The sequence below is a fragment of the Engystomops pustulosus genome, chromosome 3 (genome assembly GCF_040894005.1).
Source record: "Engystomops pustulosus chromosome 3, aEngPut4.maternal, whole genome shotgun sequence".
Lineage (NCBI taxonomy): Eukaryota > Metazoa > Chordata > Amphibia > Anura > Leptodactylidae > Engystomops > Engystomops pustulosus.
The window spans coordinates 4,657,957-4,730,045 of NC_092413.1; positions in this window are offsets into that span (position 1 = coordinate 4,657,957).

Genomic DNA, 72,089 nt, shown 5'->3' on the forward strand with positions numbered 1-72,089 from the left:
TCTGTGTGAAGCTTGGTTCTAGTGCTGTACTTATGAATTGGACGACATACTGGTGCTGTGGTTCTGTGTGAAGCTTGGTTCTAGTGCTGTACTTATGAATTGGACGACATACTGGTGCTATGGTTCTGTGTGAAGCTTGGTTCTAGTGCTGTACTTATGAATTGGACGACATACTGGTGTTATGGTTCTGTGTGAAGCTTGGTTCTAGTGCTGTACTTATGTATTGGACGACATACTGGTGCTGTGGTTCTGTGTGAAGCTTATTCTAGTGCTGTACTTATAAATTGGACGACATACTGGTGCTGTGGTTCTGTGTGAAGCTTGGTTCTAGTGCTGTACTTATGAATTGGACGACATACTGGTGCTATGGTTCTGTGTGAAGCTTGGTTCTAGTGCTTTGGTTCTGTATTGGACTACATACTGGTGCTGTGGTTCTGTGTGAAGCTTGGTTCTAGTGCTGTACTTATGAATTGGACGACATACTGGTGCTATGGTTCTGTGTGAAGCTTGGTTCTAGTGCTGTACTTATGAATTGGACGACATACTGGTGCTGTGGTTCTGTGTGAAGCTTGGTTCTAGTGCTGTACTCATGAATTGGACGACATACTGGTGCTGTGGTTCTGTGTGAAGCTTGGTTCTAGTGCTGTACTTATGAATTGGACGACATACTGGTGCTGTGGTTCTGTGTGAAGCTTGGTTCTAGTGCTGTACTTATGAATTGGACGACATACTGGTGCTGTGGTTCTGTGTGAAGCTTGGTTCTAGTGCTGTACTTATGAATTGGACGACATACTGGTGCTGTGGTTCTGTGTGAAGCTTGGTTCTAGTGATGTACTTATGAATTGGACGACATACTGGTGCTGTGGTTCTGTGTGAAGCTTGGTTCTAGTGCTGTACTTATGAATTGGACGACATACTGGTGCTGTGGTTCTGTGTAAAGCTTGGTTCAAGTGCTGTACTTATGAATTGGACGGCATACTGGTGCTATGGTTCTGTGTGAAGCTTGGTTCTAGTGCTGTACTTATGAATTGGACTACATACTGGTGCTGTGGTTCTGTGTGAAGCTTGGTTCTAGTGCTGTACTTATGAATTGGACGACATACTGGTGCTGTGGTTCTGTGTGAAGCTTGGTTCTAGTGCTGTACTTATGAATTGGACGACATACTGGTGCTATGGTTCTGTGTGAAGCTTGGTTCTAGTGCTGTACTTATGAATTGGACGACATACTGGTGTTATGGTTCTGTGTGAAGCTTGGTTCTAGTGCTGTACTTATGTATTGGACGACATACTGGTGCTGTGGTTCTGTGTGAAGCTTGGTTCTAGTGCTGTACTTATAAATTGGACGACATACTGGTGCTGTGGTTCTGTGTGAAGCTTGGTTCTAGTGCTGTACTTATGAATTGGACGACATACTGGTGCTATGGTTCTGTGTGAAGCTTGGTTCTAGTGCTTTGGTTCTGTATTGGACTACATACTGGTGCTGTGGTTCTGTGTGAAGCTTGGTTCTAGTGCTGTACTTATGAATTGGACGACATACTGGTGCTATGGTTCTGTGTGAAGCTTGGTTCTAGTGCTGTACTTATGTATTAAACTATATACTGGTGCTGTGGTTCTGTGTGAAGCTTGGTTCTAGTGCTGTACTTATGAATTGGACGACATACTGGTGCTGTGGTTCTGTGTGAAGCTTGGTTCTAGTGCTGTACTTGTGTATTGGACTATATACTGGTGCTGTGGTTCTGTGTGAAGCTTGGTTCTAGTGCTGTACTTATGAATTGGACGTCATACTGGTGCTATGGTTCTGTGTGAAGCTTGGTTCTAGTGATGTACTTATGTATTGGACTACATACTGGTGCTGTGGTTCTGTGTGAAGCTTGGTTCTAGTGCTGTACTTATGAATTGGACGACATACTGGTGCTGTGGTTCTGTGTGAAGCTTGGTTCTAGTGCTGTACTTATGAATTGGACGACATACTGGTGTTATGGCTCTGTGTGAAGCATGGTTCTAGTGCTGTACTTATGAAATGGATGACATGCTGGTGCTATGGTTCTGTGTGAAGCTTGGTTCTAGTGCTGTACTTATGTGTTGGACTATATACTGGTGTTGTGGTACTGTGTGAAGCTTGGTTCTAGTGCTGTACCTATGTAATGGACTACATACTGGTGCTGTGGTTCTGTATGAAGCTTGGTTCTAGTGCTGTACTTATGAATTGGACGACATACTGGTGCTGTGGTTCTGTGTGAAGCTTGGTTCTAGTGCTGTACTTATGTATTGGACTATATACTGGTGCTCTGGTTCTGTGTGAAGCTTGGTTCTAGTGCTGTACTTATGAATTGGACGACATACTGGTGCTATGGTTCTGTGTGAAGCTTGGTTCTAGTGCTGTACCTATGTAATGGACTACATACTGGTGCTGTGGTTCTGTGTGAAGCTTGGTTCTAGTGCTGTACTTTTGAATTGGACGACATACTGGTGCTATGGTTCTGTGTGAAGCTTGGTTCTAGTGCTGTACCTATGTAATGGACTACATACTGGTGCTGTGGTTCTGTGTGAAGCTTAGTTCTAGTGCTGTACTTTTGAATTGGACGACATACTGGTGCTATGGTTCTGTGTGAAGCTTGGTTCTAGTGATGTACTTATGTATTGGACTACATACTGGTGCTATGGTTCTGTGTGAAGCTTGGTTCTAGTGCTGTACTTATGTATTAAACTATATACTGGTGCTGTGGTTCTGTGTGAAGCTTGGTTCTAGTGCTGTACCTATGTAATGGACTACATACGGGTGCTGTGGTTCTGTGTGAAGCTTAGTTCTAGTGCTGTACTTATGAATTGGACTATATACTGGTGTTGTGGTACTGTGTGAAGCTTGGTTCTAGTGCTGTACCTATGTAATGGACTACATACTGGTGCTGTGGTTCTGTGTGAAGCTTGGTTCTAGTGCTGTACTTATGAATTGGACGACATACTGGTGCTGTGGTTCTGTGTGAAGCTTGGTTCTAGTGCTGTACTTATGAATTGGACGACATACTGGTGCTATGGTTCTGTGTGAAGCTTGGTTCTAGTGCTGTACCTATGTAATGGACGACATACTGGTGCTGTGGTTCTGTGTGAAGCTTGGTTCTAGTGCTGTACTTTTGAATTGGACGACATACTGGTGCTATGGTTCTGTGTGAAGCTTGGTTCTAGTGCTGTACCTATGTAATGGACTACATACTGGTGCTGTGGTTCTGTGTGAAGCTTGGTTCTAGTGCTGTACTTTTGAATTGGACGACATACTGGTGCTATGGTTCTGTGAAGCTTGGTTCTAGTGATGTACTTATGTATTGGACTACATACTGGTGCTATGGTTCTGTGTGAAGCTTGGTTCTAGTGCTGTACTTATGAATTGGACGACATACTGGTGCTGTGGTTCTGTGTGAAGCTTGGTTCTAGTGCTGTACTTATGAATTGGACGACATACTGGTGCTGTGGTTCTGTGTGAAGCTTGGTTCTAGTGCTGTACTTATGAATTGGACGACATACGGGTGCTGTGGTTCTGTGTGAAGCTTGGTTCTAGTGCTGTACTTATGAATTGGACGACATACTGGTGCTGTGGTTCTGTGTGAAGCTTGGTTCTAGTGCTGTACTTATGAATTGGACGACATACTGGTGCTGTGGTTCTGTGTGAAGCTTGGTTCTAGTGCTGTACTTATGAATTGGACGACACACTGGTGCTGTGGTTCTGTGTGAAGCTTGGTTCTAGTGCTGTACTTATGAATTGGACGACATACTGGTGCTGTGGTTCTGTGTGAAGCTTGGTTCTAGTGATGTACTTATGAATTGGACGACATACTGGTGCTGTGGTTCTGTGTGAAGCTTGGTTCTAGTGCTGTACTTATGAATTAGACGACATACTGGTGCTGTGGTTCTGTGTAAAGCTTGGTTCTAGTGCTGTACTTATGAATTGGACGGCATACTGGTGCTATGGTTCTGTGTGAAGCTTGGTTCTAGTGCTGTACTTATGAATTGGACTACATACTGGTGCTGTGGTTCTGTGTGAAGCTTGGTTCTAGTGCTGTACTTATGAATTGGACGACATACTGGTGCTGTGGTTCTGTGTGAAGCTTGGTTCTAGTGCTGTACTTATGAATTGGACGACATACTGGTGCTATGGTTCTGTGTGAAGCTTGGTTCTAGTGCTGTACTTATGAATTGGACGACATACTGGTGTTATGGTTCTGTGTGAAGCTTGGTTCTAGTGCTGTACTTATGTATTGGACGACATACTGGTGCTGTGGTTCTGTGTGAAGCTTGGTTCTAGTGCTGTACTTATAAATTGGACGACATACTGGTGCTGTGGTTCTGTGTGAAGCTTGGTTCTAGTGCTGTACTTATGAATTGGACGACATACTGGTGCTATGGTTCTGTGTGAAGCTTGGTTCTAGTGATGTACTTATGAATTGGACGACATACTGGTGCTGTGGTTCTGTGTGAAGCTTGGTTCTAGTGCTGTACTTATGAATTGGACGACATACTGGTGCTGTGGTTCTGTGTAAAGCTTGGTTCTCGTGCTGTACTTATGAATTGGACGACATACTGGTGCTGTGGTTCTGTGTGAAGCTTGGTTCTAGTGCTGTACTTATGAATTGGACGACATACTGGTGCTATGGTTCTGTGTGAAGCTTGGTTCTAGTGCTGTACCTATGTAATGGACTACATACTGTTGCTGTGGTTCTGTGTGAAGCTTGGTTCTAGTGCTGTACTTATGAATTGGACGTCATACTGGTGCTATGGTTCTGTGTGAAGCTTGGTTCTAGTGATGTACTTATGTATTGGACTACATACTGGTGCTGTGGTTCTGTGTGAAGCTTGGTTCTAGTGCTGTACTTATGAATTGGACGACATACTGGTGCTGTGGTTCTGTGTGAAGCTTGGTTCTAGTGCTGTACTTATGAATTGGACGACATACTGGTGTTATGGCTCTGTGTGAAGCATGGTTCTAGTGCTGTACTTATGAATTGGATGACATGCTGGTGCTATGGTTCTGTGTGAAGCTTGGTTCTAGTGCTGTACTTATGTGTTGGACTATATACTGGTGTTGTGGTACTGTGTGAAGCTTGGTTCTAGTGCTGTACCTATGTAATGGACTACATACTGGTGCTGTGATTCTGTATGAAGCTTGGTTCTAGTGCTGTACTTATGAATTGGACGACATACTGGTGCTGTGGTTCTGTGTGAAGCTTGGTTCTAGTGCTGTACTTATGTATTGGACTATATACTGGTGCTGTGGTTCTGTGTGAAGCTTGGTTCTAGTGCTGTACTTATGAATTGGACGACATACTGGTGCTATGGTTCTGTGTGAAGCTTGGTTCTAGTGCTGTACCTATGTAATGGACTACATACTGGTGCTGTGGTTCTGTGTGAAGCTTGGTTCTAGTGCTGTACTTTTGAATTGGACGACATACTGGTGCTATGGTTCTGTGTGAAGCTTGGTTCTAGTGCTGTACCTATGTAATGGACTACATACTGGTGCTGTGGTTCTGTGTGAAGCTTAGTTCTAGTGCTGTACTTTTGAATTGGACGACATACTGGTGCTATGGTTCTGTGTGAAGCTTGGTTCTAGTGATGTACTTATGTATTGGACTACATACTGGTGCTATGGTTCTGTGTGAAGCTTGGTTCTAGTGCTGTACTTATGAATTGGACGACATACTGGTGCTATGGTTCTGTGTGAAGCTTGGTTCTAGTGCTGTACTTATGAATTGGACGACATACTGGTGCTGTGGTTCTGTGTGAAGCTTGGTTCTAGTGCTGTACTTATGAATTGGACGACATACTGGTGCTGTGGTTCTGTGTGAAGCTTGGTTCTAGTGCTGTACTTATGAATTGGACGACATACTGGTGCTGTGGTTCTGTGTGAAGCTTGGTTCTAGTGCTGTACTTATGAATTGGACGACATACTGGTGCTGTGGTTCTGTGTGAAGCTTGGTTCTAGTGCTGTACTTATGAATTGGACGACATACTGGTGCTGTGGTTCTGTGTGAAGCTTGGTTCTAGTGCTGTACTTATGAATTGGACGACATACTGGTGCTATGGTTCTGTGTGAAGCTTGGTTCTAGTGCTGTACTTATGTATTGGATGACATACTGGTGCTGTGGTTCTGTGTGAAGCTTGGTTCTAGTGCTGTACTTATGTATTGGACTACATACTGGTGCTGTGGTTCTGTGTGAAGCTTGGTTCTAGTGCTGTACTTATGAATTGGACGACATACTGGTGCTGTGGTTCTGTGTGAAGCTTGGTTCTAGTGCTGTACTTATGAATTGGACGACATACTGGTGCTGTGGTTCTGTGTGAAGCTTGGTTCTAGTGCTGTACTTATGAATTGGACGACATACTGGTGCTGTGGTTCTGTGTAAAGCTTGGTTCTAGTGCTGTACTTATGAATTGGACGACATACTGGTGCTATGGTTCTGTGTGAAGCTTGGTTCTAGTGCTGTACTTATGAATTGGACGACATACTGGTGCTGTGGTTCTGTGTGAAGCTTGGTTCTAGTGCGGTACTTATGAATTGGACGACATACTGGTGCTGTGGTTCTGTGTGAAGCTTGGTTCTAGTGCTGTACTTATGAATTGGACGACATACTGGTGCTGTGGTTCTGTGTGAAGCTTGGTTCTAGTGCTGTACTTATGTATTGGATGACATACTGGTGCTGTGGTTCTGTGTGAAGCTTGGTTCTAGTGCTGTACTTATGTATTGGACTACATACTGGTGCTGTGGTTCTGTGTGAAGCTTGGTTCTAGTGCTGTACTTATGTATTGGACTACATACTGGTGCTATGGTTCTGTGTGAAGCTTGGTTCTAGTGCTGTACTTATAAATTGGACGACATACTGGTGCTGTGGTTCTGTGTGAAGCTTGGTTCTAGTGCTGTACTTATGAATTGGACGACATACTGGTGCTGTGGTTCTGTGTGAAGCTTGGTTCTAGTGATGTACTTATGAATTGGACGACATACTGGTGCTGTGGTTCTGTGTTAAGCCTGGTTCTAGTGCTGTACTTATGAATTGGACGACATACTGGTGCTGTGGTTCTGTGTGAAGCTTGGTTCTAGTGCTGTACTTATGAATTGGACGACATACTGGTGCTGTGGTTCTGTGTAAAGCTTGGTTCTAGTGCTGTACTTATGAATTGGACGACATACTGGTGCTATGGTTCTGTGTGAAGCTTGGTTCTAGTGCTGTACTTATGAATTGGACGACATACTGGTGCTGTGGTTCTGTGTGAAGCTTGGTTCTAGTGCTGTACTTATGAATTGGACGACATACTGGTGCTGTGGTTCTGTGTGAAGCTTGGTTCTAGTGCTGTACTTATGAATTGGACGACATACTGGTGCTGTGGTTCTGTGTGAAGCTTGGTTCTAGTGCTGTACTTATGAATTGGACGACATACTGGTGCTGTGGTTCTGTGTGAAGCTTGGTTCTAGTGCTGTACTTATGAATTGGACGACATACTGGTGCTATGGTTCTGTGTGAAGCTTGGTTCTAGTGCTGTACTTATGAATTGGACGACATACTGGTGCTATGGTTCTGTGTGAAGCTTGGTTCTAGTGCTGTACTTATGAATTGGACGACATACTGGTGCTGTGGTTCTGTGTGAAGATTGGTTCTAGTGCTGTACTTATGAATTGGACGACATACTGGTGCTATGGTTCTGTGTGAAGCTTGGTTCTAGTGCTGTACTTATGAATTGGACGACATACTGGTGCTGTGGTTCTGTGTGAAGCTTGGTTCTAGTGCTGTACTTATGAATTGGACGACATACTGGTGCTGTGGTTCTGTGTGAAGCTTGGTTCTAGTGCTGTACTTATGAATTGGACGACATACTGGTGCTATGGTTCTGTGTGAAGCTTGGTTCTAGTGCTGTACTTATGTATTGGACGGCATACTGGTGCTGTGGTTCTGTGTGAAGCTTGGTTCTAGTGATGTACTTATGTATTGGACTACATACTGGTGCTGTGGTTCTGTGTGAAGCTTGGTTCTAGTGCTGTACTTATGATTTGGACGACATACTGGTGCTGTGGTTCTGCACACTATAGTCCATACATTGGTTCTCTGTTTTTGTGGGGCTAGAAACTACCCTGTTGTCATAACAGCCGGAGGCCCCGCCCTGCCCCCCCAGCCCCCACCCCCAGCCCCACCCCTCAGCTTTCTAAGGAAAAGATAAACTGTAACTATGAACCAAGATTGTATCAATTTTATCGAGATTGGCAGAACTCTAGGAGCTGGGAGGGAGGGCGGGGCTATGAGGAGGGGGCGGGGTTGTGCCTGCAGGGTGTGGGAGGAGCCTGGCAGCGCAGCTTCTGCCAGAGATAATTATTATTTATGTGACCTTAATGAGAACTAATGATCCTGGCACCAAGTCCCAACCTCACCCCAGAGCGAGAACCAGGTAATATCACTGCTACCTGTCACCAAGTCCCAACCTCACCCCAGAGCGAGAACCAGGTAATATCACTGCTACCTGTCACCAAGTCCCAACCTCACCCCAGAGCGAGAACCAGGTAATATCACTGCTACCTGTCACCAAGTCCCAACCTCACCCCAGAGCGAGAACCAGGTAATATCACTGCTACCTGTCACCAAGTCCCAACCTCACCCCAGAGCGAGAACCAGGTAATATCACTGCTACCTGTCACCAAGTCCCAACCTCACCCCAGAGCGAGAACCAGGTAATATCACTGCTACCTGTCACCAAGTCCCAACCTCACCCCAGAGCGAGAACCAGGTAATATCACTGCTACCTGTCACCAAGTCCCAACCTCACCCCAGAGCGAGAACCAGGTAATATCACTGCTACCTGTCACCAAGTCCCAACCTCACCCCAGAGCGAGAACCAGGTAATATCACTGCTACCTGTCACCAAGTCCCAACCTCACCCCAGAGCGAGAACCAGGTAATATCACTGCTACCTGGCACCAAGTCCCAACCTCACCCCAGAGCGAGAACCAGGTAATATCACTGCTACCTGTCACCAAGTCCCAACCTCACCCCAGAGCGAGAACCAGGTAATATCACTGCTACCTGTCACCAAGTCCCAACCTCACCCCAGAGCGAGAACCAGGTAATATCACTGCTACCTGGCACCAAGTCCCAACCTCACCCCAGAGCGAGAACCAGGTAATATCACTGCTACCTGTCACCAAGTCCCAACCTCACCCCAGAGCGAGAACCAGGTAATATCACTGCTACCTGTCACCAAGTCCCAACCTCACCCCAGAGCGAGAACCAGGTAATATCACTGCTACCTGTCACCAAGTCCCAACCTCACCCCAGAGCGAGAACCAGGTAATATCACTGCTACCTGTCACCAAGTCCCAACCTCACCCCAGAGCGAGAACCAGGTAATATCACTGCTACCTGTCACCAAGTCCCAACCTCACCCCAGAGCGAGAACCAGGTAATATCACTGCTACCTGTCACCAAGTCCCAACCTCACCCCAGAGCGAGAACCAGGTAATATCACTGCTACCTGTCACCAAGTCCCAACCTCACCCCAGAGCGAGAACCAGGTAATATCACTGCTACCTGTCACCAAGTCCCAACCTCACCCCAGAGCGAGAACCAGGTAATATCACTGCTACCTGTCACCAAGTCCCAACCTCACCCCAGAGCGAGAACCAGGTAATATCACTGCTACCTGGCACCAAGTCCCAACCTCACCCCAGAGCGAGAACCAGGTAATATCACTGCTACCTGTCACCAAGTCCCAACCTCACCCCAGAGCGAGAACCAGGTAATATCACTGCTACCTGTCACCAAGTCCCAACCTCACCCCAGAGCGAGAACCAGGTAATATCACTGCTACCTGGCACCAAGTCCCAACCTCACCCCAGAGCGAGAACCAGGTAATATCACTGCTACCTGGCACCAAGTCCCAACCTCACCCCAGAGCGAGAACCAGGTAATATCACTGGTACCTGTCACCAAGTCCCAACCTCACCCCAGAGCGAGAACCAGGTAATATCACTGCTACCTGTCACCAAGTCCCAACCTCACCCCAGACCGAGAACCAGGTAATATCACTGCTACCTGTCACCAAGTCCCAACCTCACCCCAGAGCGAGAACCAGGTAATATCACTGCTACCTGGCACCAAGTCCCAACCTCACCCCAGAGCGAGAACCAGGTAATATCACTGCTACCTGTCACCAAGTCCCAACCTCACCCCAGAGCGAGAACCAGGTAATATCACTGCTACCTGTCACCAAGTCCCAACCTCACCCCAGAGCGAGAACCAGGTAATATCACTGCTGCCTGGCACCAAGTCCCAACCTCACCCCAGAGCGAGAACCAGGTAATATAACTGCTACCTGGCACCAAGTCCCAACCTCACCCCAGAGCGAGAACCAGGTAATATCACTGCTGCCTGGCACCAAGTCCCAACCTCACCCCAGAGCGAGAACCAGGTAATATCACTGCTACCTGGCACCAAGTCCCAACCTCACCCCAGACCGAGAACCAGGTAATATCACTGCTACCTGTCACCAAGTCCCAACCTCACCCCAGAGCGAGAACCAGGTAATATCACTGCTACCTGGCACCAAGTCCCAACCTCACCCCAGAGCGAGAACCAGGTAATATCACTGCTACCTGTCACCAAGTCCCAACCTCACCCCAGAGCGAGAACCAGGTAATATCACTGCTACCTGTCACCAAGTCCCAACCTCACCCCAGAGCGAGAACCAGGTACTATCACTGCTACCTGTCACCAAGTCCCAACCTCACCCCAGAGCGAGAACCAGGTAATATCACTGCTACCTGTCACCAAGTCCCAACCTCACCCCAGAGCGAGAACCAGGTAATATCACTGCTACCTGTCACCAAGTCCCAACCTCACCCCAGAGCGAGAACCAGGTAATATCACTGCTACCTGGCACCAAGTCCCAACCTCACCCCAGAGCGAGAACCAGGTAATATCACTGCTACCTGGCACCAAGTCCCAACCTCACCCCAGAGCGAGAACCAGGTAATATCACTGCTACCTGGCACCAAGTCCCAACCTCACCCCAGAGCGAGAACCAGGTAATATCACTGCTACCTGTCACCAAGTCCCAACCTCACCCCAGAGCGAGAACCAGGTAATATCACTGCTACCTGTCACCAAGTCCCAACCTCACCCCAGAGCGAGAACCAGGTAATATCACTGCTACCTGGCACCAAGTCCCAACCTCACCCCAGAGCGAGAACCAGGTAATATCACTGCTGCCTGGCACCAAGTCCTAACCTCACCCCAGAGCGAGAACCAGGTAATATCACTGCTGCCTGTCACCAAGTCACAACCTCACCCCAGAGCGAGAACCAGGTAATATCACTGCTGCCTGTCACCAAGTCCCAACCTCACCCCAGACCGAGAACCAGGTAATATCACTGCTACCTGTCACCAAGTCCCAACCTCACCCCAGACCGAGAACCAGGTAATATCACTGCTACCTGTCACCAAGTCCCAACCTCACCCCAGAGCGAGAACCAGGTAATATCACTGCTGCCTGGCACCAAGTCCCAACCTCACCCCAGAGCGAGAACCAGGTAATATCACTGCTACCTGGCACCAAGTCCCAACCTCACCCCAGAGCGAGAACCAGGTAATATCACTGCTACCTGGCACCAAGTCCCAACCTCACCCCAGAGCGAGAACCAGGTAATATCACTGCTACCTGTCACCAAGTCCCAACCTCACCCCAGAGCGAGAACCAGGTAATATCACTGCTACCTGTCACCAAGTCCCAACCTCACCCCAGAGCGAGAACCAGGTAATATCACTGCTACCTGGCACCAAGTCCCAACCTCACCCCAGAGCGAGAACCAGGTAATATCACTGCTGCCTGGCACCAAGTCCTAACCTCACCCCAGAGCGAGAACCAGGTAATATCACTGCTGCCTGTCACCAAGTCACAACCTCACCCCAGAGCGAGAACCAGGTAATATCACTGCTGCCTGTCACCAAGTCCCAACCTCACCCCAGACCGAGAACCAGGTAATATCACTGCTACCTGTCACCAAGTCCCAACCTCACCCCAGACCGAGAACCAGGTAATATCACTGCTACCTGTCACCAAGTCCCAACCTCACCCCAGAGCGAGAACCAGGTAATATCACTGCTGCCTGGCACCAAGTCCCAACCTCACCCCAGAGCGAGAACCAGGTAATATCACTGCTGCCTGTCACCAAGTCACAACCTCACCCCAGAGCGAGAACCAGGTAATATCACTGCTGCCTGGCACCAAGTCCCAACCTCACCCCAGAGCGAGAACCAGGTAATATCACTGCTACCTGTCACCAAGTCCCAACCTCACCCCAGACCGAGAACCAGGTAATATCACTGCTACCTGTCACCAAGTCCCAACCTCACCCCAGAGCGAGAACCAGGTAATATCACTGCTACCTGGCACCAAGTCCCAACCTCACCCCAGAGCGAGAACCAGGTAATATCACTGCTACCTGGCACCAAGTCCCAACCTCACCCCAGAGCGAGAACCAGGTAATATCACTGCTACCTGGCACCAAGTCCCAACCTCACCCCAGATCGAGAACCAGGTAATATCAGTGCTACCTGTCACCAAGTCACAACCTCACCCCAGAGCGAGAACCAGGTAATATCACTGCTACCTGTCACCAAGTCCCAACCTCACCCCAGAGCGAGAACCAGGTAATATCACTGCTACCTGGCACCAAGTCCCAACCTCACCCCAGAGCGAGAACCAGGTAATATCACTGCTGCCTGGCACCAAGTCCCAACCTCACCCCAGAGCGAGAACTAGGTAATATCACTGCTACCTGGCACCAAGTCCCAACCTCACCCCAGAGCGAGAACCAGGTAATATCACTGCTGCCTGGCACCAAGTCCCAACCTCACCCCAGAGCGAGAACCAGGTAATATCACTGCTACCTGGCACCAAGTCCCAACCTCACCCCAGAGCGAGAACCAGGTAATATCACTGCTACCTGGCACCAAGTCCCAACCTCACCCCAGAGCGAGAACCAGGTAATATCACTGGTACCTGTCACCAAGTCCCAACCTCACCCCAGAGCGAGAACCAGGTAATATCACTGCTACCTGTCACCAAGTCCCAACCTCACCCCAGACCGAGAACCAGGTAATATCACTGCTACCTGTCACCAAGTCCCAACCTCACCCCAGAGCGAGAACCAGGTAATATCACTGCTACCTGGCACCAAGTCCCAACCTCACCCCAGAGCGAGAACCAGGTAATATCACTGCTACCTGTCACCAAGTCCCAACCTCACCCCAGAGCGAGAACCAGGTAATATCACTGCTACCTGTCACCAAGTCCCAACCTCACCCCAGAGCGAGAACCAGGTAATATCACTGCTGCCTGGCACCAAGTCCCAACCTCACCCCAGAGCGAGAACCAGGTAATATAACTGCTACCTGGCACCAAGTCCCAACCTCACCCCAGAGCGAGAACCAGGTAATATCACTGCTGCCTGGCACCAAGTCCCAACCTCACCCCAGAGCGAGAACCAGGTAATATCACTGCTACCTGGCACCAAGTCCCAACCTCACCCCAGACCGAGAACCAGGTAATATCACTGCTACCTGTCACCAAGTCCCAACCTCACCCCAGAGCGAGAACCAGGTAATATCACTGCTACCTGGCACCAAGTCCCAACCTCACCCCAGAGCGAGAACCAGGTAATATCACTGCTACCTGTCACCAAGTCCCAACCTCACCCCAGAGCGAGAACCAGGTAATATCACTGCTACCTGTCACCAAGTCCCAACCTCACCCCAGAGCGAGAACCAGGTACTATCACTGCTACCTGTCACCAAGTCCCAACCTCACCCCAGAGCGAGAACCAGGTAATATCACTGCTACCTGTCACCAAGTCCCAACCTCACCCCAGAGCGAGAACCAGGTAATATCACTGCTACCTGTCACCAAGTCCCAACCTCACCCCAGAGCGAGAACCAGGTAATATCACTGCTACCTGGCACCAAGTCCCAACCTCACCCCAGAGCGAGAACCAGGTAATATCACTGCTACCTGGCACCAAGTCCCAACCTCACCCCAGAGCGAGAACCAGGTAATATCACTGCTACCTGGCACCAAGTCCCAACCTCACCCCAGAGCGAGAACCAGGTAATATCACTGCTACCTGTCACCAAGTCCCAACCTCACCCCAGAGCGAGAACCAGGTAATATCACTGCTACCTGTCACCAAGTCCCAACCTCACCCCAGAGCGAGAACCAGGTAATATCACTGCTACCTGGCACCAAGTCCCAACCTCACCCCAGAGCGAGAACCAGGTAATATCACTGCTGCCTGGCACCAAGTCCTAACCTCACCCCAGAGCGAGAACCAGGTAATATCACTGCTGCCTGTCACCAAGTCACAACCTCACCCCAGAGCGAGAACCAGGTAATATCACTGCTGCCTGTCACCAAGTCCCAACCTCACCCCAGACCGAGAACCAGGTAATATCACTGCTACCTGTCACCAAGTCCCAACCTCACCCCAGACCGAGAACCAGGTAATATCACTGCTACCTGTCACCAAGTCCCAACCTCACCCCAGAGCGAGAACCAGGTAATATCACTGCTGCCTGGCACCAAGTCCCAACCTCACCCCAGAGCGAGAACCAGGTAATATCACTGCTGCCTGTCACCAAGTCACAACCTCACCCCAGAGCGAGAACCAGGTAATATCACTGCTGCCTGGCACCAAGTCCCAACCTCACCCCAGAGCGAGAACCAGGTAATATCACTGCTGCCTGTCACCAAGTCCCAACCTCACCCCAGAGCGAGAACCAGGTAATATCACTGCTACCTGTCACCAAGTCCCAACCTCACCCCAGAGCGAGAACCAGGTAATATCACTGCTGCCTGGCACCAAGTCCCAACCTCACCCCAGAGCGAGAACCAGGTAATATCACTGCTGCCTGGCACCAAGTCCCAACCTCACCCCAGAGCGAGAACCAGGTAATATCACTGCTGCCTGGCACCAAGTCCCAACCTTACCCCAGAGCGAGAACCAGGTACTATCACTGCTGCCTGGCACCAAGTCCCAACCTCACCCCAGAGCGAGAACCAGGTACTATCACTGCTACCTGGAACCAAGTCCCAACCTCACCCCAGAGCGAGAACCAGGTACTATCACTGCTACCTGGAACCAAGTCCCAACCTCACCCCAGAGCGAGAACCAGGTAATATCACTGCTACCTGTCACCAAGTCCCAACCTCACCCCAGAGCGAGAACCAGGTAATATCACTGCTGCCTGGCACCAAGTCCCAACCTCACCCCAGAGCGAGAACCAGGTACTATCACTGCTGCCTGTCACCAAGTCCCAACCTCACCCCAGAGCGAGAACCAGGTAATATCACTGCTACCTGGCACCAAGTCCCAACCTCACCCCAGAGCGAGAACCAGGTACTATCACTGCTGCCTGGCACCAAGTCCCAACCTCACCCCAGAGCGAGAACCAGGTACTATCACTGCTGCCTGGCACCAAGTCCCAACCTCACCCCAGAGCGAGAACCAGGTAATATCACTGCTACCTGTCACCAAGTCCCAACCTCACCCCAGAGCGAGAACCAGGTAATATCACTGCTACCTGTCACCAAGTCACAACCTCACCCCAGAGCGAGAACCAGGTAATATCACTGCTACCTGTCACCAAGTCCCAACCTCACCCCAGAGCGAGAACCAGGTGATATCTCTGCTACCTGTCACCAAGTCCCAACCACACCCCAGAGCGAGAACCAGGTAATATCACTGCTACCTGTCACCAAGTCCCAACCTCACCCCAGAGCGAGAACCAGGTAATATCACTGCTGCCTGGCACCAAGTCCCAACCTCACCCCAGAGCGAGAACCAGGTAATATCACTGCTGCCTGGCACCAAGTCCCAACCTCACCCCAGAGCGAGAACCAGGTAATATCACTGCTACCTGGCACCAAGTCCCAACCTCACCCCAGAGCGAGAACCAGGTAATATCACTGCTGCCTGTCACCAAGTCACAACCTCACCCCAGAGCGAGAACCAGGTAATATCACTGCTGCCTGGCACCAAGTCCCAACCTCACCCCAGAGCGAGAACCAGGTACTATCACTGCTGCCTGTCACCAAGTCCCAACCTCACCCCAGAGCGAGAACCAGGTAATATCACTGCTACCTGTCACCAAGTCCCAACCTCACCCCAGAGCGAGAACCAGGTAATATCACTGCTACCTGTCACCAAGTCCCAACCTCACCCCAGAGCGAGAACCAGGTAATATCACTGCTGCCTGGCACCAAGTCCCAACCTCACCCCAGAGCGAGAACCAGGTAATATCACTGCTGCCTGGCACCAAGTCCAAACCTCACCCCAGAGCGAGAACCAGGTAATATCACTGCTGCCTGGCACCAAGTCCCAACCTTACCCCAGAGCGAGAACCAGGTACTATCACTGCTGCCTGGCACCAAGTCCCAACCTCACCCCAGAGCGAGAACCAGGTAATATCACTGCTGCCTGGCACCAAGTCCCAACCTTACCCCAGAGCGAGAACCAGGTAATATCACTGCTGCCTGGCACCAAGTCCCAACCTCACCCCAGAGCGAGAACCAGGTAATATCACTGCTGCCTGGCACCAAGTCCCAACCTTACCCCAGAGCGAGAACCAGGTACTATCACTGCTGCCTGGCACCAAGTCCCAACCTCACCCCAGAGCGAGAACCAGGTACTATCACTGCTGCCTGGCACCAAGTCCCAACCTCACCCCAGAGCGAGAACCAGGTACTATCACTGCTGCCTGGCACCAAGTCCCAACCTCACCCCAGAGCGAGAACCAGGTAATATCACTGCTACCTGTCACCAAGTCCCAACCTCACCCCAGAGCGAGAACCAGGTAATATCACTGCTACCTGTCACCAAGTCACAACCTCACCCCAGAGCGAGAACCAGGTAATATCACTGCTACCTGTCACCAAGTCCCAACCTCAACCCAGAGCGAGAACCAGGTAATATCTCTGCTACCTGTCACCAAGTCCCAACCACACCCCAGAGCGAGAACCAGGTAATATCACTGCTACCTGTCACCAAGTCCCAACCTCACCCCAGAGCGAGAACCAGGTAATATCACTGCTGCCTGGCACCAAGTCCCAACCTCACCCCAGAGCGAGAACCAGGTAATATCACTGCTGCCTGGCACCAAGTCCCAACCTCACCCCAGAGCGAGAACCAGGTACTATCACTGCTGCCTGGCACCAAGTCCCAACCTCACCCCAGAGCGAGAACCAGGTAATATCACTGCTACCTGGCACCAAGTCCCAACCTCACCCCAGAGCGAGAACCAGGTAATATCACTGCTACCTGGCACCAAGTCCCAACCTCACCCCAGAGCGAGAACCAGGTACTATCACTGCTGCCTGGCACCAAGTCCCAACCTCACCCCAGAGCGAGAACCAGGTAATATCACTGCTACCTGTCACCAAGTCCCAACCTCACCCCAGAGCGAGAACCAGGTAATATCACTGCTACCTGGCACCAAGTCCCAACCTCACCCCAGAGCGAGAACCAGGTAATATCACTGCTACCTGTCACCAAGGCACATCCTCACCCCATAGAGCCGGGTAATATCAGTGCTACCTGTCACCAAGTCACAACCTCACCCCATAGAGCCGGGTAATATCATTGCTACCTGTCACCAAGTCACAACCTCACCCCAGAGCGAGAACCAGGTAATATCACTGCTACCTGTCACCAAGTCACAACCTCACACCAGAGCGAGAACTAGGTAATATCACTGCTACCTGTCACCAAGTCCCAACCTCACCCCAGAGCGAGAACCAGGTAATATCACTGCTACCTGTCACCAAGTCCCAACCTCACCCCAGAGCGAGAACCAGGTACTATCACTGCTGCCTGTCACCAAGTCCCAACCTCACCCCAGAGCGAGAACCAGGTAATATCACTGCTACCTGTCACCAAGTCCCAACCTCACCCCAGAGCGAGAACCAGGTAATATCACTGCTACCTGTCACCAAGTCCCAACCTCACCCCAGAGCGAGAACCAGGTACTATCACTGCTGCCTGGCAACAAGTCCCAACCTCACCCCAGAGCGAGAACCAGGTAATATCACTGCTACCTGTCACCAAGTCCCAACCTCACCCCAGAGCGAGAACCAGGTAATATCACTGCTACCTGTCACCAAGTCCCAACCTCACCCCGGAGCGAGAACCAGGTAATATCACTGCTACCTGTCACCAAGTCCCAACCTCACCCCAGAGCGAGAACCAGGTAATATCACTGCTACCTGTCACCAAGTCCCAACCTCACCCCAGAGCGAGAACCAGGTAATATCACTGCTACCTGTCACCAAGTCCCAACCTCACCCCAGAGCGAGTACCAGGTAATATCACTGCTACCTGTCACCAAGTCCCAACCTCACCCCAGAGCGAGAACCAGGTAATATCTCTGCTACCTGTCACCAAGTCCCAACCTCACCCCAGAGCGAGAACCAGGTAATATCTCTGCTACCTGTCACCAAGTCCCAACCTCACCCCAGAGCGAGAACCAGGTAATATCACTGCTACCTGTCACCAAGTCCCAACCTCACCCCAGAGCGAGAACCAGGTAATATCACTGCTACCTGTCACCAAGTCCCAACCTCACCCCAGAGCGAGAACCAGGTTATATCTCTGCTACCTGTCACCAAGTCCCAACCTCACCCCAGAGCGAGAACCAGGTAATATCACTGCTACCTGTCACCAAGTCCCAACCTCACCCCAGAGCGAGAACCAGGTAATATCACTGCTACCTGTCACCAAGTCCCAACCTCACCCCAGAGCGAGAACCAGGTAATATCTCTGCTACCTGTCACCAAGTCCTAACCTCACCCCAGAGCGAGAACCAGGTAATATCACTGCTACCTGTCACCAAGTCCCAACCTCACCCCAGAGCGAGAACCAGGTAATATCACTGCTACCTGTCACCAAGTCCCAACCTCACCCCAGAGCGAGAACCAGGTAATATCACTGCTACCTGTCACCAAGTCCCAACCTCACCCCAGAGCGAGAACCAGGTAATATCACTGCTACCTGGCACCAAGTCCCAACCTCACCCCAGAGCGAGAACCAGGTAATATCACTGCTACCTGTCACCAAGTCCCAACCTCACCCCAGAGCGAGAACCAGGTAATATCACTGCTACCTGGCACCAAGTCCCAACCTCACCCCAGAGCGAGAACCAGGTAATATCACTGCTGCCTGTCACCAAGTCCCAACCTCACCCCAGAGCGAGAACCAGGTAATATCACTGCTACCTGTCACCAAGTCCCAACCTCACCCCAGAGCGAGAACCAGGTAATATCTCTGCTACCTGTCACCAAGTCCCAACCTCACCCCAGAGCGAGAACCAGGTAATATCTCTGCTACCTGTCACCAAGTCCCAACCTCACCCCAGAGCGAGAACCAGGTAATATCACTGCTACCTGTCACCAAGTCCCAACCTCACCCCAGAGCGAGAACCAGGTAATATCTCTGCTACCTGTCACCAAGTCCCAACCTCACCCCAGAGCGAGAACCAGGTAATATCTCTGCTACCTGTCACCAAGTCCCAACCTCACCCCAGAGCGAGAACCAGGTAATATCACTGCTACCTGTCACCAACTCCCAACCTCACCCCAGAGCGAAAACCAGGTAATATCACTGCTACCTGTCACCAAGTCCCAACCTCACCCCAGAGCGAGAACCAGGTAATATCACTGCTACCTGTCACCAAGTCCCAACCTCACCCCAGAGCGAGAACCAGGTAATATCTCTGCTACCTGTCACCAAGTCCCAACCTCACCCCAGAGCGAGAACTAGGTAATATCTCTGCTACCTGTCACCAAGTCCCAACCTCACCCCAGAGCGAGAACCAGGTAATATCACTGCTACCTGTCACCAAGTCCCAACCTCACCCCAGAGCGAGAACCAGGTAATATCACTGCTACCTGTCACCAAGTCCCAACCTCACCCCAGAGCGAGAACCAGGTAATATCACTGCTACCTGTCACCAAGGCACATCTCACCCCATAGATCCGGATAAAATCACTGCTACCTGTCACCAAGTCACATCCTCACCCCATAGTTCATGATAATATCACTGCTACCTGTCACCAAGTCACAACCTCACCCCATAGAGCCGGGTAATATCACTGCTACCTGTCACCAAGTCACAACCTCACCCCAGAGCGAGAACCAGGTAATATCACTGCTACCTGTCACCAAGTCACAACCTCACCCCATACAGCCGGGTAATATCACTGCTACCTGTCACCAAGTCACAACCTCACCCCAGAGCGAGAACCAGGTAATATCACTGCTACCTGTCACCAAGGCACATCCTCACCCCATAGAGCCGGGTAATATCAGTGCTACCTGTCACCAAGTCACAACCTCACCCCATACAGCCGGGTAATATCACTGCTACCTGTCACCAAGTCACAACCTCACCCCAGAGCGAGAACCAGGTAATATCACTGCTACCTGTCACCAAGTCACAACCTCACCCCAGAGCGAGAACCAGGTAATATCACTGCTACCTGTCACCAAGTCACAACCTCACACCAGAGCGAGAACTAGGTAATATCACTGCTACCTGTCACCAAGTCCCAACCTCACCCCAGAGCGAGAACCAGGTAATATCACTGCTACCTGTCACCAAGGCACATCCTCACCCCATAGATCCGGATAATATCACTGCTACCTGTCACCAAGTCACAACCTCACCCCAGAGCGAGAACCAGGTAATATCACTGCTACCTGTCACCAAGTCCCAACCTCACCCCAGAGCGAGAACCAGGTAATATCACTGCTACCTGGCACCAAGTCCCAACCTCACCCCAGAGCGAGAACCAGGTAATATCACTGCTACCTGTCACCAAGTCACAACCTCACCCCAGAGCGAGAACCAGGTAATATCACTGCTACCTTTCACCAAGTCCCAACCTCACCCCAGAGCGAGAACCAGGTAATATCTCTGCCACCTGTCACCAAGTCCCAACCTCACTCCAGAGCGAGAACTAGGTAATATCACTGCTACCTGTCACCAAGGCACATCCTCACCCCATAGATCCGGATAATATCACTGCTACCTGTCACCAAGTCACAACCTCACCCCAGAGCGAGAACCAGGTAATATCACTGCTTTCTGTCACCAAGTCACAACCTCACCCCAGAGCGAGAACCAGGTAATATCACTGCTACCTGTCACCAAGGCACATCCTCACCCCATAGAGCCGGGTAATATCAGTGCTACCTGTCACCAAGTCACAACCTCACCCCAGAGCGAGAACCAGGTAATATCACTGCTACCTGTCACCAAGTCACAACCTCACACCAGAGCGAGAACTAGGTAATATCACTGCTACCTGTCACCAAGTCCCAACCTCACCCCAGAGCGAGAACCAGGTAATATCACTGCTACCTGTCACCAAGGCACATCCTCACCCCATAGATCCGGATAATATCACTGCTACCTGTCACCAAGGCACATCCTCACCCCATAGCTCCGGATAAAATCACTGCTACCTGTCACCAAGTCACAACCTCACCCCATAGAGCCGGGTAATATCACTGCTACCTGTCACAAAGTCGCAACCTCACCCCATAGCGAGAACCAGGTAATATCACTGCTACCTGTCACCAAGTCACAACCTCACCCCAGAGCGAGAACCAGGTAATATCACTGCTACCTGTCACCAAGTCACAACCTTACCCCAGAGCGAGAACCAGGTAATATCACTGCTTCCTGTCACCAAGTCACAACCTCACCCCAGAGCGAGAACTAGGTAATATCACTGCTACCTGTCACCAAGTCACAACCTCACCCCAGAGCGAGAACCAGGTAATATCACTGCTACCTGTCACCAAGTCACAACCTCACCCCATAGATCCGGATAATATCACTGCTACCTGTCACCAAGTCACAACCTCACCCAGGAGCGAGAACCGGGTAATATCACTGCTACCTGTCACCAAGTCACAACCTCACCCCATAGAGCCAGGTAATATCACTGCTACCTGTCACCAAGTCACAACCTCACCCCATAGAGCCGGGTAATATCACTGCTACCTGTCACCAAGTCCCAACCTCACTTCAGAGCGAGAACCAGGTAATAGCACTGCTACCTGTCACCAAGTCACAACCTCAACCCACAGCGAGAACCAGGTAATATCACTGCTACCTGTCATCAAGTCACAACATCAACCCATATGTGTCACTTCCCCGCTCAGGTCCCCGGAGTTCACCTTCTTCTTCCCGGTGCATGTAAGTGCATTGTCCGTGTATAATGCGCTGTGCGGGGAGTCACTAAGATCCTGCACCCGATATCCTGCATGTGTCGCTTCCCCGCTCAGGTCCCTGGAGTACACCTTCTGCTTCCTGGTGCATGTAAGTGCATTGTCCGTGTATAATGCGCTGTGCGGGGAGTCACTAAGATCGTGCACCCGATATCCTGCATGTGTCACTTCCCCGCTCAGGTCCCCGGAGTTCACCTTCTTCTTCCTGGTGCATGTAAGTGCATTGTCCGTGTATAATGCGCTGTGCGGGGAGTCACTAAGATCCTGTGCCCGATATCCTGCATGTGTCGCTTCCCCGCTCAGGTCCCCGGAGTTCCCCTTCTTCTTCCTGGTGCATGTAAGTACATTGTCCGTGTATAATGCGCTGTGCGGGGAGTCACTAAGATCGTGCGCCCGATATCCTGCATGTGTCGCTTCCCCGCTCAGGTCCCTGGAGTTCACCTTCTTCTTCCTGGTGCATGTAAGTGCATTGTCCGTGTATAATGTGCTGTGCGGGGAGTCACTAAGATCCTGCGCCCGATATCCTGCATGTGCCGCTTCCCAGCTCAGGTCCCTGGAGTTCACCTTCTTCTTCCTGGTGCATGTAAGTGCATTGTCCGTGTATAATGCGCTGTGCGGGGAGTCACTAAGATCCTGCACCCGATATCCTGCATGTGTCGCTTCCCCGCTCAGGTCCCCGGAGTTCACCTTCTTCTTCCTGGTGCATGTAAGTGCATTGTCCGTGTATAATGCGCTGTGCGGGGAGTCACTAAGATCCTGCGCCCGATATCCTGCATGTGTCACTTCCCCGCTCAGGTCCCAGGAGTTCACCTTCTTCTTCCTGGTACATGTAAGTGCATTGTCCGTGTATAATGCGCTGTGCGGGGAGTCACTAAGATCGTGCACCCGATATCCTGCATGTGTCGCTTCCCCGCTCAGGTCCCCGGAGTTCACCTTCTTCTTCCTGGTGCATGTAAGTGCATTGTCCGTGTATAATGCGCTGTGCGGGGAGTCACTAAGATCGTGCGCCTGATATCCTGCATGTGTCGCTTCCCCGCTCAGGTCCCTGGAGTTCACCTTCTTCTTCCCGGTGCATGTAAGTGCATTGTCCGTGTATAATGTGCTGTGCGGGGAGTCACTAAGATCCTGCACCCGATATCCTGCATGTGTCGCTTCCCCGCTCAGGTCCCCGGAGTTCACCTTCTTCTTCCTGGTGCATGTAAGTGCATTGTCCGTGTATAATGCGCTGTGCGGGGAGTCACTAAGATCCTGCGCCCGATATCCTGCATGTGTCGCTTCCCCGCTCAGGTCCCCGGAGTTCACCTTCTTCTTCCTGGTGCATGTAAGTGCATTGTCCGTGTATAATGCGCTGTGCGGGGAGTCACTAAGATCGTGCACCCGATATCCTGCATGTGTCGCTTCCCCGCTCAGGTCCCTGGAGTTCACCTTCTTCTTCCTGGTGCATGTAAGTGCATTGTCCGTGTATAATGCGCTGTGCGGGGAGTCACTAAGATCGTGCGCCCGATATCCTGCATGTGTCACTTCCCCGCTCAGGTACCCGGAGTTCACCTTCTTCTTCCTGGTGCATGTAAGTGCATTGTCCGTGTATAATGCGCTGTGCGGGGAGTCACTAAGATCCTGCGCCCGATATCCTGCATGTGTCGCTTCCCCGCTCAGGTCCCCGGAGTTCACCTTCTTCTTCCTGGTGCATGTAAGTGCATTGTCCGTGTATAATGCGCTGTGCGGGGAGTCACTAAGATCCTGTGCCCGATATCCTGCATGTGTCGCTTCCCCGCTCAGGTCCCCGGAGTTCACCTTCTTCTTCCTGGTGCATGTAAGTGCATTGTCCGTGTATAATGCGCTGTGCAGGGAGTCACTAAGATCGTGCACCCGATATCCTGCATGTGTCGCTTCCCCGCTCAGGTCCCCGGAGTTCACCTTCTTCTTCCTGGTGCATGTAAGTGCATTGTCCGTGTATAATGTGCTGTGCGGGGAGTCACTAAGATCCTGGTCCCAGTGCAATATGGGGTGTGTCCTCACACTGCTGTGCTCTGGGCTCTCGGCTGTGGGTTGAACATTACCGCAGTCACTTAGAGAAGGGGGAGGAGTTATGGAGTAATACAGAGCACAGCAGTGTGGGGACATGGAGAAGCTACAATCCTGGAACATAAATCCATATTTCACAGTCCTGCTGCTACTAACAAGGTCTGATGACCCATCTCCAGGGATAATACCCTATAGGTCAAAAGGGGAAACAGGAGACACAATAGAAGCGCCACATGTGTGAATCCGAATAAGTAATTGCGGTGGGTTATTCTGGAAAATAGAAATATGCTCACCTATTTTGGTTGTACAGCCGGTACAACACGAGGGAATCGCTTAAGGTCACGTCCGGAGTGGTATTAGGCAGCTTTCCTGGTTGTCATGTAGACAGGTTGTCTCATGAAAAAATGCAGTAGTTGAGTGAGGAATTCCAGGATGGTGTCAGCGCCAATGACTCGGTTGTGAGGAGGCTTATTCAATTTATGTAATTTTTATTTCATGAAGCTTATAAAGACGCGTTTCGAGCCCGAACCGGGCTCTTCATCAGTTAAAATAAAGCATGACATACATTAAACTTGCGGGTTTAAATAATGTTTTTTTGGCGCGAGCCAGTGCGTCTGCATCGCGTTAGTGTGACGTCACAGTAAACATAGAAACTTATAGTAAAAGTATGTTCATTCATAAATAAAATTGTTACTTCCTAGAGTTGTCATGTGTTAGTAACAAATAATAAATAGTGACTGCTAGCGCGTGGTTAAAAATTGAATAATTACATAATTCATTCGATAAATACATAAAAAATACATAAAAAATCCACATATATTAAGACTTAATAGTTTTGTTTAAAACAATGAATGGTGTTACCCCATTGGTGACATATTCCGTTGTGTTGGTTATGTTGCGAGCTGGAGTGTGTCTGGCGCAGTTTAGCGGAGATCTGTCTATTAGGACGATTGGAACTACGGAAGCCGGTAAGGACCACATTTCCTGAGAAGCGAAGACGAAGGTGTCGCTATGCTGATAGGGGTAAGAGCGGAGTTGGACCTAATAGCGAGGTGCGAATATTACCTGCGCCCCTTACCATATAGCACCCTGCGCCCTTTATAGCACCCTGCGCCCCTTACCCTCTTCAAATTCTAGGGTGGTATTAATAGTTCGCTGTACATAAGTGCCATTTAGCATGGATCGACAATCAGATCGTCGCAGCTTTAGTGTCTTCTTGTTTTTAGCTTCAGCAGTGGGATTGAACCTCCGGTCCGGGTTTTGGAAGGACCTCCATGCCGGGCCTGACGATCTATCATCCTCCCACTTACCTGAATAGTTTTAATTATCACCTGGTTGTCACATATACTTTGTCCCCTTGTGTGTTTATATAAGGATATTCATGTGCATCACTGAACTATTGTTGCGGTCTCATTGTCACAGGTGTTGTAATGCATTGCTTGTTACTAGGTATGGCCACGCCCACTAGGCATGGCCACGCCCACTAGGTTTGGCCACGCCCACCCGCGGTCATGTGTATTTTAGCGATGAGGCGGAGAGGCGTGGCCATCGGCTTGAGAAAGCGCCACAGTGCGTGAAACGGCCCCGTTGCCGGAACCTGTCTGTTTACCCCCCTGCATGCTTCCCCACCAATAAAGGACGCTTTTCCTGCTTTTGGAACCGGTGAGTGCCATCATCTTTCTCTATGTTTATGTGCGAATATTGGCGTTGTTTTAGGTAAGTATTGTTTCTGTTATTTCGTTGAGACCGGCAGGTTTAAGTGTATTCAGTCGATATATCCAGGAGATCTCTTTCTTTTTTAGTTGTTCAAATCTATTATTTACCTCGGTGTTTATGTGATCGATCGGGATGGTAGTAATAATTCCTTCACCTTTATGTTTAAGGGCACAGTGTCTGGATAGGCCGTGTTTGAGAACTTTGGGGGTCATTTACTAAGGGCCCGATTCGCGTTTTCCCGACGTGTTACCCGAATATTTCCGTTTTGCGCCGATTGTACCTGAATTGCCCCGGGTTTTTGGCGCACGCGATCGGAATTTGGCGCATCGGCGCCGGCATGCGCGCGACGGAAATCGGGGGGCGTGGCCGAACGAAAACCCGACGTATTCGGAAAAACCGCCGCATTTAAAAAAAAAATTGTGTCGCGAAAATTTCACTCACCTTCATCCTGGATAGGCCGGTGTATTTCGAGGCAATCCAGCGGACTTCAGCGCAGCAGCGCCACCTGGTGGACGGCGGAGGAACTGCATTGATGAATCCCGGCCGGACCCGAATCCAGCGCAGAGAACGCGCCGCTGGATCGCGAACGGACCAGGTAAGTAAATGTGCCCCTTTATGTTTAATATTGTAGCGATGTTGGTTGGTCCTGCAGTGCAGGGGTTGTGTCGTTCGTCCTACGTATTGCACACCACATTGGCATTCGGTGAGGTATATGACATACCTACTGCAGCAGTTTAATTGATGTTTGATTTTGAATGTTTCTTTTGTGCTATAAGATTGAAATGTATCTCCTGTTTTTATTATTTTGCAACATAAGCACAGTGGTTTATTACATTTGGAAATTCCCTTTAGGTTTGTTAGTGTGATGCCAGATGATTTATATTGTTTAGGGATGCTCGGAGCTAGAAGGTTTTTTATTGTGGGTGCTCTTCTATAGATGCATGAGATATTGCTTGGCACAATTTTCGTAAGTATGGGGTCCGATTTGATAATCTTCCAATGCTTCTGGAGGATTTTTAGAATATTTGGGCCGTCTTTGCTGAAAGTGGTAATGAATGCCAGATCGTAATTAGATTCTGTTTTATTTTTATCTTTCTCCTTGTTTTTAGGTTGGAGGCTTTCTGTTTGGTTATATTGACTGGCTTTTTTTAGGGCATCTTTGACAATTTTTCTCGGGTACTTTTTTTCTTTAAATCTTTTTTCTAATATCCGACATTGTTGATTATATGTGTCTGTATCGGTGCAGTTCCTTCTGAGACGTCTAAACTGGCTGTATGGTATATTTTTGAGCCATTTTTTAAGGTGGTTGCTCCTGTAGTCTAGATAACTGTTGACGTCCACATTCTTAAAGAATGTTTTTGTGGTGAATTGGTTCTCATGGTGGCCCACCTCTAAGTCGAGGAATTCGACTTTGGTATTGCTGAAGTTAAGAGAAAAAGTTAATCCCCAATCGTTATTATTATTCTTCGCACAGAATTCGAGAAGAGAGTTGTGGTCACCCTGCCATACCACGAACAAGTCGTCGATATATCTTTTGTACAATTTCAGGTGGCCTAGATGTACTGAGTGTGGGGTAATAAAGATATCTTCAAATATTTGCATAAATAAATTGGCATACGAGGGGGCCACTTTCGTCCCCATGGCTGTTCCTTTAATTTGGTGGGAAATTCGCTTGCCGTGGGTAAAGAAGTTATTTTTAAGTACAAAAGATAGACCATCTAGTAAGAATTGTCGTTGGATATCCAAAATTTCTTTATCTTCTTGGAGAATAAATTCGATGCATGTGAGGCCAATGTGATGTTCAATATTGGTATATAATGCTGTAACGTCGGGAGTGGCCAAGATATAATCATCCTCCCCAAAAAAAATTGTCAAAGATGCCCTAAAAAAAGCCAGTCAATATAACCAAACAGAAAGCCTACAACCTAAAAACAAGGAGAAAGATCAAAATAAAACAGAATCTAATTACGATCTGGCATTCATTACCACTTTCAGCAAAGACGGCCCAAATATTCTAAAAATCCTCCAGAAGCATTGGAAGATTATCAAATCGGACCCCATACTTACGGAAATTGTGCCAAGCAATATCTCATGCATCTATAGAAGAGCACCCACAATAAAAAACCTTCTAGCTCCGAGCATCCCTAAACAATATAAATCATCTGGCATCACACTAACAAACCTAAAGGGAATTTCCAAATGTAATAAACCACTGTGCTTATGTTGCAAAATGATAAAAACAGGAGATACATTTCAATCTTATAGCACAAAAGAAACATGCAAAATCAAACATCAATTAAACTGCTGCAGTAGGTATGTCATATACCTCACCGAATGCCAATGTGGTGTGCAATACGTAGGACGAACGACACAACCCCTGCACTGCAGGACCAACCAACATCGCTACAATATTAAACATAAAGTTCTCAAACACGGCCTATCCAGACACTGTGCCCTTAAACATAAAGGTGAAGGAATTATTACTATCACCCCGATCGATCACATAAACACCGAGGTAAATAATAGATTTGAACAACTAAAAAAGAAAGAGATCTCCTGGATATATCGACTGAATACACTTAAACCTGCCGGTCTCAACGAAATAACAGAAACAATACTTACCTAAAACAACGCCAATATTCGCACATAAACATAGAGAAAGATGATGGCACTCACCGGTTCCAAAAGCAGGAAAAGCGTCCTTTATTGGTGGGGAAGCATGCAGGGGGGTAAACAGACAGGTTCCGGCAACGGGGCTGTTTCACGCACTGTGGCGCTTTCTCAAGCCGATGGCCACGCCTCTCCGCCTCATCGCTAAAATACACATGACCGCGGGTGGGCGTGGCCAAACCTAGTGGGCGTGGCCATGCCTAGTGGGCGTGGCCATACCTAGTAACAAGCAATGCATTACAACACCTGTGACAATGAGACCGCAACAATAGTTCAGTGATGCACATGAATATCCTTATATAAACACACAAGGAGACAAAGTATATGTGACAACCAGGTGATAATTAAAACTATTCAGGTAAGTGGGAGGATGATAGATCGTCAGGCCCGGCATGGAGGTCCTTCCAAAACCCGGACCGGAGGTTCAATCCCACTGCTGAAGCTAAAAACAAGAAGACACTAAAGCTGCGACGATCTGATTGTCGATCCATGCTAAATGGCACTTATGTACAGCGAACTATTAATACCACCCTACAATTTGAAGAGGGTAAGGGGCGCAGGGTGCTATAAAGGGCGCAGGGTGCTATATGGTAAGGGGCGCAGGTAATATTCGCACCTCGCTATTAGGTCCAACTCCGCTCTTACCCCTATCAGCATAGCGACACCTTCGTCTTCGCTTCTCAGGAAATGTGGTCCTTACCGGCTTCCGTAGTTCCAATCGTCCTAATAGACAGATCTCCGCTAAACTGCGCCAGACACACTCCAGCTCGCAACATAACCAACACAACGGAATATGTCACCAATGGGGTAACACCATTCATTGTTTTAAACAAAACTATTAAGTCTTAATATATGTGGATTTTTTATGTATTTTTTATGTATTTATCGAATGAATTATGTAATTATTCAATTTTTAACCACGCGCTAGCAGTCACTATTTATTATTTGTTACTAACACATGACAACTCTAGGAAGTAACAATTTTATTTATGAATGAACATACTTTTACTATAAGTTTCTATGTTTACTCTGACGTCACACTAACGCGATGCAGACGCACTGGCTCGCGCCAAAAAAACGTTATTTAAACCCGCAAGTTTAATGTATGTCATGCTTTATTTTAACTGATGAAGAGCCGGGTTCGGGCTCGTAACGCGTCTTTATAAGCTTCATGAAATAAAAATGACATAAATTGAATAAGCCTCCTCACAACCGAGTCATTGGCGCTGACACCATCCTGGAATTCCTCACTCAACTACAGGGACAATACCCAGCACTGGCCGCAGTCTGTATGGTCACAGCTGCTGACAGATCCTTATGGACACAGATATTGTGGGTTGGAGATTTTAGGATCTGGAGCGAGTGCCTGGGTGTGACCCCTCACAGCTATTGACCCCCAGTGACATTCCCAGTGTAGCAGCAGGTTGTAGCTCTGGAGCGCCCCCTGCAGTGCAGATCCGGGCATTGCTGGGGGATATATATAGCAGCAGGAATATAAATAGGCGCCGGAGACGTCAACAATAAGAAGCGATTGTGTCTATTCCCAGAGACTAATGAGAGGTCAGATGAGACGCGTCACACGCAGAGAGACAGGTGATCCGTGAGCCGAGACCGCGCCGCGTCTAATATAAGCGCAGCCAAGGAGATGGTCACCTTGTACCGGCCTCATCAGGTATTCACCGGCCTCATCAGGTATGTACCGGCCTCATCACGTATGTACCGGCCTCATCAGGTATGTACCGGCCTCATAAGGTATGTACCGGCCTCATCACGTATTCACCGGCCTCATCATATATATACCAGCCTCATCAGGTATTCACCGGCCTCATCATATATATACCAGCCTCATCACGTATTCACCGGCCTCATCACGTATTCACTGGCCTCATCACGTATTCACCGGCCTTATCACGTATTCACCGGCCTCATCACGTATTCACCGGCCTTATCACGTATGTACCAGCCTCATCACGTATTCACTGGCCTCATCAGGTATGTACCGGCCTCATCACGTATTCACCGGCCTCATCAGGTATGTACCGGCCTCATCAGGTATGTAATGGCCTCATCATGTATTCACCGGCCTCATCAGGTATGTACCGGCCTCATCAGGTATGTACCGGCCTCATCAGGTATGTACCGGCCTCATCACGTATGTACCGGCCTCATCACGTATTCACCGGCCTCAAAATGTATGTACCGGCCTTATCAGGTATGTACTGGCCTCATCATGTATGTACTGGCCTCATCATGTATGTACTGGCCTCATCAGGTATTCACCGGCCTCAAAATGTATGTACCTGCCTCTTCATATATATACCAGCCTCATCAGGTATGTATTGGCCTCATCACATATTCACCGGCCACATAAGGTATGTACCGGCCTCATCACGTATTCACCGGCCTCAAAATGTATGAGGGTCACCCAGCAACATGCACATGAACTTGTGTCTCTTCCTCGCTGCAGGCTATGGTGTAACTTGTGCCTCTTCCTCGCTGCAGGTTGTGGTGTAACTTGTGTCTCTTCCTCGCTGCAGGCTATGGTGTAACTTGTGTCTCTTCCTCGCTGCAGGCTATGGTGTAACTTGTGTCTCTTCCTCGCTGCAGGTTGTGGTGTAACTTGTGTCTCTTTCTCGCTGCAGGTTGTGGTGTAACTTGTGCCTCTTCCTCGCTGCAGGTTGTGGTGTAACTTGTGCCTCTTCCTCGCTGCAGGTTGTGGTGTAACTTGTGTCTCTTCCTCGCTGCAGGCTATGGTGTAACTTGTGTCTCTTCCTCGCTGCAGGCTATGGTGTAACTTGTGTCTCTTCCTCGCTGCAGGTTGTGGTGTAACTTGTGCCTCTTCCTCGCTGCAGGTTGTGGTGTAACTTGTGTCTCTTCCTCGCTGCAGGCTATGGTGTAACTTGTGTCTCTTCCTCGCTGCAGGCTATGGTGTAACTTGTGTCTCTTCCTCGCTGCAGGTTGTGGTGTAACTTGTGTCTCTTCCTCGCTGCAGGCTGTGGTGTAACTTGTGTCTCTTCCTCGCTGCAGGTTGTGGTGTAACTTGTGTCTCTTCCTCGCTGCAGGCTGTGGTGTAACTTGTGTCTCTTCCTCGCTGCAGGTTGTGGTGTAACTTGTGTCTCTTCCTCGCTGCAGGCTGTGGTGTAACTTGTGTCTCTTCCTTGCTGCAGGTTGTGGTGTAACTTGTGTCTCTTCCTCGCTGCAGGTTGTGGTGTAACTTGTGTCTCTTCCTCGCTGCAGGCTGTGGTGTAACTTGTGTCTCTTCCTCGCTGCAGGCTGTGGTGTAACTTGTGTCTCTTCCTCGCTGCAGACTGTGGTGTAACTTGTGTCGGAGGTTTCCTTGGAACGTCTCGGATCCAGACTGATAAAATGTAACTGTTTATTCTCATGTAATCCACAGGATGAGGCGGAATATACAGAGCGTCTGCTCCGCGCTTATCTGCAGGACGCTCACTACGGGGAAGGTCAGGACTGCAAAATGTCAGGAGGAGCTGCCAGGGGCGCAGGGAGCTCCTCATCCTTAAAGGAGAGGTCCACAGAGTCTATTATAAACCTGCAGAGCTTTCCCCTGCGCCCTCCATGTTACATTAGTGAATGACCCCCCTCTGTGCATGTCTTAGCAGGAGAGCTGCGTACTGTAAGATGTGAATAAACCTGCGTGACCTCCGTGATACAACCAAGGGAAGAGTCTCCCAGTCTCCACATTGTTCTCTCAGTGACCAAAGAGCTGATGAAACTGTTCCAAAATACCAGCGAGGCCGACGGCGTCAGGAGAGACTTGACAGCAGAGAGAGACGGGAGGAGGTATTTCAGGAATGGAGACTGTCACCTCCACAAGACAGGTACCACTTGTGTCAGCGCTGGCCCCGCTCCATGTCTGGTGAGAAATAATAAGGGATCACCAAAAACAGCACTATCCAGACCTCACACTGCTGTGCTCTGTGCTCCCTGCAGCCAGTGTTATGTATTATCCCTGGAGAGATGTGTAATCAGACCTCACACTGCTGTGCTCTGTGCTCTCTGCAGCCAGTGTTATGTATTGTCCCTGGAGAGATGTGTAATCAGACCTCACACTGCTGTGCTCTGTGCTCTCTGCAGCCAGTATTATGTATTGTCCCTGGAGAGATGTGTAATCAGACCTCACACTGCTGTGCTCTGTGCTCTCTGCAGCCAGTGCTATGTATTGTCCCTGGAGAGATATGTAACCAGACCTCACACTGCTGTGCTCTGTGCTCTCTGCAGCCAGTGCTATGTATTGTCCCTGGAGAGATGTGTAATCAGACCTCACACTGCTGTGCTCTGTGCTCTCTGCAGCCAGTGTTATGTATTGTCCCTGGAGAGATGTGTAATCAGACCTCACACTGCTGTGCTCTGTGCTCTCTGCAGCCAGTGCTATGTATTGTCCCTGGAGAGATATGTAACCAGACCTCACACTGCTGTGCTCTGTGCTCTCTGCAGCCAGTGCTATGTATTGTCCCTGGAGAGATATGTAACCAGACCTCACACTGCTGTGCTCTGTGCTCTCTGCAGCCAGTGCTATGTATTGTCCCTGGAGAGATGTGTAATCAGACCTCACACTGCTGTGCTCTGTGCTCTCTGCAGCCAGTGTTATGTATTGTCCCTGGAGAGATGTGTAATCAGACCTCACACTGCTGTGCTCTGTGCTCTCTGCAGCCAGTGTTATGTATTGTCCCTGGAGAGATGCGTAATCAGACCTCACACTGCTGTGCTCTGTGCTCTCTGCAGCCAGTGTTATGTACTGTCCCTGGAGAGATGTGTAATCAGACCTCACACTGCTGTGCTCTGTGCTCTCTGCTGCCAGTGTTATGTATTGTCCCTGGAGAGATGTGTAATCAGACCTCACACTGCTGTGCTCTGTGCTCTCTGCAGCCAGTGTTATGTACTGTCCCTGGAGAGATGTGTAATCAGACCTCACACTGCTGTGCTCTGTGCTCTCTGTAGCCAATGTTATGTATTATCCCTGGAGAGATGTGTAATCAGACCTCACACTGCTGTGCTCTGTGCTCTCTGCAGCCAGTGTTATGTATTGTCCCTGGAGAGATGTGTAATCAGACCTCACACTGCTGTGCTCTGTGCTCTCTGCAGCCAGTGTTATTTATTGTCCCTGGAGAGATGTGTAATCAGACCTCACACTGCTGTGCTCTGTGCTCTCTGCAGCCAGTGTTATGTATTATCCCTGGAGAGATGTGTAATCAGACCTCACACTGCTGTGCTCTGTGCTCTCTGCAGCCAGTGTTATGTATTGTCCCTGGAGAGATGTGTAATCAGACCTCACACTGCTGTGCTCTGTGCTCTCTGCAGCCAGTGTTATGTATGGTCCCTGGAGAGATGTGTAATCAGACCTCACACTGCTGTGCTCTGTGCTCTCTGCAGCCAGTGTTATGTATTGTCCCTGGAGAGGTGTGTAATCAGACCTCACACTGCTGTGCTCTTTGCTCTCTGCAGCCAGTGTTATGTAATGTCCCTGGAGAGATGTGTAATCAGACCTCACACTGCTGTGCTCTGTGCTCTCTGCAGCCAGTGTTATGTACTGTCCCTGGAGAGATGTGTAATCAGACCTCACACTGCTGTGCTCTGTGCTCTCTGCAGCCAGTGTTATGTACTGTCCCTGGAGAGATGTGAAATCAGACCTCACACTGCTGTGCTCTGTGCTCTCTGCAGCCAGTGTGATGTACTGTCCCTGGAGAGATGTGTAATCAGACCTCACACTGCTGTGCTCTGTGCTCTCTGCAGCCAGTGTTATGTATTGTCCCTGGAGAGATGTGTAATCAGACCTCACACTGCTGTGCTCTGTGCTCTCTGCAGCCAGTGTTATGTACTGTCCCTGGAGAGATGTGTAATCAGACCTCACACTGCTGTGCTCTGTGCTCTCTGCAGCCAGTGTTATGTACTGTCCCTGGAGAGATGTGTAATCAGACCTCACACTGCTGTGCTCTGTGCTCTCTTTAGCCAGTGTTATGTATTGTCCCTGGAGAGATGTGTAATCAGACCTCACACTGCTGTGCTCTGTGCTCTCTGCAGCCAGTGTTATGTATTGTCCCTGGAGAGATGTGTAATCAGACCTCACACTGCTGTGCTCTGTGCTCTCTGCAGCCAGTGTTATGTATTGTCCCTGGAGAGATGTGTAATCAGACCTCACACTGCTGTGCTCTGTGCAGCCAGTGTTATGTATTGTCCCTGGAGAGATGTGTAATCAGACCTCACACTGCTGTGCTCTGTGCTCTCTGCAGCCAGTGTTATGTATTGTGCCTGGGGAGATGTGTAATCAGACCTCACACTGCTGTGCTCTGTGCTCTCTGCAGTCAGTGTTATGTATTGTCCCTGGAGAGATGTGTAATCAGACCTCACACTGCTGTGCTCTGTGCTCTCTGCAGCCAGTGTTATGTATTGTCCCTGGAGAGATGTGTAATCAGACCTCACACTGCTGTGCTCTGTGCAGCCAGTGTTATGTATTGTCCCTGGAGAGATGTGTAATCAGACCTCACACTGCTGTGCTCTGTGCTCTCTGCAGCCAGTGTTATGTATTGTGCCTGGGGAGATGTGTAATCAGACCTCACACTGCTGTGCTCTGTGCTCTCTGCAGCCAGTGTTATGTATTGTCCCTGGAGAGATGTGTAATCAGACCTCACACTGCTGTGCTCTGTGCTCTCTGCAGTCAGTGTTATGTATTGTCCCTGGAGAGATGTGTAATCAGACCTCACACTGCTGTGCTCTGTGCTCTCTGCAGCCAGTGTTATATATTGTCCCTGGAGAGATGTGTAATCAGACCTCACACTGCTGTGCTCTGTGCTCTCTGCAGCCAGTGTTATGTACTGTCCCTGGAGAGATGTGTAATCAGACCTCACACTGCTGTGCTCTGTGCTCTCTGCAGCCAGTGTTATGTATTGTCCCTGGAGAGATGTGTAATCATACCTCACACTGCTGTGCTCTGTGCTCTCTGCAGCCAGTGTTATGTACTGTCCCTGGAGAGATGTGTAATCAGACCTCACACTGCTGTGCTCTGTGCTCTCTGCAGCCAGTGTTATGTATTGTCCCTGGAGAGATGTGTAATCATACCTCACACTGCTGTGCTCTGTGCTCTCTGCAGCCAGTGTTATGTATTGTCCCTGGAGAGATGTGTAATCAGACCTCACACTGCTGTTCTCTGTGCTCTCTGCAGCCAGTGTTATGTATTGTCCATAGAGAGATGTGTAATCAGACCTCACACTGCTGTGCTCTGTGCTCTCTGCAGCCAGTGTTATGTATTGTCCCTGGAGAGATGTGTAATCAGACCTCACACTGCTGTGCTCTGTGCTCTCTTCTCTGAGTGACTACTAGAAGTTTACCTAGCTTTTTCATGGTGCATGGAGGGAGGGATGTGGAGAGGTTCTGTTGGACCTTGTCCTGCAGTACAGTTAGTGCGTGGATCAGTACACAGAGAAGATGACAGGAGTGAGGAGCCTTTATCAGCAGCTGCCTGACATCAGTAGGTGCTGGTGTCTCCATGAACCGGTGAAGGTCCTGCCACCCCATAGCCCCCCATGGCAGGACCCATAATCCTAGAGTGGATTCAGAGCAGCCGCAGGGTTGTCCTTTGGATCCACCTGAAGCAGGGGCGATATTGGACCCCCATGGTTCCCGTGTGCTGAGCATAGCGTGCAAGTTATCTCCCTCATCACTCATTACATACAGAACACGCACTCCACAGGAAATCTCTGCATAGTTCTCCACAGATCAAACATCTCACAATCCTGGAGTATTAAAGGAACGTTCCGGAACGTGTCATCCCCTGCTCAGACGGGTCAGGGGGCTTCTACATTGTGAAAGTGTAACTGAGAGTCCAGAATGTCCAAACAGTGAGAGAAATAATACAGAGAGCACTCTAATAACTAATACACAATACAGAGAGCACTCTAATAACTAATACACAATACAGAGAGCATTCTAATGACTGATACACAATACAGAGAGCACTCTAATGACTGATACACAATACAGAGAGCACTCTAATGACTGATACACAACACAGAGAGCACTCTAATGACTGATACACAACACAGAGAGCACTCCAATGACTGATACACAATACAGAGAGCATTCTAATAACTAATACACAATACAGAGAGCACTCTAATGACTGATACACAATACAGAGAGCATTCTTATAACTAATACACAATACAGAGAGCATTCTAATAACTAATACACAATACAGAGAGCATTCTAATAACTAATACACAATACAGAGAGCATTCTAATGACTGATACACAATACAGAGAGCATTCTAATAACTAAACACAATACAGAGAGCACTCTAATGACTGATACACAATACAGAGAGCATTCTAATAACTAATACACAATACAGAGAGCACTCTAATGACTGATACACAATACAGAGAGCATTCTAATAACTAATACACAATACAGAGAGCATTCTTATAACTAATACACAATACAGAGAGCATTCTTATAACTAATACACAATACAGAGAGCATTCTAATAACTAATACACAATACAGAGAGCACTCTAATGACTGATACACAATACAGAGAGCACTCTAATGACTGATACACAATACAGAGAGCATTCTAATAACTAATACACAATACAGAGAGCATTCTAATAACTAATACACAATACAGAGAGCATTCTAATAACTAATACACAATACAGAGCACTCTACTGACTAATAAACAATAGAACATTTTAATGATTAATACAAAATCCTGAGAGCATTCTTATGACCCACAAAACAGATCATTCTAATGCCTTATACACAATAAAGACTGATCCTCCACGCAGAACATTCTAATGACCGACCGACTATACAGAGAGCACTCTAATGACTGATCTACAATGGAGACAGCATTACTGATACACAATGCAGAGAGTATTCAAATGAGACATAATATAGAACATTCTAAGAATTGATGCACAATGTAAGGTACAGTAATGACTGACACATAATACAGAGCACTCCAATGACTGACACATAATACAGAGCACTCCAATGACTGACACATAATACAGAGCACTCCAATGACTGACACATAATACAGAGCACTCCAATGACTGACACATAATACAGAGCACTCCAATGACTGACACATAATACAGAGCACTCCAATGACTGACACATAATACAGAGCACTCCAATGACCGACACATAATACAGAGCATCCTAAAGACTGAATTACAATACACAGCAACCTATTGATTGATACAGGACAATACAGAGAATTCTAATGATTATTATACAATAGATAGAGCATTCATATGACCGATACATTACAGAACATTCTAATAATTGATATATAATAGAGAGAGCACTCTAATGACTGATACACAACACAGAGAGCACTTTAATGACTGATACACAATACAGAGAGCACTCTAATGACTGATACACAATACAGAGAGCACTCTAATGACTGATACACAACACAGAGAGCATTCTAATGACTGATACACAATACAGAGAGCACTAATGACTGATACACAATACAGAGAGCACTCTAATGACTGATACACAACACAGAGAGCATTCTAATGACTGATACACAACACAGAGAGCACTCTAATGACTGATACACAACACAGAAAGCACTCTAATGACTGATACACAACACAGAGAGCATTCTAATGATGGGCATAAAATACAGAGAGCACTCTAATGACTGATACACAACACAGAGAGCACTTTAATGACTGATACACAACACAGAGAGCACTCTAATGACTGATACACAACACAGAGAGCACTCTAATGACTGATACACAACAAAGAGAGCACTCTAATGACTGATACACAACACAGAGAGCATTCTAATGACTGATACACAACACAGAGAGCACTCTAATGACTGATACACAACACAGAGAGCATTCTAATGACTGATACACAACACAGAGAGCACTCTAATGACTGATACACAACACAGAGAGCACTCTAATGACTGATACACAACACAGAGAGCACTCTAATGACTGATACACAACACAGAAAGCACTCTAATGACTGATACACAACACAGAGAGCAGTCTAATGACTGATACACAACACAGAGAGCATTCTAATGACTGATACACAACACAGAGAGCACTCTAAGGACTGATACACAACACAGAGAGCACTCTAATGACTGATACACAACACAGAGAGCACTCTAATGACTGGTACACAACACAGAGAGCACTCTAATAACTGATACACAACACAGAGAGCACTCTAATAACTAATACACAACACAGAGAGCACTCTAATAACTAATACACAACACAGAGAGCACTCTAATGACTGATACACAACACAGAGAGCACTCTAATAACTAATACACAACACAGAGAGCACTCTAATGACTGATACACAACACAGAGAGCACTCTAATGACTGGTACACAACACAGAGAGCACTCTAATGACTGATACACAACACAGAGAGCATTCTAATGACTGGTACACAACACAGAGAGCACTCTAATGACAAATACACAATACAGAGAGCACTGTCATCATTCATACACAATATAAAGCTGTCTAATGACTTACAATACAGAGTATTTTTTATAAATATTATCATTATTTGGATTTCGTTCAGATAAACATAACAGGGACTTAGGTTTTGCCTAAACAGAGGCTTTCCATTACATAGTTGAAAAGGACATTATGCAGAAATAGGAAGAAGTTTGACCTTCGCTAAATGATTTATAGTCCTAATTACTGGAGTCCCAGGGCGACTGTGAAGGTTTGAGGCTTCCTCAGAGACAGGAGGGAACAATAGAAGTTTCAGATTTTCAAAGATATAGGAGGGGGGGGGGATTTATCCTGCTATAATTTATACTGGGATGCGTTTCGTTTTCTAGTGGAGTGCCATCTCTTAGGAGTATCCTGAATCGGTGTCGCTGGGGGTGTGGTGATTAGGAATCTTTGTGATAGAGGGATAGCCTATCGCCCTTCCCGTGCTCGGCAATCCACTTAGATTAATCTCTACCTTCATTCAGACTTCTCCCGAGCTGCACCTATTCTCTTGTGTCATCCTCTCATCCTCATAGACTGTAAGCTTGTGTGTCACCCCCTCATCCTCATAGACTGTAAGCTCTTGTGTCACTGCCTCATCGTCATAGACTGTAAGCTCTTGTGTCCCCCCTCATCCTCATAGACTGTAAGCTCTTGTGTCACTCCCTCATCCTCATAGACTGTAAGCTTTTGTGTCACCCCCTCATCCTCATAGACTGTAAGCTCTTGTGTCACCCCCTCATCCTCATAGACTGTAAGCTCTTGTGTCACTCCCTCATCCTCATAGACTGTAAGCTCTTGTGCCCCCCTCATCCTCATAGACTGTAAACTCTTGTGTCACCCCTCATCCTCATAGACCGTAAGCTCTTGTGTCACCCCCTCATCCTCATAGACTGTAAGCTCTTGTGTCACCCCCTTATCCTCATAGACTGTAAGCTCTTATGTCCCCCCTCATCCTCATAGAGTGTAAGCTCTTGTGTCCCCCCTCATCCTCATAGACTGTAAGCTCTTGTGTCACTCCCTCATCCTCAGACTGTAAGCTCTTGTGCCCCCCTCATCCTCAGACTGTAAGCTCTTGTGTCCCCCCTCATCCTCATAGACTGTAAGCTCTTGTGTCACCCCTCATCCTCATAGACCGTAAGCTCTTGTGTCACCCCTCATCCTCATAGACCGTAAGCTCTTGTGTCACCCCCTCATCCTCATAGACTGTAAGCTTGTGTGTCACCCCCTCATCCTCATAGACTGTAAACTCTTGTGTCACCCCTCATCCTCATAGACCGTAAGCTCTTGTGTCACCCCCTCATCCTCATAGACTGTAAGCTTGTGTGTCACCCCCTCATCCTCATAGACTGTAAGCTCTTGTGTCACTGCCTCATCGTCATAGACTGTAAGCTCTTGTGTCCCCCCTCATCCTCATAGACTGTAAGCTCTTGTGTCACTCCCTCATCCTCATAGACTGTAAGCTCTTGTGTCACTCCCTCATCCTCATAGACTGTAAGCTCTTGTGCCCCCCTCATCCTCATAGACTGTAAACTCTTGTGTCACCCCTCATCCTCATAGACCGTAAGCTCTTGTGTCACCCCCTCATCCTCATAGACTGTAAGCTCTTGTGTCACCCCCTTATCCTCATAGACTGTAAGCTCTTATGTCCCCCCTCATCCTCATAGAGTGTAAGCTCTTGTGTCCCCCCTCATCCTCATAGACTGTAAGCTCTTGTGTCACTCCCTCATCCTCAGACTGTAAGCTCTTGTGCCCCCCTCATCCTCAGTCTGTAAGCTCTTGTGTCACCCCTCATCCTCATAGACCGTAAGCTCTTGTGTCACCCCCTCATCCTCATAGACTGTAAGCTTGTGTGTCACCCCCTCATCCTCATAGACTGTAAACTCTTGTGTCACCCCTCATCCTCATAGACCGTAAGCTCTTGTGTCACCCCCTCATCCTCATAGACTGTAAGCTTGTGTGTCACCCCCTCATCCTCATAGACTGTAAGCTCTTGTGTCACTGCCTCATCGTCATAGACTGTAAGCTCTTGTGTCCCCCCTCATCCTCATAGACTGTAAGCTCTTGTGTCACTCCCTCATCCTCATAGACTGTAAGCTCTTGTGTCACCCCATCATCCTCATAGACTGTAAGCTCTTGTGTCCCCCTCATCCTCATAGACTGTAAGCTCTTGTGTCCCCCTCATCCTCATAGACTGTAAGCTTTTGTGTCACCCCCTCATCCTCATAGACTGTAAGCTCTTGTGTCACCCCCTCATCCTCATAGACTGTAAGCTCTTGTGTCACTCCCTCATCCTCATAGACTGTAAGCTCTTGTGCCTCCCTCATCCTCATAGACTGTAAACTCTTGTGTCACCCCTCATCCTCATAGACCGTAAGCTCTTGTGTCACCCCCTCATCCTCATAGACTGTAAGCTCTTGTGTCACCCCCTTATCCTCATAGACTGTAAGCTCTTATGTCCCCCCTCATCCTCATAGAGTGTAAGCTCTTGTGTCCCCCCTCATCCTCATAGACTGTAAGCTCTTGTGTCACTCCCTCATCCTCAGACTGTAAGCTCTTGTGCCCCCCTCATCCTCAGACTGTAAGCTCTTGTGTCACCCCTCATCCTCATAGACCGTAAGCTCTTGTGTCACCCCCTCATCCTCATAGACTGTAAGCTTGTGTGTCACCCCCTCATCCTCATAGACTGTAAACTCTTGTGTCACCCCTCATCCTCATAGACCGTAAGCTCTTGTGTCACCCCCTCATCCTCATAGACTGTAAGCTTGTGTGTCACCCCCTCATCCTCATAGACTGTAAGCTCTTGTGTCACTGCCTCATCGTCATAGACTGTAAGCTCTTGTGTCCCCCCTCATCCTCATAGACTGTAAGCTCTTGTGTCACTCCCTCATCCTCATAGACTGTAAGCTTTTGTGTCACCCCCTCATCCTCATAGACTGTAAGCTCTTGTGTCACCCCCTCATCCTCATAGACTGTAAGCTCTTGTGTCACTCCCTCATCCTCATAGACTGTAAGCTCTTGTGCCCCCCTCATCCTCATAGACTGTAAACTCTTGTGTCACCCCTCATCCTCATAGACTGTAAGCTCTTGTGTCACCCCTCATCCTCATAGACTGTAAGCTCTTGTGTCACCCCCTCATCCTCATAGACTGTAAGCTCTTGTGTCCCCCCCTACATCCTCATAGACTGTAAGCTCTTTGTCACCCCCTCATCCTCATAGACTGTAAGCTCTTGTGTCCCCCCCTCATCCTCATAGACTGTAAGCTCTTGTGTCACCCCTCATCCTCATAGACTGTAAGCTCTTGTGTCACCCCCTCATCCTCATAGACTGTAAGCTCTTGTGTCACCCCCTACATCCTCATAGACTGTAAGCTCTTGTGTCACCCCCTCATCCTCATAGACTGTAAGCTCTTGTGTCCCCCCCTCATCCTCATAGACTGTAAGCTCTTGTGTCACCCCTCATCCTCATAGACTGTAAGCTCTTGTGTCACCCCCTCATCCTCATAGACTGTAAGCTCTTATGTCCCCCCTCATCCTTATAGAGTGTAAGCTCTTATGTCCCCCCTCATCCTCATAGAGTGTAAGCTCTTGTGTCCCCCCTCATCCTCATAGACTGTAAGCTCTTGTGTCACTCCCTCATCCTCAGACTGTAAGCTCTTGTGCCACCCCCCATCCTCATAGACTGTAAGCTCTTGTGTCACCTCCTCATCCTCATAGACTGTAAGCTCTTGTGTCACCCCTCATCCTCAGACTGTAAGCTCTTGTGTCACCCCTCATCCTCATAGACCGTAAGCTCTTGTGTCACCTCCTCATCCTCATAGACTGTAAGCTCTTGTGTCACCCCTCATCCTCAGACTGTAAGCTCTTGTGTCACCCCTCATCCTCAGACTGTAAGCTCTTGTGTCACCCCCTCATCCTCATAGACTGTAAGCTTGTGTGTCACCCCCTCATCCTCATAGACTGTAAACTCTTGTGTCACCCCTCATCCTCATAGACCGTAAGCTCTTGTGTCACCCCCTCATCCTCATAGACTGTAAGCTTGTGTGTCACCCCCTCATCCTCATAGACTGTAAGCTCTTGTGTCACCACCTCATGCTCATAGACTGTAAGCTCTTGTGTCACCACCTCATCCTCATAGACTGTAAGCTCTTGTGTCCCCCCCCCCTCATCCTCATAGACTGTAAGCTCTTGTGTCACCCTCATTGTCATAGACTGTAAGCTCTTGTGTCACCCCCACATCCTCATAGACTGTAAGCTCTTGTGTCCCCCTCATTGTCATAGACTGTAAGCTCTTGTGTCACCCCCTCATCCTCATAGACTGTGAGCTCTTGTGTCCCCCCTCATCCTCATAGACTGTAAGCTCTTGTGTCACCCCCTAAATCCTCATAGACTGTAAGCTCTTGTGTCACCCCCTCATCCTCATAGACTGTAAGCTCTTGTGTCCCCCCCCTCATCCTCATAGTCTGTAAGCTCTTGTGTCCCCCCTCATCCTTATAGACTGTAAGCTCTTGTGTCACCCCTCATCCTCATAGACTGTAAGCTCTTGTGTCACCACCTCATCCTTATAGACTGTAAGCTCTTGTGTCCCCCCCCTCATCCTCATAGACTGTAAGCTCTTGTGTCCTCCCCTCATCCTCATAGACTGTAAGCTCTTGTGTCACCTCTCATCCTCATAGACTGTAAGCTCTTGTGTCACCCCCTCATCCTCATAGACTGTAAGCTCTTGTGTCCCCCCCCTCATCCTCATAGTCTGTAAGCTCTTGTGTCCCCCCTCATCCTTATAGACTGTAAGCTCTTGTGTCACCCCTCATCCTCATAGACTGTAAGCTCTTGTGTCACCACCTCATCCTTATAGACTGTAAGCTCTTGTGTCCCCCCCCCTCATCCTCATAGACTGTAAGCTCTTGTGTCCTCCCCTCATCCTCATAGACTGTAAGCTCTTGTGTCACCTCTCATCCTCATAGACTGTAAGCTCTTGTGTCACCTCTCATCCTCATAGACTGTAAGCTCTTGTGTCCTCCCCTCATCCTCATAGACTGTAAGCTCTTGTGTCCCCCCCTCATCCTCATAGACTGTAAGCTCTTGTGTCCTCCCTCATCCTCATAGACTGTAAGCTCTTGTGTCACCACCTCATCCTCATAGACTGTAAGCTCTTGTGTCCCCCTCATTGTCATAGACTGTAAGCTCTTGTGTCACCCCCTCATCCTCATAGACTGTGAGCTCTTGTGTCCCCCCTCATCCTCATAGACTGTAAGCTCTTGTGTCACCCCCTACATCCTCATAGACTGTAAGCTCTTGTGTCACCCCCTCATCCTCATAGACTGTAAGCTCTTGTGTCCCCCCCCTCATCCTCATAGTCTGTAAGCTCTTGTGTCCCCCCTCATCCTTATAGACTGTAAGCTCTTGTGTCACCCCTCATCCTCATAGTCTGTAAGCTGTTGTGTCACCCCCTCATCCTCATAGACTGTAAGCTCTTGTGTCCCCCCCTCATCCTCATAGACTGTAAGCTCTTGTGTCACCCCCTCATCCTCATAGTCTGTAAGCGCTTGTGTCCCCCCTCATCCTCATAGACTGTAAGCTCTTGTGTCACCACCTCATCCTCATAGACTGTAAGCTCTTGTGTCACCACCTCATCCTCATAGACTGTAAGCTCTTGTGTCACCCCCTCATCCTCATAGACTGTAAGCTCTTGTGTCACCTCCTCATCCTCATAGACTGTAAGCTCTTGTGTCACTCCCCTCAACCTCATAGACTGTAAGCTCTTGTGTCCCCCCCTCATCCTCATAGACTGTAAGCTCTTGTGTCACCCCTCATCCTCATAGACTGTAAGCTCTTGTGTCACCACCTCATCCTCATAGACTGTAAGCTCTTGTGTCACCTCCTCATCCTCATAGACTGTAAGCTCTTGTGTCACCTCCTCATCCCCATAGACTGTAAGCTCTTGTGTCACCCCCTCATCCTCATAGACTGTAAGCTCTTGTGTCCCCCCCTCATCCTCATAGACTGTAAGCTCTTGTGTCACCCCTCATCCTCATAGACTGTAAGCTCTTGTGTCACCCCCTCATCCTCATAGACTGTAAGCTCTTGTGTCACCACCTCATCCTCATAGACTGTAAGCTCTTGTGTCACCACCTCATCCTCATAGACTGTAAGCTCTTGTGTCACCTCCTCATCCTCATAGACTGTAAGCTCTTGTGTCACCTCCTCATCCCCATAGACTGTAAGCTCTTGTGTCACCCCCTCATCCTCATAGACTGTAAGCTCTTGTGTCCCCCCCTCATCCTCATAGACTGTAAGCTCTTGTGTCACCCCTCATCCTCATAGACTGTAAGCTCTTGTGTCACCCCTCACCCTCATAGACTGAAGCTCTTGTGTCCCCCCCCTCATCCTCATAGTCTGTAAGCTCTTGTGTCCCCCCCCCTCATCCTCATAGACTGTAAGCTCTTGTGTCACCCCCTCATCCTCATAGACTGTAAGCTCTTGTGTCCCCCCTCATCCTCATAGACTGTAAGCTCTTGTGTCACCCCCTCATCCTCATAGACTGTAAGCTCTTGTGTCCCCCCCTCATCCTCATAGACTGTAAGCTCTTGTGTCCTCATTCATCCTCATAGACTGTAAGCTCTTGTGTCACCCCTCATCCTCATAGACTGTAAGCTCTTGTGTCACCCCCTCATCCTCATAGACTGTAAGCTCTTGTGTCACCTCCTAATCCTCATAGACTGTAAGCTCTTGTGTCACCACCTCATCCTCATAGACTGTAAGCTCTTGTGTCACCCCTCATCCTCATAGACTGTAAGCTCTTGTGTCCTCCCCTCATCCTCATAGACTGTAAGCTCTTGTGTCACCCCTCATCCTCATAGACTGTAAGCTCTTGTGTCACCTCCTCATCCTCATAGACTGTAAGCTCTTGTGTCACCCCCTCATCCCCATAGACTGTAAGCTCTTGTGTCCCCCCTCATTCTCATAGACTGTAAGCTCTTGTGTCCCCCCTCATCCTCATAGACTGTAAGCTCTTGTGTCCCCCCTCATCCTCATAGACTGTAAGCTCTTGTGTCCCCCCTCATCCTCATAGACTGTAAGCTCTTGTGTCCTCCCCTCATCCTCATACACTGTAAGCTCTTGTGTCCCCCCTCATTCTCATAGACTGTAAGCTCTTGTGTCCTCCCCTCATCCTCATAGACTGTAAGCTCTTGTGTCCCCCCTCATCCTCATAGACTGTAAGCTCTTGTGTCACCTCCTCATCCTCATAGACTGTAAGCTCTTGTGTCCTCCTCATCCTCATAGACTGTAAGCTCTTGTGTCACCCTCTCATCCTCATAGTCTGTAAGCTCTTGTGTCACCCCCTCATCCTCATAGACTGTAAGCTCTTGTGTCCTCCTCATACACTGTAAGCTCTTGTGTCCCCCCTCATCCTCATAGACTGTAAGCTCTTGTGTCACCCCTCATCCTCATAGACTGTAAGCTCTTGTGTCACCTCCTCATCCTCATAGACTGTAAGTTCTTGTGTCACCCCCTCATCCCCATAGACTGTAAGCTCTTGTGTCCCCCCTCATTCTCATAGACTGTAAGCTCTTGTGTCCCCCCTCATCCTCATAGACTGTAAGCTCTTGTGTCACCCCCTCATCCTCATACACTGTAAGCTCTTGTGTCCCCCCTCATTCTCATAGACTGTAAGCTCTTGTGTCCTCCCCTCATCCTCATAGACTGTAAGCTCTTGTGTCACCCCTCATCCTCATAGACTGTAAGCTCTTGTGTCCACCCTCATCCTCATAGACTGTAAGCTCTTGTCCTCCCTCATCCTCATAGACTGTAAGCTCTTGTGTCACCCTCTCATCCTCATAGACTGTAAGCTCTTGTGTCACCCCCTCATCCTCATAGACTGTAAGCTCTTGTGTCACCCCCTCATCCTCATAGACTGTAAGCTCTTGTGTCACCCCTCATCCTCATAGACTGTAAGCTCTTGTGTCCACCCTCATCCTCATACACTGTAAGCTCTTGTCCTCCCTCATCCTCATAGACTGTAAGCTCTTGTGTCACCCTCTCATCCTCATAGACTGTAAGCTCTTGTGTCACCCCCTCATCCTCATAGACTGTAAGCTCTTGTGTCACCCCCTCATCCTCATAGACTGTAAGCTCTTGTGTCCCCCCCTCATCCTCATAGACTGTAAGCTCTTGTGTCACCCCCTCATCCTCATAGACTGTAAGCTCTTGTGTCACCCCCTCATCCTCATAGACTGTAAGCTCTTGTGTCACCCCCTCATCCTCATAGACTGTAAGCTCTTGTGTCACCCCCTCATCCTCATAGACTGTAAGCTCTTGTGTCCCCCCTCATCCTCATAGACTGTAAGCTCTTGTGTCCTCCCCTCATCCTCATAGACTGTAAGCTCTTGTGTCCCCCCTCATTCTCATAGACTGTAAGCTCTTGTGTCACCCCCTCATCCTCATAGACTGTAAGCTCTTGTGTCACCCCCTCATCCTCATAGACTGTAAGCTCTTGTGTCCTCCCCTCATCCTCATAGACTGTAAGCTCTTGTGTCACCCCCTCATCCTCATAGACTGTAAGCTCTTGTGTCCTCCCCTCATCCTCACAGACTGTAAGCTCTTGTGTCCCCCCTCATCCTCATAGACTGTAAGCTCTTGTGTCACCCCCTCATCCTCATAGACTGTAAGCTCTTGTGTCCCCCCCTCATCCTCATAGACTGTAAGCTCTTGTGTCACCCCCTCATCCTCATAGACTGTAAGCTCTTGTGTCCTCCCCTCATCCTCATAGACTGTAAGCTCTTGTGTCCCCCCTCATCCTCATAAACTGTAAGCTCTTGTGTCACCCCCTCATCCTCATAGACTGTAAGCTCTTGTGTCCTCCCCTCATCCTCATAGACTGTAAGCTCTTGTGTCCCCCCCTCATCCTCATAGACTGTAAGCTCTTTCACGGATGATTCCAGTTGTGAGCAATCTGATTGGGCAGATGGTCGGGAGAGATACGATTGTATCCATTCTTGTTTGGATATTGGGAATCGGAGGATATTTCGGCACAATGTGAAGGGGAGGGATGATCTGTGATGGGGGCGGAGAGAATACGAGTTTGGGACGTGGTGAGGGAGGATCCACATTCAGTTATTAATGTTCTTCTGGGAGATGATATTTTCATTCTCATAAAATCGGGTCAGCGCCATTAGAATTCCTGATATATACGGAGAGGGAATAGAGCGATGGGAATGTTGTAGGTGGCAGATGTGTAATGTAGGGATCTGGTGGGGGGGATTATATGGGGGGCCATGAGCAGTTATGTGCCAGGAGAAGGACCCCCGTGGTCTCCTCCGATGTCCATAAACCATCGGGACTGGACTGGGAATGTTCTGGAAGGAGTCGGAGCTCGGGAAGGTGAAGCATCTAATCTCCGGGATAATCTGAGGAATGAGGGATCGGTAGAGGAGGGATCGGCCAATAAATTGTATTCATGCTGTAAAAGGAGAAGGATTTGGGGGGGGGGGGGGGGTTAATAATTTTCATAACAGAATCTAACGATTCCTCCAGTTATACAGAGAGCATTCTAATAACTGATACACAATACAGAGAGCACTCTAATGACTGATACACAATACAGAGAGCACTCTAATGACTGATACACAATACAGAGAGCACTCTAATGACTGATACACAATACAGAGAGCACTCTAATGACTGATACACAATACAGAGAGCATTCTAATAACTAATACACAATACAGAGAGCATTCTAATGACTGATACACAATACAGAGAGCACTGTAATGACTGATACACAATACAGAGAGCACTCTAATGACTGATACACAATACAGAGAGCACTCTAATGACTGATACACAATACAGAGAGCACTCTAATGACTGATACACAATACAGAGAGCATTCTAATGACTGATACACAACACAGAGAGCACTCTAATGACTGATACACAACACAGAGAGCATTCTAATGACTGATATACAATACAGAGAGCACTCTAATAACTTATACACAATACAGAGAGCACTCTAATAACTTATACACAATAAAGAGAGCACTCTAATAACTAATACACAATACAGAGAGCACTCTAATAACTAATACACAATACAGAGAGCACTCTAATAACTAATACACAATGCAGAGAGCACTCTAATAACTAATACACAATGCAGAGAGCACTCTAATAACTAATACACAATACAGAGAGCACTCTAATAACTAATACACAATACAGAGAGCACTCTAATGACTGATACACAATACGGAGAGCATTCTAATGACTGATACACAATACAGAGAGCACTCTAATAACTAATACACAATACAGAGAGCACTCTAATAATTAATACACAATACAGAGAGCCCTCTAATGACTGATACACATTACAGAGAGCATTCTAATGACTGATACACAATACGGAGAGCATTCTAATGACTGATACACAATACAGAGAGTATTCTAATAACTAATGCACAACATAGAGAGCACTTTAATGACTGATACACAATACAGAGAGCACTCTAATGACTGATATACACTACAGAGAGCATTCTAATGACAATACACACTACAGAGAGCATTATAATGACTGATACACAATACAGAGAGCATTCTAATAACTAATGCACAACATAGAGAGCACTTTAATGACCGGTTCACAACAAAGAGAGCATTCTAATGACTGATACACAATACGGAGAGCATTCTAATGACTGATACACAATACAGAGAGTATTCTAATAACTAATACACAACATAGAGAGCACTTTAATGACTGATACACAACACAGAGAGCACTCTATAGAGAGTAGTCTATATACACAATACAGAGAGTACTCTAATAACTAATACACAATACAGAGAGCACTCTAATAACTAATACACAATACAGAGAGCACTCTAATAATTAATACACAATACAGAGAGCCCTCTAATGACTGATACACATTACAGAGAGCATTCTAATGACTGATACACAATACGGAGAGCATTCTAATGACTGATACACAATACAGAGAGTATTCTAATAACTAATGCACAACATAGAGAGCACTTTAATGACTGATACACAATACAGAGAGCACTCTAATGACCGGTTCACAACAAAGAGAGCATTCTAATGACTGATACACAATACGGAGAGCATTCTAATGACTGATACACAACACAGAGAGCACTCTATAGAGAGTAGTCTATATACACAATACAGAGAGTACTCTAATGACTGATGCAAAACACAGCAAGCATTCTAATGACTGCTACACAATAAAGAGAGCATTCTAATGACTAATACTGTGTACAACACAGAGAGAGATGTTTAATGATGATACACAATACAGAGAGCATTCTAATGACAAATACACAACACAGAAAACATTCTAATAACTAATCCTGTACACGACACAGAGAGAATTCTAATAACTGATACAGAATACAGAGAGCATTCTAAGGATCGGTACACAATACAAAGAGCATTCTAATGACCGATACACAACACAAAGAGCATTTTAATGATGATACACAATACAGAGGGCATTGTAATGACCAATACATAATACAGAGCATTCAAATGACTGGTACACAAAATGAGAGCATTCTAATGACCGATACACCATACAGAGAGCATACTTATGACTGGTACACCATACAGAGAGCATTCTAATGACGATATACAACACAGAGAGCACTCTTATGACAATAGACAATACAGAGAGCATTCTAATGGCCGCTACACAACTCAAAGAGCATTCAATTAAGTGATACACAATACATAGAGCATTCTAATGACCGATACACAATGCAGAGAGCATACTAATGTCTGATACACAACACAGAGAGCATTCCAATGATGATACACAATACAGAGGGAATTATAATCACCGATATACAATGCAGAGCATTCTAATGACCGATACACAATACCAGAGCATTCTAATGACCGGCACACAATAAAGAGAACATTCTAATGACCAGCACACAATAAAGAGTGCATTCTAATGGCTGATACACCATACAGAGAGCATACTAATGACGATACACACACAGAGCATTCTAATGACCGTTGCACACTACAGCAAGCATTCTAATGACGATAGACAATATAGAGAGCATTCTAATGGCCTCTACATAACACAGAGAGCTTTGTAATGAGCCATACACAATACAGAGAGCACTCTACTCACTGATACACACTACAGAGAGCATTCTAATGACTAATACACAACACAGAGAGCATTTTCATAACTAACACTGAATACAACACAGAGAGAATTCTAAAGATGATACACAATACAGAGAGCATTCTAATGACCGATATACAATAGAGAGCATTCTAATGACCGGTACACAATACAGAGAGCATTCTAATGGTGATACACAGCACAGAGAGCATTTTAATGACCGCTACACAATACAGAGAGCATTCTAATGACCGATATAAAATACAGAGTGCATACTAATGTCTGATACACAACACGGAGAGGATTCTAATGATGATACACAATACAGAGGGAATTCTAATCACCGATATACAATGCAGAGCATTCTAATGACTGATATACAACACAGAGAGCACTCTAATGACCGGTACACAATAGAGAGAGAGCATTCTAATGACCGGCACACAATAAAGAGTGCATTCTAATGACTGGTATACAACACAGAGCGCATTCTAATGACCGGCACACAATAAAGAGTGCATTCTAATGGCCTATACACCATACAGAGAGCATACTAATGACGATACACACACAGAGCATTCTAATGACCAGTGAACACTACAGAAAGCATTCTAATGACGATAGACAATATAGAGAGCATTCTAATGGCCGCTACATAACACAGAGAGCATTCTAATGACCGATACACAATACAGAGAGCACTCTACTCACTGATACACACTACAGAGAGCATTCTAATGACTAATACACAATACAGAGAGCATTTTAATGACTAACACTGTATACAACACAGAGAGCATTCTAATGATGATACACAATACAGAGAGCATTCTAATGACCGATATACAATAGAGAGCATTCTAATGATGATACATAATACAGAGAGTATTCTAATGACCGATATACAATGCAGAGCATTCTAATGACTGGTTCACAATACGAGAGCATTCTAACGACTGGTACATAACACAGAGAGCATTCTAATGACCGATATACAATACAGAGAGTATTCTAATGACTGATACACAATACAGAGAGCACTCTAATGACTGATACACAATACAGAGAGCACTCTAATGACTGATACACAATACAGAGAGCACTCTAATGACTGATACACAATACAGAGATGATGAGTTCTGGTTCTGATGAGGCGGCACCAGTCGGGTTCTGTATTTTGGTCTCTCCTGTGACATTCCCTGGAAGCTCCTGCCGCTCTGGGATCACATGTCAGTGACACAATGTGACAAGACGCCAGGTGACAGGACGGACATGTGACACGGGATCCTCCGCACAGCGACTACGTGCAGATTCTAACATCACAAGACAGATTATTGTCCTGTCACCTGCAGAGATCCTGATACATTATTCCATGTCAGACTACAGTGTTATTATATTACATCAGTGATGTCATCCATTGGGGGCGGGGCTGTGACTACCTCTCACACAGGATATACAGGCAGGGGGCGGGGCTGTGACTACCTCTCACACAGGATATACAGGCAGGGGGCGGGGCTGTGACTACCTCTCACACAGGATATACAGGCAGGGGGCGGGGCTGTGACTACCTCTCACACAGGATATACAGGCAGGGGGCGGGGCTGTGACTACCCATCACACAGGATATACAGGCAGGGGGCGGGGCTGTGACTATCTCTCACACAGGATGTACAGGCAGGGGGCGGGGCTGTGACTACCTCTCACACAGGATATACAGGCAGGGGGCGGGGCTGTGACTACCTCTCACACAGGATATACAGGCAGGGGGCGGGGCTGTGACTACCTCTCACACAGGATATACAGGCAGGGGGCGGGGCTGTGACTTCGCCTCACACAGAATATACAGGCAGGGGGCGGGGCTGTGACTACCTCTCACACAGGATATACAGGCAGGGGGCGGGGCTGGGGCAGGCTGGTTGTCAGCAGTAGTAGACGCTGAGTATAAGTTACTGGAATGAGGGATAAGATTGGGGTGACTCCTCTCAGTATATGAGACTCCTGCTGTGAGAGAGGAGGAGGAGCTGCTCAGATGTTGCCCTGTGATTGTATAGATCTTGCAGTGGTGTCCCTCTGTCTGGCTGTAGGGGGCGCTATATTTCGCGCTCGTGTTCACATTCAAGGACGCGGCGGCGAGGGATCGGCATGTCCCGTAATCTGCAGGGTCTCCCTGATCCTCCAGGACAACGTGTCCATCTGCAGGGGCTGCAGCTGCCATGGCCCCTCCGGGAAAGCTGGGTGATGACTTGTATCAGCGCCATTACAGGTCGTCACTCAGCTTTCCCAGAGTCCGGCATGGACGGACAAGGAACCATCCAGAACCTCACCTGCAGGGACCCCCTCATCTGCAGGGACCCCCTCACCTGCAGGGACCCCCTCATCTCCAGAGACCCCCTCATCTGCAGGGACCCCCTCATCTCCAGGGACCCCTTCATCTGCAGGGACCCCCTCATCTCCAGGGACCCCCTCATCTGCAGGGACCCCCTCATCTCCAGGGACCCCCTCATCTCCAGGGACCCCTTCATCTCCAGGGACCCCCTCATCTGCAGGGACCCCCTCATCTGCAGGGACCCCCTCATCTGCAGGGTCCCCCTCATGTCCAGGGACCCCCTCATGTCCAGGGACCCCCTCACCTCCAGGGACCCCCTCATCTGCAGGGACCCCCTCACCTCCAGGGACCCCCTCACCTGCAGGGACCCCCTCATCTGCAGGGACCCCCTCATCTCCAGGGACCCCTTCATCTGCAGGGACCCCCTCATCTCCAGGGACCCCTTCATCTGCAGGGACCCCCTCACCTCCAGGGACCCCCTCACCTGCAGGGACCCCCTCATCTGCAGGGAACCCCTCATCTCCAGGGACCCCTTCATCTGCAGGGACCCCCTCATCTCCAGGGACCCCCTCACCTGCAGGGACCCCCTCATCTCCAGGGACCCCCTCATCTGCAGGGACCCCCTACTCCTTTAGGATCAGTTCTCTCGTTCAGTTTTTGATGTCCAGGGAAGAATACGACCCAGTGTGACCCCCACCTTACACATCACTGCCCCCCAGATCGGACCACATGTTCTCCTCAGTCGTGGATCCCCCCTAATGTCCAGGTCCCCCGGAACATGGAAGCCCTGGAGGGTGTGAATACTTATACATCGCACTGTAGATGATTGGGGGTCCCATCTCATGGTGGGGAGACCCTCATAGATGACCCCTTGGTGAGGATTCTAGATAACGCAGCTGGAACTGTTCATGTCGTTACTTTGTATCAGCGCAGAGCCCGGTGTGATACAATGTATCGGATGGCGAAGGGTTAAGGCGGCGCTGGTTGAATATGGGGTCAGCTGCTCCGCGTTGTCCCCCTCGTGTAGTGATGTAACTCCACGCAGTTATTACAGGACAGGCCCCAACAAGAGAGGGGGAGGGACTAACAGGGGGGTGTGTGCTGACTGACAGGGGCCCCCGCCAATCCCGGAGCCCCAAAATCATCACATACTGAGAGCAGAAGGGGGGGGGGGCAGAGATTAATGGGAAAAGAGCAGAAAATCAGGAGCCAAGACAGGAAGGAAGGAACAAAGTGAGGAGCCCCCTCCCTGCCCCCAACCATCACTCAGCATTATCCCGCCGGGCACCAAGGGGTTACTGATGGGAGAGCTAACCCTTCACCTGCCGCAGACTGTAACACAATGATTAGTAATAACAATGATCATGTGACCGCGACAAATGTGATGAAACTGTTAATAAGGGAAACTCCCAAACAACAAACAAATCTCCGACAATCCATCCGGAAACCCGAATGTCAGGAAGATCCCAAAATAATCAATGATACTGCAGAGTACTACTACTCCTATCCTGTATATATGTGCACAGTACAGTACTACTACTCCTATCCTGTATATATGAGCACAGCACAGTACTACTACTCCTATCCTGTATATATGGGCACAGCACAGTACTACTACTCCTATCCTGTATATATGGACACAGCACAGTACTACTACTCCTATCCTGTATATATGGGCACAGCACAATACTACTACTCCTATCCTGTATATATGAGCACAGTACTACTACTCCTATCCTGTATATATGGACACAGCACAGTACTACTACTCCTATCCTGTATATATGGGCACAGCACAATACTACTACTCCTATCCTGTATATATGTGCACAGTACAGTACTACTACTCCTATCCTGTATATATGAGCACAGCACAGTACTACTACTCCTATCCTGTATATATGAGCACAGCACAGTACTACTACTCCTATCCTGTATATATGTGCACAGTACAGTACTACTACTCCTATCCTGTATATATGGGCACAGCACAGTACTACTACTCCTATCCTGTATATATGGACACAGCACAGTACTACTACTCCTATCCTGTATATATGTGCACAGTACTACTACTCCTATCCTGTATATATGGACACAGCACAGTACTACTACTCCTATCCTGTATATATGGACACAGCACAGTACTACTACTCCTATCCTGTATATATGAGCACAGCACAGTACTACTACTCCTATCCTGTATATATGTGCACAGCACAGTACTACTCCTATCCTGTATATATGTGCACAGCACAGCACTACTACTCCTATCCAGTATATATGTGCACAGCACAGTACTACTACTCCTATCCTGTATATATGGGCACAGCACAGTACTACTACTCTTATCCTGTATATATGGACACACCACAGTACTACTGCTCCTATCCTGTATATATGGGCACAGCACAGTACTACTACTCCTATCCTGTATATATGAGCACAGCACAGTACTACTACTCCTATCCTGTATATATGGGCACAGCACAGTACAGTACTACTACTCCTATCCTGTCTATATGGACACAGCACAGTACTACTACTCCTATCCTGTATATATGAGCACAGCACAGTACTACTACTCCTATCCTGTATATATGGGCACAGCACAGTACTACTACTCCTATCCTGTATATATGAGCACAGTACTACTACTCCTATCCTGTATATATGAGCACAGCACAGTACTACTACTCCTATCCTGTATATATGGGCACAGCACAGTACTACTACTCCTCCTGTATATATGGGCACAGCACAGTACTACTACTCCTATCCTGTATATATGGGGACAGCACAGTACTACTTCTCCTGTATATAAACAGTGCACAGTACTACTTCACCTGTATATATATACAGTGCACAGTACTACTTCTCCTGTATATGTACAGTGCACAGTACTACTTCTCCTGTATATATATACAGTGCACAGTACTACTTCTCCTGTATATATATAGTGCACAGTACTACTTCTCCTGTATATATATATATGGGCAGTGCACAGTACTACTTCTCCTGTATATATATACAGTGCACAGTACTACTTCTCCTGTATATATACAGTGCACAGTACTACTTCTCCTGTATATATACAGTGCACAGTACTACTTCCCCTGTATATATACTGTGCACAGTACTACTTCTCCTGTATATATATATACAGTGCACAGTACTACTTCTCCTGTATATATATATATATATATATATATATATATATATATATATATATACAGTGCACAGTACTACTTCTCCTGTATATATACAGTGCACAGTACTACTTCTCCTGTATATATACAGTGCACAGTACTACTTCTCCTGTATATATATACAGTGCACAGTACTACTTCTCCTGTATATATACAGTGCACAGTACTACTTCTCCTGTATATATACAGTGCACAGTACTACTTCTCCTGTATATATATATACAGTGCACAGTACTACTTCTCCTGTATATATATACAGTGCACAGTACTACTTCTCCTGTATATATATACAGTGCACAGTACTACTTCTCCTGTATATATATACAGTGCACAGTACTACTTCTCCTGTATATATACAGTGCACAGTACTACTTCTCCTGTATATATAGTGCACAGTACTACTTCTCCTGTATATATGGGCAGTGCACAGTACTACTTCTCCTGTATATATGGGCAGTGCACAGTACTACTTCTCCTGTATATATACAGTGCACAGTACTACTTCTCCTGTATATATACAGTGCACAGTACTACTTCTCCTGTATATATACAGTGCACAGTACTACTTCTCCTGTATATATACAGTGCACAGTACTACTTCTCCTGTATATATATACAGTGCACAGTACTACTTCTCCTTTATATACACAGTGCACAGTACTACTTCTCCTGTATATATACAGTGCACAGTACTACTTCTCCTGTATATAAGGGCAGTGCACAGTACTACTTCTCCTGTATATATACAGTGCACAGTACTACTTCTCCAGTGTATATATACAGTGCACAGTACTACTTCTCCTGTATATATACAGTGCACAGTACTACTTCTCCTGTATATATATATACAGTGCACAGTACTACTTCTCCTGTATATATACAGTGCACAGTACTACTTCTCCTGTATATATACAGTGCACAGTACTACTTCTCCTGTATATATACAGTGCACAGTACTACTTCTCCTGTGTATATATACAGTGGACAGTACTACTTCTCCTGTGTATATATACAGTGCACAGTACTACTTCTCCTGTATATATGGGCAGTGCACAGTACTACTTCTCCTGTATATATACAGTGCACAGTACTACTTCTCCTGTATATATACAGTGCACAGTACTACTTCTCCTGTATATATACAGTGCACAGTACTACTTCTCCTGTATATATGGGCAGTGCACAGTACTACTTCTCCTGTATATATACAGTGCACAGTACTACTTCTCCTGTATATATACAGTGCACAGTACTACTTCTCCTGTATATATATACAGTGCACAGTACTACTTCTCCTGTATATATGGGCAGTGCACAGTACTACTTCTCCTGTATATATACAGTGCACAGTACTACTTCTCCTGTATATATACAGTGCACAGTACTACTTCTCCTGTATATATGGGCAGTGCACAGTACTACTTCTCCTGTATATATACAGTGCACAGTACTACTTCTCCTGTATATATATACAGTGCACAGTACTACTTCTCCTGTATATATACACTGCACAGTACTACTTCTCCTGTATATATATACAGTGCACAGTACTACTTCGCCTGTATATATATACAGTGCACAGTACTACTTCTCCTGTATATATACACTGCACAGTACTACTTCTCCTGTATATATGGGCAGTGCACAGTACTACTTCTCCTGTATATATACAGTGCACAGTACTACTTCTCCTGTATATATATACAGTGCACAGTACTACTTCTCCTGTATATATATACAGTGCACAGTACTACTTCTCCTGTATATATACACTGCACAGTACTACTTCTTCTGTGTATATATATACAGTGCAAAGTACTACCTCTCCTGTATATGTACAGTGCACAGTACTACTTCTCCTGTATATATACAGTGCACAGTACTACTTCTCCTGTATATATACAGTGCACAGTACTACTTCTCCTGTATATATACAGTGCACAGTACTACTTCTCCTGTGTATATATACAGTGCACAGTACTACTTCTCCTGTATATATGGGCAGTGCACAGTACTACTTCTCCTGTATATATATACAGTGCACAGTACTACTTCTCCTGTATATATGGGCAGTGCACAGTACTACTCCTCCTGTATATATACAGTGCACAGTACTACTTCTCCTGTATATATACAGTGCACAGTACTACTTCTCCTGTATATATATACAGTGCACAGTACTACTTCTCCTGTATATATACAGTGCACAGTACTACTTCTCCTGTATATATACAGTGCACAGTACTACTTCTCCTGTATATATATACAGTGCACAGTACTACTTCTCCTGTATATATACAGTGCACAGTACTACTTCTCCTGTATATATACAGTGCACAGTACTACTTCTCCTGTATATACAGTGCACAGTACTACTTCTCCTGTATATATATACAGTGCACAGTACTACTTCTCCTGTGTATATATATACAGTGCACAGTACTACTTCCCCTGTATATATACAGTGCACAGTACTACTTCTCCTGTATATATACACAGTGCACAGTACTACTTCTCCTGTATATATATACAGTGCACAGTACTACTTCTCCTGTATATATACAGTGCACAGTACTACTTCTCCTGTATATATACAGTGCACAGCACTACTTCTCCTGTGTATATATACAGTGCACAGTACTACTTCTCCTGTATATATGGGCAGTGCACAGTACTACTTCTCCTGTATATATATACAGTGCACAGTACTACTTCTCCTGTATATATACAGTGCACAGTACTACTTCTCCTGTATATATACAGTGCACAGTACTACTTCTCCTGTATATATATACAGTGCACAGTACTACTTCTCCTGTATATATACAGTGCACAGTACTACTTCTCCTGTATATATACAGTGCACAGTACTACTTCTCCTGTATATATATACAGTGCACAGTACTACTTCCCCTGTATATATATACAGTGCACAGTACTACTTCTCCTGTATATATATACAGTGCACAGTACTACTTCTCCTGTATATATACAGTGCACAGTACTACTTCTCCTGTATATATACAGTGCACAGTACTACTTCTCCTGTGTATATATATACAGTGCACAGTACTACTTCCCCTGTATATATACAGTGCACAGTACTACTTCTCCTGTATATATACACAGTGCACAGTACTACTTCTCCTGTATATATATACAGTGCACAGTACTACTTCTCCTGTATATATACAGTGCACAGTACTACTTCTCCTGTATATATATACAGTGCACAGTACTACTTCTCCTGTATATATATACAGTGCACAGTACTACTTCTCCTGTATATATACAGTGCACAGTACTACTTCTCCTGTATATATATACAGTGCACAGTACTACTTCTCCTGTATATATACAGTGCACAGTACTACTTCTCCTGTATATATACAGTGCACAGTACTACTTCTCCTGTGTATATATATACAGTGCACAGTACTACTTCCCCTGTATATATACAGTGCACAGTACTACTTCTCCTGTATATATATACAGTGCACAGTACTACTTCTCCTGTATATATACAGTGCACAGTACTACTTCTCCTGTATATATATAGTGCACAGTACTACTTCTCCTGTATATATACAGTGCACAGTACTACTTCTCCTGTATATATATAGTGCACAGTACTACTTCTCCTGTATATATACAGTGCACAGTACTACTTCTCCTGTATATATATAGTGCACAGTACTACTTCTCCTGTATATATACAGTGCACAGTACTACTTCCCCTGTATATATACAGTGCACAGTACTACTTCTCCTGTATATACAGTGCACAGTACTACTTCTCCTGTATATATATACAGTGCACAGTACTACTTCTCCTGTATATATACAGTGCACAGTACTACTTCTCCTGTATATATATACAGTGCACAGTACTACTTCTCCTGTATATATATACAGTGCACAGTACTACTTCTCCTGTATATATATACAGTGCACAGTACTACTTCTCCTGTATATATATACAGTGCACAGTACTACTTCTCCTGTATATATACAGTGCACAGTACTACTTCTCCTGTATATATATAGTGCACAGTACTACTTCTCCTGTATATATACAGTGCACAGTACTACTTCTCCTGTATATATATAGTGCACAGTACTACTTCTCCTGTATATATACAGTGCACAGTACTACTTCTCCTGTATATATACAGTGCACAGTACTACTTCCCCTGTATATATACAGTGCACAGTACTACTTCTCCTGTATATACAGTGCACAGTACTACTTCTCCTGTATATATACAGTGCACAGTACTACTTCTCCTGTATATATACAGTGCACAGTACTACTTCTCCTGTATATATACAGTGCACAGTACTACTTCTCCTGTATATATACAGTGCACAGTACTACTTCTCCTGTATAAATATACAGTGCACAGTACTACTTCTCCTGTATAAATATACAGTGCACAGTACTACTTCTCCTGTATATATACAGTGCACAGTACTACTTCTCCTGTATATATACAGTGCACAGTACTACTTCTCCTGGATATATATACAGTGCACAGTACTACTTCTCCTGTATATATACAGTGCACAGTACTACTTCTCCTGTATATATAGGCAGTGCACAGTACTACTTCTCCTGTATATATACAGTGCACAGTACTACTTCTCCTGTATATATGGGCAGTGCACAGTACTACTTCTCCTGTATATATGGGCAGTGCACAGTACTACTTCTCCTGTATATATGGGCAGTGCACAGTACTACTTCTCCTGTATATATGGGCAGTGCACAGTACTACTTCTCCTGTATATATGGGCAGTGCACAGTACTACTTCTCCTGTATATATACAGTGCACAGTACTACTTCTCCTGTATATATGGGCAGTGCACAGTACTACTTCTCCTGTATATATACAGTGCACAGTACTACTTCTCCTGTATATAAATAGTGCACAGTACTACTTCTCCTGTATGTATGGGCAGTGCACAGTACTACTTCTCCTGTATGTATGGGCAGTGCACAGTACTACTTCCCTCGTCCTGTAGGTCTGGACTCCCCTGTGGCTGTGTTGGGTCGGGTTGGTCCGGGCTCAGGACAGTGATGTATGGCTGGTGCTGGCGCTGGTGCCGGTGTTACTATATAAAGCTCCTCCTCGCGGCTCGGCTCTGTGGATGTGACCCAGTTTCCTTCCTCTCGTGCGTCTTCAATCTCTGACACCTTGGAATCACCTAGAGACGAGAGGACGACACGTAGCTCCTGAGCCCCCCATCCCCCTCGCGCTGAGCCCCCCGGGTGCCCCCTGTCCTCCTCACGCTGAGCCCCCCGGGTGCCCCCTGTCCCCCTCGCGCTGAGCCCCCCGGGTGCCCCCTGTCCCCCTCGCGCTGAGCCCCCCGGGTTCCCCCTGTCCCCCTCGCGCTGAGCCCCCCGGGTGCCCCCTGTCCCCCTCGCGCTGAGCCCCCCGGGTGCCCCCTGTCCCCCTCGCGCTGAGCCCCCCGGGTGCCCCCTGTCCCCCTCGCGCTGAGCCCCCCGGGTGCCCCCTGTCCCCCTCGCGCTGAGCCCCCCGGGTGCCCCCTGTCCCCCTCGCGCTGAGCCCCCCGGGTGCCCCCTGTCCCCCTCGCGCTGAGCCCCCCGGGTTCCCCCTGTCCCCCTCGCGCTGAGCCCCCCGGGTTCCCCGTCCCCCTCGCGCTGAGCCCCCTGGGTGACTCCTGTCCCCCTCGCGCTGAGCCCCCTGGGTGACCCCTGTCCCCTTCATAATGAGCCCCCTGTGTGGCCCAATGCTCAGAGCTATAGGCCCAGGTTACTAGAGTTCATTCCCCTTGTACTGAATGTAGGTCAGTGACCTCTAGTAACCTGGGTCACCTGATGTAGTGTCTTAGTTCTCTACATTTGCTATTTTTATGGGTTTTTGCTAGGAATGTTTTTGGATTCTGTTGGATTGTTAGTAATGGCGTAACTAGAATCGGATGGGACCCAGTGCAAAATATGTGTCCGGCCCCGGATGTAACGTATGAATCAGCAGCGACGCGGAGGGGACACCGGACACTGGATATTCTTTCTGTTTTCACTTTGGGGTTAGTTTGTCTCTAAAAGAGACTCCGGTCGTTACTCCGGTCGCCATTGTTACTATTGTCACCATTGTTACTCCGGTCGCCATTGTTACTATTGTCGCCATTGTTACTCCGGTCGCCATTGTTACTATTGTCGCCATTGTTACTATTGTCGCCATTGTTACTATTGTTTCCATTGTTACTCCGGTATCCATTGCCAATCCTCTAAGTTTATGAGGATGGGAAGTTGTAGCTAGTTGTCACACGTCTGCTGAATCTCTGCTGAACTTGTGCCAAGGGGACTCTTCAGTTGGTGACTACACGGTGCCGCACTCTCGCTTCTGAACTCTCCTGGAATTAAGTGGCAATGGTCGCCCCCTTTAAAAAAGACTGTCTGCTTCGATCAAAGATGCCCTTCTGTCTTCTTTGGCCACCCGAATGAATGATCGGAGGAGCTACGAGCTGAACTAGTGCAAGCCAGAGTCCGACAACCACCCCATTGGGCCCCTGTCTTCCGAAGACTCTCCCTGCCGTCCTCTGTGTCTGTTACCGAGGAACCAATGCAGGTGGATAAAACCCGGCTAACACCCCAAGAGTGCTCCAGACGAAGACCAGAGAACCTCTGGAGAAAGCGTTCCAGGATGGCACAATAGATTCAGACTTGTCCAGTTCGTCTTGCCTCCGTGATCTCTGCACCGTGGGTACCTGGGAGGAGCTTCCCTAGGTGAGAGCAAAGCTTCTCCACGCTTACACATACCTGTTCTACTCAGCTCCAGGACAGGTGCTCAGTTTCAAGCCTCTGCCTTTCTTGATTCCGGCTCTGCAGGAAACTTTGTGGATGCTGCCTGATCTCCCAGCATAACCTTCCTGTGGTCCGCCTTGAGAAGCCGCTGGTTATCTTATCTGTCAGTGGGCAAATCCTCACCGATACCGGCACCGCACTGAGCCCCTCCGAGTGCAAATTGGGCATTACATAAAGAGAGACTGTCCTTCCTGTTCCACTTCCTCTGTATTATTGGGCCTTCCATGGTTGCAGCAACACGCATCTGTCCTCGCCTGGCAGACTGGGGAAGTTCTTCACTGGGGTCCCGGGTGTCAGTGTCACTACCTCATGCCTCTCCACTAAGGTCTCCTCGTTGTCATCCAAGCGTCTGGTGTGTCTTCCCGCTGCCTATATGGACTATGCTGAAGTCTTCTCGGAGAAGCAAGCAGAGATCCTCGCTCTGCATCATCCCTACAATTGCCCTATAGAGCTGCCCCCGGGTACTTCACCCCCATGGGGCCGAGCTTACCCACTCTCCGTGCCATAAACTGCAGCCACGTCGGCCTACATCAAGGAGAATTTGCAGAAGGGATTTATCCGCAAGTCTTCTTCGCCTGCCGGTGCTGGTTTCTTCTTTGTGGCCAAGAAAGACGGTTCTCTCCGCCCCTGCATAGACTATCGCGGTCTTAGTAAGGTCACAGTGGAGAACCAATATCCACCACCCCGATCACGGAACTCTTTGACCACCTCCGTGGAGCCAAGATTTTCACTAAATTGGACTCCGGGGGCATAAAATCTTATCCGTATCCGCGAGGGTGACGAGTGGAAGACCGCCTTTAACACTCGGGACGGTCACCGAGTATCTGGTCATGCCCTTTGGACTGTGCAATGCGTCTGCAGTTTTAAAGAGTTTGTCAACGACATCTGCAACACCCCTGCCAATGCAAGGCAGAGGAGTTGTTGCGAATAAGCCCCTAATATGTATGTTCCCCTAGTAGAGAGTCTGATCAGCTCCTCTGCAGGACACTTTACATATGCTTAGGTAATTGTGCAGCGGTAGATACTGCCTGGATAGGCAAGGGTTAATGTTATTTAATGTTATCATCCAATGATGTTCCACTATTGTAACTGGAGTGTGATTGGAGAGTGAGATCACCTGACCAGGGATTAACTAAACCCTTAGCCAGGGGAGGAGTTAGCTCTCTTCAGGCCCAGCTCTCACCACATGAGGAGCTCCTGAGTGACACACTGAGTGACAGAGACAGCCTGTGCCTCACACACCTAGTGAGCCCACACAAAAACACCCAGGATTAAGCTGCAGCTTCCAGCATTGGACACAGATACATCCGAGCCTGCCCCTGCATCCAGGCTGATGACCCAACTCCTGAGGTTCCTCTCCAAGATCACTCCAGTACTGCCTTTATACAGAATCGTTTGGCCCGTTGCTGCTGTTGGTTGAATAAAAAACTGTAAGTTCCTTTTCTGCACAACGTTGCCTCCGTCTGGTCCCTGCTACGGCTGTATCACCATCAAGGGCGCCCCATCCATCTACCAGGGACACACACTACAGACTCTAATGGCTGCCCCAGGGAGAACCAGTATCACAGCCTCTCCCTCTATATCATTTCTTGCACACACCACCTGCTGGAGATCTGCCAGGCTGTGGGACAGCCCTCCGCTCCCCATATCAAGAACCGTGACACTAGCGTGCCTAGACCGCAACCGCCAGCCACTCCGGTATTCTGGGCCCCGACTGCCTCCAGGCCCCAAGAAAAGGCCCCGGTGCGGGATGTTGCACATCTTTAGAGACTTAGTTCCACCAGAAGAGTCTACGGCTCCTCGGATACATCATCTCTGACAAGGGACTACAGATGGGTCCTGCCAAGTTGTCTGCGGTTCTTCAATGGCCTCGCCCAGTAGGACTTTGGGCTATCCAGAGATTACTGGGCTCCGCTAATTACCATCAGCATTTCATTCTGCATTTCTCCTCCCTCGTGTCTACCATTGTGGCTCTAACAAAAAAAAAACGCCAATCCTAAGCTCTGGCCTCAGGCGGCTGAAGAAGCTTTCTCCAAGCTGAAGTCTGCCTTTGCCTCTGCTCCCTTTCTCACCCGGAGAAACCATTCCTGCTCGATGGTTGACGCCTCCTCGGTTGGTGCTGGAGACGTTCTTACCCAGAAAGGGCTCATAGGTCGAACCTTCATGTGCGGCTTCTTCTCTAAGACCTTTTCAGCTGCAGAGACGAACTACTCTATCAGTGATCGGGAGCTTCTGGCCATAGAAACTTGCCCTGGAAGAGTGGTGCTATCTTCTAGAGGGAGCTCGTCATCCAGTCAGTATCTATACAGATCACAAGAACCTCCTGTATATACAGACTGCTCAGCATCTCAATCTACAAAAGGCTTGTTGGTCCTTATTCTTCTCCCGCTTCAATTTCCTGATACATTTCCGTCCAGCAGAGAAGAACGTTAAGGCCGATGCTCTCTCTCGTGCCTCAGATGTCACTGCGGAAGATCCTGCTCCTCGACATATTCTTCCACCTGAACTCCTGGTTCTTGCTGCTCCTGTGGATCTGCAGCAGCTTCCTCCTGCCAAGGCCTATGTCCGATCAGCTCTTCGGAAGAGGATACTAACTTGGGGACATTGCTCTCGTGTGGCTGGGCACCCTGGGGTGCAACGCTCTGTTGTCCTCATTTCCCATTTCTACTGGTGGCCAGATCTGGTCAAGGATGGTCGGGGTTTTGTGGGCTCCGGCACTTCCTGTGCCCAAAACAAGCCATCTCATCTCAAACCAGCTGGTCGTCTTCTGCCGTTACTGATATCCAGGTGGCCATGGACTCACAAGGCCTTTGACTTTATCACGGATCTTCTGCCAACTTCCAGTAATACTGTCATCTGGGTGGTTAAAGACTGGTCCTCTAAGATGTCCCACTGCCGGGTCTGCCGTCAGCTCCTTGTCTTGCCAGCTTCATCCGCATCTTCCGGCTTCATGGACTTCCTCTGGACCATCTCAGACAGTGCGATCCAGTTTGTTTCCAGGTTCTGGCGTTCTTTGTGCAGCCCTAGTAAAGCTGGCCTTCTCCTTTTTATTAACCAAAAGGAAAATCTCTTGTGGTCATGGACATCGCACGTTATGTGCAGAAGATAGAAATGACATCATAATCCCTTTCCCTCTACCTGCTGCCATTGGCTGGGTCAGATGTCATCACCGGGGTTACTGCAGGTCATCCCGCAGTAACCTTATCCCCGGGGTCTGTGAGAGCTGGAAGCTGCTGTCACATGCGGGAAGATCCAGGTCTGTAACTTTCATCTCAGAATGACCAGAAGTCACAAGATCTTGGATCGCAAGAAAATGGATCAACTGAGCGCAGAGACTCCTCATCTACGCAGGACACTGGAGTCAGGAGAGACTGGGACCAGATCCAGGACTTCAGACTGAGCTGTGTAGGACAAGCTGAGAATCTGAGCCAGAACATGTCTTATAACATATATGACACATAACTCATCATATAACATAATATCCAATGTATATATATATAAAGATACAATGTTACTGTACGACCCCCAGCCCTAGGACTGTACGACCCCCAGCCCTAGGACTGTACGACCCCCAGCCCTAGGACTGTACGACCCCCAGCCCTAGGACTGTACGACCCCCAGCCCTAGGACTGTATGAACCCCAGCCCTAGGACTGTACGACCCCCAGCCCTAGGACTGTACGACCCCCAGCCCTAGGACTGTATGAACCCCAGCCCAACAAGTGTACGACCCCCAGCCCTAGGACTGTACGACCCCAAGCCCTAGGACTGTACGACCCCAAGCCCTAGGACTGTACGACCCCCAGCCCTAGGACTGTATGACCCCCAGCCCTAGGACTGTACGACCCCCAGCCCTCGGACTGTACGACCCCCAGCCCAACAAGTGTACGACCCCCAGCCCTCGGACTGTACGACCCCCAGCCCTCGGACTGTATGACCCCCAGCCCAACAAGTGTACGACCCCCAGCCCAACGACTGTATGACCCCCAGCCCTAGGACTGTACGACCCTAGACTCATATCCTATAACATCATGTAATATAACGCGGTTTATACCACTATAATATACATTGTAATATTACATAACTAGAACATAGTATACACTGCAGCCATTATAACCTGATGTAATGGAACATAATATCTTATAATGACCGCGCTGTATCATGGAGAGAACCGCCGAAATCATTGGAAGCGCTGCCCCCTGCAGTCAGGAAGTGTCGGTGCAGCCCCGGGAGTCACAAGCTTGTGGTAGGGTCCTCATGTCTTGTGTCCCAGACCCAAGTGATAATAGATGTGAGAATTATTTATTATGGCCGGAAGGAGGGAAGGAAGGAAGGAGGGAAGGAAGGAAGGAGGGAAGGAGGGGTATATAGTGATGAAGAGGGGGGGGGGTGGGCATCTCTGTAAATCAATTGCATTATAAAGTGTATAAACTTTACTTTCTAATTTAGTATTTTGATTCCATCTTCAAGATCTCTGCTTTCTGTAAGTGAATAGAAGCATTAACTCCAGGAAAAGGACATCACTTCTGCTTTGTCAGGGCAGATTACAGATTTACAAGTGGTCACAAGAGAGCAGACACGTGACGTCACATCAGAGGGTCGGGGGTATTAAGGGGGGGGGGTATTAATCCCCCGGAGCCGTCACCATTTCTGTAGGAAGTATAAATCAGACACATAGAAGTCCAGGGACTATCTTGTGTCAGGGGCGTTGGTGCGGTGCCCATGGCAGTCCCTCCTAAATGCAATCCCCCAGACTTGAGCCCCAGTCCCACTAGGAGCACCCCAGTTATCACTCTCCCCTAGTGTATCCTGCCCCCATGTACCCTTAAAGGGGGAGGCAACACTTCATTGTACAATCCTGATTTGATAAGGAACAAATGATATTCTCCGGGGACTGATGATTAGATAAGGATCTGATAAGGTCACTGATAAAGGACTATGGCAGGACCAGTGACGGAGCCATGGGGTACGATCGCTATGGCAGCGATGATGAAAATAAGAAGTCACCAGGAGATGACAAATCTCCACCACAATCAATCATCTTCTATCAATTCCATTTTTGACTTTAATCAGTTACTGAGCCGAGGAGCGGAAGCCGCCGTCATCCAGGGCCCCGGGGATCAATAGATACTCCAGCCACAGATCTGCTGGGACCAACATGAGCTTCATACTCTGCAGGTTACCCTCTTACCCACTGGGCTTATATCCTGTGCCAGGGCGGCCATATTGATCTGCGATTTCCGTTATTTCCTCCAGACTGAGGCTCTACTCCTGGAAGGGGAAATACATGGACCTATAGGGTCATGTGTAATAATGATGAGGTGAGGACGAGCGGAGCCAGAGGCATCAGCTTATGGTCTATACAGGGGGCACAGCCATAGGGAGACCCCATCCTCCATATAGAGTACTCAGGGGGCACAGCCATAGGGAGACCTCGTCCTCCATGTAGATTACTCAGGGGGCACAGCCATAGGGAGACCTCGTCCTCCATGTAGATTACTCAGGGGGCACAGCCATAGGGAGACCTCGTCCTCCATGTAGATTACTCAGGGGGCACAGTCATAGGGAGACCACGTCCTCCATGTGGATTACTCAGGGGGCACAGCCATAGGGAGACCCCGTCCTCCATGTAGAGTACTCAGGGGGCACAGCCATAGGGAGACCCCGTCCTCCATGTAGATTACTCAGGGGGCACAGCCATAGGGAGACCCCGTCCTCCATGTAGAGTACTCAGGGGGCACAGCCATAGGGAGACCCCGTCCTCCATGTAGAGTACTCAGGGGGCACAGCCATAGGGAGACCCCGTCCTCCATGTAGATTACTCAGGGGGCACAGTCATAGGGAGGCCCCGTCCTCCATATGGATTACTCAGGGGGCACAGCCATAGGGAGACCCCGTCCTCCATGTAGAGTACTCAGGGGGCACAGCCATAGGGAGACCCCGTCCTCCATGTAGATTACTCAGGGGGCACAGCCATAGGGAGGCCCCGTCCTCCATGTAGAGTACTCAGGGGGCACAGTCATAGGGAGGCCCCGTCCTCCATGTAGATTACTCAGGGGGCACAGCCATAGGGAGACCCCGTCCTCCATGTAGAGTACTCAGGGGGCACAGCCATAGGGAGACCCCGTCCTCCATGTGGATTACTCAGGGGGCACAGCCATAGGGAGACCCCGTCCTCCATGTAGATTACTCAGGGGGCACAGTCATAGGGAGACCCCGTCCTCCATGTAGATTACTCAGGGGGCACAGCCATAGGGAGACCCCGTCCTCCATGTAGATTACTCAGGGGGCACAGCCATAGGGAGACCCCGTCCTCCATGTAGAGTACTCAGGGGGCACAGCCATAGGGAGACCCCGTCCTCCATGTAGAGTACTCAGGGGGCACAGCCATAGGGAGACCCCGTCCTCCATGTAGAGTACTCAGGGGGCACAGCCATAGGGAGACCCCGTCCTCCATGTAGAGTACTCAGGGGGCACAGTCATAGGGAGACCCCGTCCTCCATGTAGAGTACTCAGGGGGCACAGCCATAGGGAGGCCCCGTCCTCCATGTAGAGTACTCAGGGGGCACAGCCATAGGGAGACCCCGTCCTCCATGTAGAGTACTCAGGGGGCACAGCCATAGGGAGACCCCGTCCTCCATGTAGAGTACTCAGGGGGCACAGCCATAGGGAGACCCCGTCCTCCATGTAGATTACTCAGGGGGCACAGCCATAGGGAGACCCCGTCCTCCATGTAGAGTACTCAGGGGGCACAGCCATAGGGAGACCCCGTCCTCCATGTAGAGTACTCAGGGGGCACAGCCATAGGGAGACCCCGTCCTCCATGTAGAGTACTCAGGGGGCACAGCCATAGGGAGACCCCGTCCTCCATGTAGATTACTCAGGGGGCACAGCCATAGGGAGACCCCGTCCTCCATGTAGATTACTCAGGGGGCACAGCCATAGGGAGACCCCATCCTCCATGTAGAGTACTCAGGGGGCACAGCCATAGGGAGACCCCATCCTCCATGTAGATTACTCAGGGGGCACAGTCATAGGGAGACCCCGTCCTCCATGTAGATTACTCAGGGGGCACAGCCATAGGGAGACCCCGTCCTCCTTATAGATTCCTCTTAGGAACAGTTTATAGTTTAATAATGACATTGTTATTATTTTATTATTATTATTATTACATTGTTATTATTATTACATTGTTACATTTTTTTATTATTATTATTATGATTATCTTGTTGTTGTTGTTATTATTATTATTATTACATTGTTATTATTACTACATTGTGATATTGTTATTATGATTATAATATTGTTACATTGTTCCAGCTCTCAAACTATTCTACAAGGTGAAGAGCGACGCTGACACCTGCTGGTAAGGAGATGTAGTGCAGCAGCACACTCTGACCTCTCCTGATGCTTTTAGGGTCACTTGATCCTTATTACACTTTTGGGAGGGGTCGGGGTTTTTGGGGTGTAGAGCCCCCGGGTCGGTGCCAGTCTAGGAGCCGCCATGAAGGTTGTTCTAGGGGAGCGGCTTCTCAGGTATGAGCTCAGGATTACTAATAGCGAGGCCTGAGCCTGGATATTAGGGTCAGGGTCCATTAGGGCCACATGAAGCGCCCATTGTCCCCACATAACCCATGATGATTGTCCTCATTGCCAGTACACAGAACCCCAATGGCCCAAACTTATCAGAACCAGTACAGTCCATACTATGTGCAGGGGGAACCAGATTCCATCATAACTGGGGTCCGGTAACCTGTCGCCCCCCGCACTGCTCGGGAGGTGAATACAGACGGGATGTAATTGTAACAAACCTTCAGCTCTATTGTTAGAGTCATTTATATCCCCAATATATCAGCATCTCCCCCAAAACCTGCTGCTTCGACAGGCTCTATAGTCAGGCTGTTGTCTCTGTTATCAGCCGGCTCTCTAGTCAGGCTGTTGTCTCTGTTATCAGCCGGCTCTCTAGTCAGGCTGTTGTCTCTGTTATCAGCCGGCTCTATAGTCAGGCTGTTGTCTCTGTTATCAGCCGGCTCTATAGTCAGGCTGTTGTCTCTGTTATCAGCCGGCTCTATAGTCAGGCTGTTGTCTCTGTTATCAGCCGGCTCTATAGTCAGGCTGTTGTCTCTGTTATCAGCCGGCTCTATAGTCAGGCTGTTGTCTCTGTTATCAGCCGGCTCTATAGTCAGGCTGTTGTCTCTTTTATCAGCCGGCAATATAGTCAGGCTGTTGTCTCTGTTATCAGCCAGCTCTATAGTCAGGCTGTTGTCTCTGTTATCAGCCGGCTCTCGTCAGGCTGTTGTCTCTGTTAT